Source organism: Strix uralensis, chromosome Z (genome assembly GCF_047716275.1).
Source record: "Strix uralensis isolate ZFMK-TIS-50842 chromosome Z, bStrUra1, whole genome shotgun sequence".
Lineage (NCBI taxonomy): Eukaryota > Metazoa > Chordata > Aves > Strigiformes > Strigidae > Strix > Strix uralensis.
In genome coordinates this window covers 15,620,986-15,693,074 of record NC_134012.1, presented here as the reverse complement: position 1 = coordinate 15,693,074, position 72,089 = coordinate 15,620,986, and the positions used below count along the sequence as shown (strand labels likewise).

The 72,089-nt window shown below is 40.8% G+C and overlaps 1 protein-coding gene, 1 long non-coding RNA gene and 1 other non-coding gene across 9 annotated transcripts; 1 reads left to right on the top strand and 2 right to left on the bottom strand.

Annotated features, from left to right (window-relative positions):
• Positions 1–21,813: 21,813 nt before the first annotated feature.
• Positions 21,814–46,421, top strand: AGGF1 (angiogenic factor with G-patch and FHA domains 1). Of its 2 annotated transcripts, XM_074857224.1 has the most exons (15): positions 21,814–22,265; positions 24,227–24,323; positions 24,771–24,976; positions 25,745–25,891; positions 27,732–27,920; positions 32,123–32,191; positions 35,561–35,915; positions 37,506–37,617; positions 38,745–38,796; positions 40,905–41,006; positions 41,354–41,519; positions 41,768–41,850; positions 42,871–42,998; positions 43,943–44,042; positions 44,874–46,421. In XM_074857224.1, exons 1-15 carry the CDS (start codon positions 22,095–22,097, stop codon positions 45,072–45,074), a joined length of 2,178 nt encoding a protein of 725 aa, XP_074713325.1. In that variant the 5' UTR covers positions 21,814–22,094; the 3' UTR covers positions 45,075–46,421. The 2 variants fall into 2 exon arrangements, with proteins under 2 accessions (XP_074713325.1, XP_074713326.1); XM_074857225.1 differs by lacking the exon at positions 32,123–32,191 and having other exon boundaries at positions 21,904–22,265.
• Positions 40,517–49,772, bottom strand: LOC141938406 (uncharacterized). 6 transcript variants are annotated; one of them, XR_012627261.1, is made up of 4 exons: positions 49,521–49,772; positions 48,824–49,308; positions 47,909–48,054; positions 40,517–41,494 (listed from the first exon to the last, which is right to left on the bottom strand). It is a non-coding gene; the product is annotated as an uncharacterized LOC141938406 (long non-coding RNA). The 6 variants fall into 6 exon arrangements; XR_012627260.1 differs by lacking the exon at positions 40,517–41,494 and adding an exon at positions 46,344–46,710; XR_012627259.1 differs by lacking the exon at positions 40,517–41,494 and having other exon boundaries at positions 46,344–48,054; positions 48,824–48,959; positions 49,148–49,308.
• Positions 48,273–48,408, bottom strand: LOC141938443 (small nucleolar RNA SNORA47). Its single transcript, XR_012627289.1, has one exon. It is a non-coding gene; the product is annotated as a small nucleolar RNA SNORA47 (small nucleolar RNA).
• Positions 49,773–72,089: the final 22,317 nt, after the last annotated feature.

Here is a 72,089-nt window from a genome sequence, read left to right as displayed (position 1 = left end):
AATATGTGAGCTCCTGCCCAGCTGCATCACAGCAGTAGCAGCTTTTAGGGCAATACCATTCTGAAATTATTTTTTTCTGCTGAGGGAAGGCTTGACTGAGTTGATAAGACCTGACACAAATTTATGGCAATACTGAAGGTCTCATCCAGTTACTTCCCACCACTCAGCTGCGCTAACACAGGTTTTCATGGGACAGCACTGTACTGCAGAACAGGTTTTCATGGGGCAGGATAAAAGCAAACTTTTTTTCCTAGCTATTGTCAGAGAAGATTGGACAGGCTCAAACAAGGGCATGAACAATGAGATAGTAATGTGTGGCTGCCTGCGGAAGGTGGAAATGCTTTATCCTGGCATTGCAGCAGTGGTGCCATTGGAAGTTATGACTGAACCAGAAAGACCTTTCAAAATTAAAATCATTCACTTAGCTGTAGGTAGGACAAAGCCCTCAGATTCCAGCTGGTGTCTTTGCATTCTCTGAAGCAGCAAGAACTGATGAGGACTGATACAAAATTACATCCTGTAAATATAATATGAGCCCATTTCTCTAATGTCCTTTCTTGAATGCACCCAAATGTTCACGACAGACTGCTGCTGAGTTCATAGTGTTTGTGGGGTTTTATATTTGTTTCTTTCCTTAGGTGTTAAGACCAAAAAACTAAATCAGACCTGTATTTATTGATATTCACGCATTATGGTTTCATTATGTCATCAAGGTTTCCTTGAAATCAGTCTATTCAGTTTTAATTCCCTAAAGAGCCAAACACAAACAAATGTGCACAGGTAGCACATGCAGCAGTGAACCTTCCCCCAGGAGGAACCATGGGAAGTGTTTTGGTAAGATGTTTGTGAGTCTCCCTTGAAAAGATCATTCAAAAGGAAAATGCAAATTCCAGATAGTCATTATTCTCTTCGTGAACATTTTCTGAAGCCTTTTATTATTAGGCAACTGAAGAAAAAAGAAACAAATGTCCTTGGTACCATGAAAAAATCAAGAGGAAAAGCTTTAAAAAATAGTATTTTTGTCAACTAATTACCTAAGGCTATAACTTCACTTAATTGAACACATCACATAAGTTCTATAGCTGAAAGCATAATTTACTCATCTATTGCCTTGTGAAGCCTTTGGGTTTAGCAACTTGTACCTTAAGACAAAGGATCAGGTAGAAAGTACGAAATTTGATTAGTCAGAATCCAAAGAAAAAAGCTCAGAGCTCACATCAGGTATGCAGGACTTTTCCCTTACTTCCCTATTTTGGCCCTCACACCTGCTTCTCCCAAGAACTACTGAATACATCTTTCATTTTTGCTCTTTTATGCCAGAATCTTACAATTCTGCAGAATAAATTGGAAAACTGCTACATACTCATCAGCTAGTCTTGAAACCAAGCCTGTTTTCTTCAGGTTTAGATAGGATCTTGCACAGTAACTTCCAATTTTCACATTAGAAAGTGTTTAGAAAAATGTACTGTATTTCTTAGGATGTAGCTGTCACTTTAATGTGAATGTCTCCAAAGAAATAGATTTTTTATATAGCATAATTACATTTTATCACAGTATCTGCTTCCCAATTCCTTGCACATATTTGCTGTACTGCTACCTCCTCTGCTGGCTGGGTGATAACTTTGTGATGGCATTGGTGAAGCAGATAAGGGGGGGAAAAGGAGCCGCTACAATTTACAGGTTTTAAAAATTATTAGTTACGTTTCTGTTATCATATGTCTTATGTATGGGCTTCTTCTGAAAATAATTACCTTAGTCACCAGAATGAGATTTCAGCTTGAATCCTGTGTGATTTATATTTCTTTTTCACCCACTGTGCAGAATAACGCAGATTGTTTTCACTTTGAATAGTTATTTAAACACTAATAGAAACTGGATTTTATGTAAGGTTTTCTATTATGACTAGTAAGTCTCTCAGGCATCCATAAAAATGTATAATTTTTGATTTTTCACCAACAAACAAAGACAAAAAACCTGTTCTTAACTCTGATTAGAGAAAAACTTTATTCCTCAGACACCCTGTTGTTGAATGCAGCTCCTGTACATGAATTGTTTCAGCAACTGTTCTCTTTTCCTGGGCAACTTTCCTACGTTTCCTGACTTTAGGGAATGGTAACAAAGGCAGTCTTCACTTGCTCAGTGGCAAATCTACCACACCTCTCCATACCACCCTGCAGCAGGATGCAGCAAAGTTACATGAAAGCCACCAGAGCAGCTCAGCCTTGGTTGTCCAAAATGGCCTTGTGGGGGTCATAGATAGATATTCAAGGTAATTTCATCATTTAAAGACATTCTTCATAAGCACAGAGACAAAACAATGGCTTATTAAAGTTACTGTGCAGAATGGTGGCAACATCAGCTCTGAATGTTTGTGGTCATATAATGCAATAAATGTTTCACAGAAGTTGTCTTGCTAACAATTTTTCTTCCTGTGCTGTCATTCTAGGTATATTTTGGTCTTGTCCAGACTGTATGTTAATTAGTACTGAGCAGACGGATAAGAACTTGAGTTTTGCCTCTGAAAAACTTTGAAAGCTCCCTGACATCTGGTGGAGGATAATGATTAAGACTCATGAGGATCTTGATATTTTCTCACATAGGTCTGAGTCATACTTTCAGCCCAAGAGGAGAGTGTGCTTGGTATACAGAAGCTAAAGAAGGGGCAAAAGAAGTTGTCTGAGTGCCTTCTCCTAACTTTCAGTATTGGTAACTTCCAGCATTAGCACTACCATTTGCAGGCAGCTGGGAACCAAGTTCTTTGAGGCGGGAGAGGAGTGTGTCCAGGATACTTCATTGTGGAGTTCCTTCCCCAGTTTGTTCAAAGATCAATTCCCGCACAGACAGGAAGGACTGGTGTTGATTTGGAAATGTTTCTGCTGGTATTATGTTAAAGATTTACCATCCGTAGTTTAACAAATGGAGGTATCTATCTGAAGTGCTTAAAAGTATAAAAACATCTGTTTAAGATCTTTCCAAGGAAAAATAATGATGTGGCAGGCTCTGGTGGAAATAGGGCAGCAAATTCACACAACCCTGTATTCAACTGCCAAGCTGGACTGTAGTATCAACAACAGACACCTCTAATCACAGAAAATAAACTGGAAGTCTGTATTTGAGGACATAGAAATGACATATGTGAAAGAGCTGTCAAGACAGTTGCTTCAGATCTGCTGTTAGTGTGCAGCCCAGCAATATAATTATGCTGTATAAAATAAAATATTTCTTTTGAGACATTCATACTAAAGTGACAGCTACATGCCAAGAAATACAGTACGTTTTTCTAAACACTTTTTAATGCAGAAATTGAAAGCTACTGTGTGAGATCCTAAGCCTGAAGAAAGGTGGTGAGGCAAGGATCAAAACTAAGGATGAATTAAACTTAATTAGATATGAATAAGCACAGAGGCGTTTTGAGTTGTGTTTTCCAGTATTTTGTTAACATGTATATTAAACAATTTTGTGCAAACTTTGGAGACTGTCTTGCTGAGTGTAACATCTGTATGTGATCCCCAGACTGGGCAGGAGGAAAGGAGGTGAGGGCAAGGATCAAAACTGAGGATGAGCTGCACAAAACTCTTGCAGAGACTGATGCATATGGAAGTAACTTGACAAATCCTGCATAACCTGCTTTGACCTTGTAGCTGACCCTGCTCTGAGCAGGAGGTTGCACTCTGAAGTTCCCTTCCAACTTGAATTGTCCTAAGATCCTATAATCAGACACAGACTATATGAATATCATTGCTGAAAAGTGGACACCACCACATTTTTCTGAAATCAGTCACCACAATTGGTAACCACTTCACTTTATAATTGTGATGCCTGTATTTAATCTAGTGTACATCTACACTTTTGAGTAACAGTGATGACTCCAGTGACAGCTATCTCAACAGACAGCATCTTGCTAATGTCAGAGCTGAAGTCAGATTTGCATTCAAATACTGCATAGCCCATCAGTACCTGTCATGGCTTGACAGAAAATTTTTACCACATCACAGGGTTTTAGGCATGTGACTGCTTTTTAAGGATTATTTTAAGAAAGGAAGACACCTACATTTGGAACCCTCTTTGTACAATATCTTAATTTAACTTGCAAGTAAAGTATGCAGCTGGGAATTTAACTAGAGTCATTATAAGCTACAGCAGTGGCCTACCTGTCACCCACAGCCTTGAATTCATTTGTGATTGGAAGAAAGTCTCCCCTGCTGATCTTTGGTTCAGATAGACACAGCACAAATCAACATTTCCTTTGGTCTTCCTAAGAGAAGGCAGTTCCCAGCCTGAGCAGCTGGTGTTGGCTTTAAGCCAAAAAAAGGCTGAATGGATGGATTTAGGGACAGAGTCGTAAAATGACTAATCGAAACAGCAGCGCCTAACTCTCTCAATAGTCGCATGCTGCGCTGACATTTTCTGGCAGGTCAGCTCTAGATGGCCCAGTTACTCTGTGGCATTCAAATCAAATCTTACAATGTGGCCCTATTAGGGCAAATCATTAATACCCATTTTTGCCAGTACTAAAACACTTAGACGAGACTCCAGGTGACTCTGCAAGCTCTCGAGACAAGAACCAGTAATGAATGTATGACCTGCTGAGTAATGAGGCCATTTCTAGGTAAAGATGAATGTTTACTTGGGACCAATCTTATGGTTCACTTCACCTGAAAACCTCAGAAAAATGCAGATGCTGCCTTACTGGATTCCAAGGGGAAACATCATCTAAAGAACCCTCCAAGGCTCTCAACTTTAAAAATTTTTATTTCAAAGAGAAATCACTGGGGGAAAGGGCTTTGTAGATATCTGCTTGATCAGGATTTTCCAGGATGGCTATGCAGCATTTTATTAGCAAAGTTACTGAAGTCACCTTCTCAGCCATAGGAAAGAATACATAACTTGTGGGACATTACCATGTCCTATTACTATGATGGCTGAAAAGATGAGTTATAGGCACTGAGAACATCTGCACAGAGCACTGAACATTAATGATTTGCAGCTTCTTACAGCAAAGATGGATTTCAAGCTGTCCTGCATATTTATTGGGGAAAAAAAATCCAAGATGGAATCTTACATAATGGAGACAAACGTTTTCAGTGAAATTTAGAACATACAGAATTGTTGCAATGGCTTTGTACAAGGTGTGCAATGACTGGCCATGCCCTACGCACATAGAGCATGCCTTCTTTCAGCTACTGACACCTTCGCTCAGCACTGATGTGTTCTTCCACATATTGTCATGCTGGGATTTTGCCAGTCTCCTGGATCTGTGCGGCATTTCAGGAGAACTGATCCTTCTGATTTCTTGTGACCTGGGAGATCTTTGCACATCAAAGACCACTGATCACATGAATAGCAACCTCCTTTTCCCTTCAACCCCTGCCCCAGCCTTCTTTTTTTCCTCTTTCAAACAGTGACTGTCAGATTTTTTGGCTATGATAGAAAATACAATCCTGACTGACTCTCCCTGTAGCGACCCCATTAGAACTGCTGCAGTCCCACTTGTGCTTAGAGGCCAGGGGCTGAGGTTCACCCACAGGGATGAAGCAAGCTCACATCACCTTGGAAAATCATGATGTCAGCAGCACGTGTTTGGACTGCAGTCTACCAGCACCTAAAAGGATCAAAGGGTCTTTCTGAACAGGCTGGAATGAACATATTTTCAACCAATGTAGTGAAGTATCTCAGAGGTATCTTAAGAAATACCATGTATTTAAACACTAAAGAAGTTTCTATTTTTTTTTACAGGATAACTCTGAATGTCAGTCCTTTGTGAATATTACCACCTTTGCATATCAATTCTGTGTAAGGATAACTTAAAGAATTAAGATCCATATACGTAACTTTATACTTAAGCTGCTGTTTTGAAGAGAAATATGCAAAACTTTTCACTATGTGCTTAAACTAGTAGGCAAAGGCAGAAGACAGACACACAGTCTGTCACATGTCCTCAATACTTTAGCATGGGCTTTCTAATCTGATTAGGGGAGCAACTGAAAGGGTATTACAGAACCACAGAATCACAGAATCGTTTAGGTTGGAAAAGACCTTGAAGATCATCCAGTCCAACCATTGACCCAACACTGACAGTTCCCAACTACACCATATCCCTCAGCGCTATGTCGACCCTACTCTTAAACACCTCCAGGGATGGGGACTCCACCACCTCCCTGGGCAGCCCATTCCAATGCCTAACAACACATTCTGTAAAGAAATGCATCCTAATATCCAGTCTAAACCTTCCCTGGCTCAACTTGAGGCCATTACCTCTTGTCCTATCGCTTGTTACTTGGTTAAAGAGACTCATCCCCAGCTCTCTGCAACCTCCTTTCAGGTAGTTGTAGAGGGCGATGAGGTCTCCCCTCAGCCTCCTCTTCTCCAGACTAAACAACCCCAGTTCCCTCAGCCGTTCCTCGTATGACAAGTGCTCCAGGCCCTTCATCAGCTTCGTTGCCCTTCTCTGGACACGCTTGAGTCATTCAATGTCCATTTTGTAGTGAGGGGCCCAAAACTGAACACAGTCATCGAGGTGCTGCCTCACCAGTGCTGAGTACAGGGGTAAGTAAGATCATTTCCCTGTCCCTGCTGGCCACGCTATTTCTGACACAAGCCAGGATGCCATTGGCCTTCTTGGCCACCTGGGCACACTGCTGGCTCATGTTCAGCTGGCTGTCAATCAACACCCCCAGGTCCTTCTCTGACTGGCAGCTCTCCAGCCACTCCTCCCCAAGCCTGTAGAGCTGCTGGGGGTCGTTGTGGCCAAAGTGCAGCACCCGGCATTTGGCCTCAGCCCATCGCTCCAGCCTGTCCAGATCTCTCTACAGAGCCTCCCTACCCTCAAGCAGATCAACACTCCTACCTAACTTGGTGTCATCTGCAAACTTACTGAGGGTGCACTCGATCCCCTCATCTAGATCATCAATAAAGATGTTAAACAGGAGTGGCCCCAAAACCGAGCCCTGGGGGACACCACTCGTGACCGGCTGTCAACTGGATTTAACTCCATTCACCACAACACTGGCTATCCAGCCAGTTTTTTACCCAGCGAATTGTGTGCCCATCCAAGCTGCGAGTAGTCAGTTTCGCCAGGAGAATGCTGTGGGAAACGGTGTCAAAGGCCTTACTAAAGTCAAGGTAGACAACATCCACAGCCTTTCCCTCATCCAGTAAGCAGGTCGCCCTGTCGTAGAAGGAGATCAGGTTTGTCAGGCAGGACCTGCCTTTCATAAACCCATGCTGACTGGGCCTGATCATCTGGTTGTCCATTACATGACTTGTGATGGCACACAAGATGACCTGCTCCATGACCTTCCCTGGCACCGAGGTCAGACTGACAGGTCTATAGTTTCCTGAACCCTCCTTTCTGCCTCTCTTGTAGATGGCTGTCACATTTGCCACCCTCCAGTCCAGTGGGACCTCCCCAGTTAGCCATGACTTCAGGTAAATCATGGACAGCGGCTTGGTGAGCACATCTGCCAACTCCCTCAGCACCCTTGGGTGTAACCCATCCGGTCCCACAGACTTGTGTGCATCCAAGTGGTGTAGCAGGTCTCTGACCGCCTCCTCTTCAACTGTGCTGGCCTCAGTCTGTTTCCCCTCCCCATGTCCCAGCTCATGAGGCTGGGTGTTCAAGGAACAGCCTGTTCCACTGCTAAAGACTGAGGCAAAGTAGGCGTTGAGCACCTCAGCCTTTTCCTCATCCTTAGCTACCATGTTTCCCTCTGCATCCAGTAGGGGAGGGAGATTTTCTCTAATCCTCCTCTTGCTGTTAACGAATTTATAGAAAGGTTTTTTGTTATCCTTAACAGCTGCAGCTAAGTTGAACTCTAGCTGTGCTTTGGCTCTCCTAATGTTCTCCCTGCATAACTTCACTACGACTTTATAGTCTTCCTGAGAGACCTGGCCCCTCTTCTCAAAGGCGATAGATTCTCCTTTTGTTCCTGAGATCCAGCCAAAGGTCCCTGTTTAGCCAGGCCGGTCTCATTCCCTGCCTGCTTGTGTTTGGGCACGCAGGAACAGCCTGCTCCTGTGCCTTTAAGACTTCTCTCTTGAAGTATGTCCAGCCTTCCTGGACTCCCATTTCCTTCAAGGCAGCCTCCCAAGGGATTTTGTTAACCAGTCTCTTGAACAGGTCGAAGTTAGCCCTCCGGAAGTCTAAGGTGTCAGTTTTACTAACCCCTCTCTTTGTTTCTTGAAGGGTCAAAAATTCGATCATCTCATGATCACTGCACCCTAGACGGCCTCCAACCTTTACCTCCCCCACAAGCTCTTCCCTGTTCACAAGAAGCAGGTCCAGGAGGGCACCTTCCCTGATCGGCTCACTCACCAGCTGTATGAGGAAGTTATCCTCCACACATTCCAGGAACCTCCTGGATTGTTCCTTCTCAGCTGTGAAGTGATCCCAGCAGATACCTGGGAGGTTAAAGTCCCCTACAAGAACAATGGCAAGTGACCATGAGATTTCTCCCAACTGTTTGTAGAAAGCTTCATCCACCTCACTGCTTTGGTTGGGAGGTCTATAAGACTCCCACAGCAAGATCTGCTTTATTGGTTCTTAACCTAATCCAAACACTCTCAACCCCTATACTTGATTTCTGAGCTGTCATAGCATTCTCTTACATATTGTAGCTGTTGCTCGCGTGTGTTGGATGCTCTGTAAGATCTGCCTCTGAAGTTTTATCTATGCTGTGCAGTGTGTCTTGCATTACCGATTTATATAGCAGTTGCTATCAAGTAGGTCTGTTACCAGTCTTAGGAGTGGCTCAGTTGTGTTACTGTGATACCTGCCCAGGTTAAATTACATTTTTGTGCATGGTCCAGGTCCAGGCACATTACGGGCAGCAGCAAGAGCTAGCTCTACCTTAAATCTGTCACTAAAGGATGTGGACTTCAAACAAAGGTAATTTATTTTTTTTCCCTGGATGAAGCTCTGGAATATATGTGTATAAGACCATGCTAATTATTTAAAGCCAGTTAGTTGCTGGTTATGTCTATAATGTTTCGAGGTTAAAAAGTCAGGGAGAACTACAGTTCTTCATTTAAAAGCTGGAGTTAGTTACAGATGAAGCAGGGAGACCAGATACTTCCTGAGTCCAGACACACAACCACGCTGTGCTCAGGCTTTAGCTCTCGTCCTTCACAGCTACTAGATCCTGCACATCACCCTCTGGTAAGATCATGCAGTTTTAAGGAGCAACATACTTTCCTCTGAGAGGCAGAGCATCTCAGCATCCCGTGTGAGTCCTCAAATACTACTTCCTGACAAATTGTATTTGTTGTAAATCTCTCATTAATCTTAATTTTGCCACAATGTCTCAAGACAGCAGGTCTCAAGGAGGGAGAGTCACAAGAGCCTTGAAGAATCCCCTCACATACCTTCAGTATTTGCATACAGCTGTGCATCAGGAGGAAAGGATGAGGCTTGCTTATATAGCTCCAGAAGCTGAGGAGAAGCTGTGGGAGGCTGACAAGTGATAAAGCACATCTGCACCAACCCTAATAAATTCAAGCGCACCTAGGGATGGTCCTAAGCACAATTTGCCAGGATAGCGCTCTTGCACATTGCACCAACTGTGCCTGTGGCTCCACTGCTTCTGCACAGGAGACCAGGACTCTGCTGGCCAACCTTGTCCTGGACTGGTGGGCAGCTGTCAGAGGAGCTAGTGCCTCTCAGATCTGGCCATGGCAGAGGTGGGAATATGAAGGGCACAGAACCACCAAGGAGCTGCTCTTCCCTTCCTTATGTGATTTCTGCAAGTGCAAAAGGTAGTCACAGGATTGCACTGAGGTTGAAGGCTCGGGCCATGCAGGATGTGGCCACTGCTGCAGCTGTGGCCTTCACCTTCTCTGTCAGCTGCCTTGTTACTGCTGTAAGGACTGTCTTTCCCTGCAGGCACCTTCCTGGGTACTACTGCTGAAGCAGTTGAGGAGGATCTCTGTCTTGGTGAGCTGACTTATGAACTTTGTTGCATTTGATATGACCAACCACAAAGCAATGAGGAAGGTGGCAACTTGCCCCATGCTCCAATCAGCTGCTACGCTAATATGTATTCCTGCTACTTCTGCTTTACTTGCCACAGTAGCCCTGGGACACTTGAGAGCATAACAGATCAGCCTTCCCCTCCCCTTAAGACTATTTCTTGACTCTGTGTAGCACCGGTTTCATGAAAGACCTGACTGCAGAAGGTGCCATACCCCATCTGACCCCCTCTTTTATCATCTCAGACCCTCCCAATCTCAGACCCAGTTTTCGTTCACCAAATCTGGGCTTGAGAGCCTGGATTCCTAGTTGATGACAATGACTTTTGAAACAGCTGGACCCTGGCCCCAGGTATAAGCCCTGAGCTATCCAGAGAAGGTCTTTTCCATTAGTTGTCAGGCCCAGCAGTTTATCTCCAACTCCTTCACACAACCCTGTGGGGTATCAGAAAGACTGAAGAGAGATAAAGGATCAATGTGGTCAGGAGAAAACTTCACCATCCTGTGGCACAAAGTGGTCTGAAAGGCTTGATTATAAGGAAGAATTTTTGTGTTGTGAAATTTTCCAGATTTTTCTGAAGAGTCATTGAACAAGGGTGAATGTATCAAAGTCACAGACCTTTGCCACTGGCAGCCATCTGGCCCCTCAGAGTTTTAATGGCTTGAAAATATATTCATATCTCAGTACATTATAGCTGTTGAAATAAGTTTCTAATTCTTACCCAGTTTCATATTCAAAATTACTCAGAGTAAAACAACATTTTTATATCTCTGTCCCTGATGGCTACTCTGGTAAAAGATAAATTGTTATTAAAATATCTTGAAAAATCAAGCTAGCACAGGGCAGGTTCTTTTTTCCTGAAAAGCTATTAATATGTTCCTTAAGGAAGAGGTGATTGGTTTGTATTGGCAGTGTAGTAACAGAATTCTCCCCTAAGCCCTTTCATTAGGCAGAGGAAAGTACAGATGTTTGCCCCAGAATTATGATGTTGGGACTAGTTAATGACCAGGAAGTCATTTGAACAGAGACATGACAGCAAGGAGCACTACACTTTCATACCACAGCATTCCTGACATGAGTATCTGGGTTATGACCGTCATTACAGGCATGAATAGTAACATTTAGAAGTGTTTGTGCTCCACCTGCAGTGAAAAAGAGGGCTGCTGAAAGACTTCACACAGTCAACACTAGCAGCAGGGAACAGGAGACTAAAGAAAGAGAGGGATAAAAAAGCTAGAAGCATCATATATAATTTAGGCCTTCAGTTTTGGTACTACTTCAAAGTTGTTTCGTCATCACTAATTCAGTAGCTGGATCGGGTATCAAACACATCAGTAATAGTGAGAAGTTTGGTTTTCTGTTGGTCTCCCTTGTAGTCAGTCTCATACTCCTTCAAAACCCAGGCAAGCAAGTCGGCATTCTGGAATTTGAACAAGAAGTCCAAAAAGTAAGTTTTGGTGTGGTTAATAACAAGAGGCAACTATAATTCTTTTCAGCTGATGGTGATCTTAAAAGAAATTTTGTGGTGACTTGTGTATGCATATGTAAATCACAGTGAAGATTTAAGAGAACGATATAGTAGAAAACAAGCAGTATAGGCTATTCATTATCAAGATAATTCTAACAAATGAATTTAGTGTGTCTCTGTTGGAGAAGAGAGAAAAGTGGCCATTACCACCTGGGGAACAACTTTCTCTTACATGTTCCTTTTCACACCCACCCTGAGTTGCCATGTCCCCTTCTCCAGGAGCATGGAGGCCAGTGAAATCTCCACTAAGAGCTACTGCATAGTACACATGTACACAAGAACTGTGACTTATTTAAGTCTTAACTTGTTAAGTCTTAATAAAAAAAATACATATATATGGTAAACTCATTACCTGTGGTAATAAATTTGTACAAAGTTTGCATCCATCTCCATTTTTACATTGGAAGTAAATCTCCATTGTGCTAGGCCTCTGCTGTATGTCACCAGAAGGACAGAATGACAAAGGAAGATTTAACAAGGATGACAAAGCTCTGGTGTGAGGGACCCCACTATACCCAAGGTAAGAACCATCTATATTAGTAAGTATGGATTGAGAACAATCAACCACTGGAACAACCTCCACAGGGACGTGGTAGATCCCTCATCACTGGAGGTTTTCAAGATGTTATTGGACAGGCTGCAGATAATCTCATCTAGGCTCTCTCTCCCACAAAAGGTTGGATCAGATGATCTTTGGTATCGCATCCAATCTGGGCTGCTCTATGATTCTATGAAAAATCCAAGTAAAGTTCCTGAGAAAGACAGCCAAAAAATACCATCTAAAGAGAAGGACCTTCTTAAACCACAGGTTTGGAAGCAACTGGTTTGCAAGAAGAATCTCCATGTGGAAAGAAACCATTGTAATAGCCTCTGAGGAAGAGAAAAAATGTTTAAGTTGAGAACTGCTTTGAAACCATGGTATTGGGGAAATTTTCACTGCTAACCTTCCTGCTTTCAAAACACAGATGCATTCCTGCTTACTTGCTGCGCTTTTCTAACAGACAGCAAGAAGAGAACTTTTGCAGGGCTCTGCTCATATTAAAGAAATGCTGATTTTCATGGTTTATGGATTTTTGGGAAGCCAGCTAAGCAGGGTGGCGAGAAAAGAAAAACCACAAGTTTCACCACAATGCAGAGTGATCCCATTGAAACACCTGCTACACCTCCCCTCTCTGTCTTTTCAGCAGCATTTTTAGAGGTAAGCTGAACCTCAACTATTGACCCAAAGTACAGTGTGTCCCTTTAAGAGCACTGCCTTCCTAGTGTGCTTTGCGTCTTCCTTGCTAAAAATATTCTTCCTGACCTGTTTTAGAACTTGATGGAGTGTTTTGGGAAGATGATATAAATATTTCTAATGAGGATTACAGGAGGCAAATAAGGTATGTCCCTCTAAGTAGAATGACTCAAAGAAATTGCATTTTGCACGATAAAAGCACTAAACCCTCTTAGATTCAAATGTGTGACATGCAAATATGACTTAACAGTTAAATGCAGAGACAAGTTCCTACAGTACATCCACAAATACCTTTGTAAAGTTTATATTGAAAGACCCTGTTTCAGAGGAAAAAACTCAAAAAACCCTACAGCTTGAATGTTCTTTTCCAGGCCACATCAGCCCCAGAGGAGAAACCACAGGAGAATCATAGGGGTATAATTGGGAACAGGATATCATGTTGAACACTGCTTACTTGACACAACTTTTGTTCCATTCCAAAGAGATGGAAGCTGTTCTGGATGTAAGGAATGAATCAGACTCAAGAGGCTGCTGAGAATGAAAAAGAGCTAAAAACCCGCAATCCTAAATGTTACTTTACCCCAGAATAGAAAAGATAGTAATTTGTACAGAAAAGAAGTACATACTAGATAAAAATCAGATGTATTGCCTATGTCTCAGCCCAAAGAAATATAAAAATTTAAAATTTGGCTTCATATCAAAAACTGCTGATAGCCTGGACATTGAGTTTCATTTGGATCTCATTTAATTAATAATAGTAAAAATTGAAAAATAATTGTTTTTTGTTTTAACTAGATTAAATCCAACTTGGCATTTATTCAGATAATAAAGCTACTGAGATAATTTTAATTTATCAGGCTTCCAGTGGAAGATCTGGTAATTCATATGGTATACTCATTAAAACAGGTCACACCTGATTTGCTCTGAATTAAGAGTCTCAAAGTAATGCATCGCAGCGTGAGTAGTTACATGTATCTCTCCATGGTTATAAATGACTACAGCAGTTTTGTGATCACTAGTCCAGTTATTTTTTAACTAACTGATAACACACCTATAGAATTTCTCATGAAATATGAGTCAGCTAAACAAAGCTGCCAGTTTAATTAACCCCGTGATGAGGTTGCTTCCTACCTTCCCTCACAAAGCCATCTTTATTTTTTATGCCACAATGACCCAGAGCAAGAAAAATTCCTTTAAAGAGAGCCTTCTAATTGTCACCAATTTGTTTACAAATTTGTGTTACAAATTCACACCTGCACACCATCCAGAATTTCTGTGTTCCTTTTGATTCTTTGTTAAAACCAGAAATTAAAAATTATGCAACCTGTGGCACGACCATGATGGGGGAAGTGGGAAGACTGCGACTTGCACAGCTAATATTTAAGTATTGCAGATCAAATAGGTGTAACACTTGCATGTTCTCACAGTGGGATTGGTCATGGAGAGGTGGGCACACTTTTCTGCCCTGCTTTCACATGTCACAGGCAGTTTTCTTGCTTTTGAGCCATCTGCTTCTATATTGGCCTGTGTGACTGTTTCTCTTCCTGTAACAACCACAGTCATCTTGATTTCTGGGGCATCCTAAAGGCAGAGAAAGGCCCTGTACACAGTGTGCAGGCAAACCACACATGTCTATGTCATTGCCGGGTCCTTGTTAATTTAAGGTTTGCCAGAGGCCACGGTGAGGAGCCAGAGTGTCAGCAGGGTTGGTGCAGAAGTGCAGAGGGAGTGGATGAATGTGGGACTGCACATGGGTACCTGGAAAGAGCAGAGTGGGAAGGCATGTTCCTTGGGTGCAAGCACACCACAGGTGTTGGACACCATAACAGCATACCCCAAAAAAGGAGAGGACGATCTCTCCTGCTGCTGCACTGACAAGGGGGCATGCATGACACAAGATAACACATCCTCCGTGATGGTCATGCCAGTGGCATCCTCATTAGGGGAGGCTGTAGCATCCCAGAGAGGATTAGTTGCAATAATTTTGCCATCATTAGTGGCAGATGCTCTTCTTCCTGGCATCTCCAGCTTGAACCCCTGGCATTGAACTCTGCTCTCTTCAGAGAACAGCTTACATTTACTACTCTGACTCTTGCCTGAATTAATCTATTTTTGCCTTTGCAGCTGAGCAAAGTTGTCAGAGTTTATCTGTAATCACTAAATGAAGATGCCAGATGTGAGGCAACTTTATGCCACTGAAAAAATTTGAATAGCCTTTATAAAACATGGAAGCAGAGTTAGCATCTAAGCCAAGGAGTTTAGGTTGGTGCTCCCTCTATGACCCGCCTCTGCTGGCAGGTGGATGGTGACTCATAGCAACAGTTCTGTATGTGCATGTGCTGTTTGAGATGAGCTGCTCAGGGGGTAATGAAAAAATGCAGGCAATGCTATCGCTTGTACAGCAAGAAAGGGGTATCCATATTTATTCCTCTGCAGTTAACATCAAAAACAAGTTCAGAGAAGATCATTCCAACTTTGGAGCAACTTGGGCACCTGTGTTAAGGTGTCTGTTCACTCTACAGCACTAGAGATACAGATATCTCCCAGCAGCAGGGATGCTAAGGAGAAGGGTACAAAGAATTTGACTGTCTCTTAGATGAAGGTGACTCACTCTCTCTAGGATACCACTTACCACAGAGGAAACAGGCAAGCCTTGCTCTGTTACTGTGCTGGTGGCCCCTAGATCAGATCATCTCAAGGGACAGCAACGAACAGTTTTCAGCACCAGTTGATTCAACAAAGCTAAGCTTTACTATTTTTTTGCATGCACTGCTTTTGCCCAGCTCTTTAAGAAAACTTTGGTGAGATCGAGGAGCGTAAAGCAGGCTCCCACAGCTCATTCAACTCAACCTTATAGCCCTGTTTGTGTGTTTCTATATCGATAACTTGCTTGTGTGCCCAAGTCCAAATTATATGGAGAGAGGAAGAAAATCATGTTAGAAAACCATCATTTTGCCTAGTTAGGCAGTTTTCAGGACTGTTTCAGGGCATTTAAAAAAAACCCAAACCAATCCTTAAATGCCATCTAGTGGTAAAAATCTATTTTCGTTTTACATTTCTGCTTTACAGAGAAATGCAACTGGAAAAGGAGCACTGTGTGAAGTCATGGTTAGATTTTTTTTGTTTGGATTTTTTTGAGTTTTCTTCACATCCTTACCCTTGAATGTCATAAGGTCAGAAGCACTAGGAATATTGGAAACATGTTCACAGGACTTAAGCTCAGCAGTGCTGTGTACTGTGGTGTCTCACTGTCAAGTGCCTCAACACAGGAGCAGGATCCCTAGTTGTGAATGAGGAGCCTGTCCTTGCAGTAGGACAACAGGTAGGTCTTCTACATGCAGTAGGTCTGTGTGTGAACCCAGAAGCCTCAGGATGCTGGGAGGAGAGATGGCTACACATTATGCAAGGACAAAAGAAACCTCACATGCAGAAACTTTAAAGCCAAGATATGCTTTATGGTATCTTAAAACTGGTTCACAGATGCTGCAGCAAGACTGTAGCAAGCAGTACCAAGCAAAGCACAAAGATATAGTTCACTGATTCTATTTAAAATCCCTGTGCTGGCTCAAAACAAGCTGTCAACATTGGCTGAAACAGTCTACATAGCATGAATTCCAACTAAAATTGCTGACCTCTTGGTGGTACTTTGCAGCCTTTCAAAAACACTTCCTGGTCCTGCTTGACAAAAAACCTGTGCCCCAATGTCCTCAGTACCTATCAGAAGAGACATCACCAACCAGCTGGCTCCTGCTTGGATACACAGTGATTTGGGGCTCCATTTCTGCAGACACTCCTTGTGTCTTTGAGAGGATGCTGCTGGGACCCCTGGCCAGCCCAAGACCAGATCAAGGCTGGGACAGTGATCTGTCCAAACTTTGAGAAACTGGTTGGAGTCCTCTGGCATGACACAGACATACTGCTTTCCAGTACTTTCAACTCCACAATACAGCGGAGGAGCCTTTAATCCAGTTAATCCTTTAATCCCGCAAAGCAGTGACATGGCAAGAGGCAGACAATGTGATCCCAGTGGATGCCCTAAGGTCAAGAACTTGTTCTCAGACCAGTGCAATTCTAGCCAATAGTCACACCCTTAAGAAAGTTTAGGACAACACCAGAGAGCCTAGATCAGGTTTGTAGGATCTATTTTTCAAGCAATACATGTCCATATGAAAAGGAGGGTGGTGGGAGGGAAGAACAAGCCAGTGTCTGGATTCCCTGCTGAAAAGAGCTGCAGTTTGATCTGCTGCAACTGGTTTTCTCTTTCTTTTCCCTGTATCTGAGTCCTCTTTAAAATATGCACATAAGTGGTGGTGTGTGTGGTAGTTACTAAAATAGGTTGTCAGGGCACTAAACTTGTTATATGTCATTATCTGATCAAACGTGATATACTGATGAAAGAATCATTAAATTCCAGGAAGAATTTTGAGGATTTCCCTGTGAAAATGAGCAGCTCAAGGCATATTATCACCACCTGAACAACTTCTTGGAGAATCTCCATGCTGTTGCAAGGTAGAAACAAGTATCAGTCAGGCCCATTATCACCACTTCCTAAGAAACCCAGAGAAAAGCAGCCAGAGACCTACCCTCAAACCTGCAGTGCAGTGGGGCTGGCTCCAGCAACCCACATGGAGTTGATGCACAGGATACAGAATGATGAGCATCGAGTCTATGAATCGCATGAAAATGGGAATCACTATGTTTAAGCTCACTTTTACGACAGAGAACATTTGCATTGCCACACACATGAAATCACACTCACAGAAGCCTTTAACATCTCAGAGGTGGGACAAAGCAATTGCCTCAGTCAAAAGAAGCACTTTTGATCAGGCATATGACCCTCTACTGAAACGCCAAGCAATCATGAAGACTCATTTCTCTTCAGAGATTCCCTCCTTTTCTTCATCCAAAGCAGCACAGGGCACAGTCAGGGCAGCTGATTTGATGTTACACACAAAGTGGCAGCTACTGCAGACAAACCAGCTGTATCAATGAGTGAACAGAACGTGTGGAGGGACAGAAAGCTGTGCAAAGCAGCCAAGCTGTGAGGGAACAGAGGGAGGTCCACAGTTCACTAGCAAAGGCAGACTGTGTAAGATGTGCAGTGGCAGACAGCAAGAGAAGGGCCAAGCAGGTACATTTTTACAACTCACTGTAGAGGAAGATGGAAAGACCTTAATGATTTGCTGCTGTAAAAGGACTGTAGTATGACCAGGCCATGAAGACTGTGATGGCAAAGATGGCTTCCAAGCACTCCTCCACCTCCTTCATCTCTTTGTGCTGCCCCTCAGGAGAAGGAGGAACCTGGAAACAGCCACAGATGAGGACCACATCCTCCATCGCGGTAGGGGAATGAGGAAGCAGGGAGAGCAACCCTGGAGCCATGCATGTTGGGCTGGCACATCTCCCTTCAACTCTTGGTTGTTACTGCATGGCGTCAGCCTAGTGAAAGAACAGGCAGTGATAGGGCTCTGTGTCCTCACCCTTCCTACCTCTCCAGGCCCTCCCTGAAGTCTTTGGGCTCCTATATTTCACTTGTGCATCATGGACAGTGTGGCACTTTCTTTCATGCAGGTTTGGGCTTGTGATAGCTGTGTGGGGAGGAGACCTCTCCTACAGATCTTGCCCTTAGCCAGACAGTCTGTGTTTCAGAAGCCTCGCTGTTCACGCCTCCTACAAGCCATTTAATCTTTTTTCCACTATCTCCTGTCTTTTGGTGGCAAATCCCCCTGCAACTGAAGTCCTTCCCTCCCTTTAATACAGAAGGTGCAGGAACCAGGTGTCTGTTTTCTGTTTAGCTGGACTGGGATGCCACCTATACTTGCAAGTGTAACTACCCCATCTCAGAGGAGCAAGGAGTATGGACAGGGGCAGCTGCAACAGCAGCTCATCTGTCCATGTCAAGGGCCCACCAAGAACATGGGCAGCAAAGGGGCACATTCAGAGGCACCGACAGATTGGTTTCATCATGAGATCAAAGAAGGACAAAACTGAGACCTTAGACGTGTGGCTGAAACATTCACCAACTAAGAGGTCTGACTGGAAGTTGGCTGGTTGTGGTGACAGCTCCACCTCCTTCTTCTTCAAACTTAATGCCACTGCACATGGATGCAAATCACACCCTGCATACCCTGTTCCTGTACCTGGTCTGTGGCTGCTCCTGCTGCTTCCTGACAGCAAGACACAGTGGAACAGCAGCCTGAGGTGACAGCGAAGGCACGCCAACACATTTTCTCCAGCTGGCAGGGTTGCACATCTTCTCCACCCTCTCCATTTTCATCTGCTGCAAACCTTTAGGAACACACACTGCTTGAAGTGCTCGCACAATTTTTCATCCTTTTTTCAGTGCTTAACTTTATAATCAATTATTTTTACAATGGAATATATGACTTGCAGATCAAAGGCCTGAGATAAGAAGATAGTGTGATTCCCTGAATTTAATACAATTTAATATGACAGTGGGTGAAATCTCTGCTCTTTCAAAGTATCTTTCTCCAGCTCATGTCCTTGTTTACTTACACATATTAAGTGAAACCATCTTGATACAAACCAAAATATTACCTGAAATGAAACACTTTTTGATATAGACAATACACTAAATTCTCAGATGATAAGACATACCTTTCCGATGAGAAACTATGGAGGAGCAAAACTGAGGTCTGAAATTGTGGGCTTTGTTTTAACATCTCTTAGGACCTACAGTCCACACTAGAGCTTTACCTACTTCTACTAAATGCTTTAAGGAAGACAAGCTACATATATTTTTTGCCCATTTCCTTTCAGTTAGGATATGAATAGATGTAGATTTGCCCCTTGCCTGCTCATGTAGGCCACCCTCTGAGATTCAAGCATTTGGTTCTGGCAGTTTCTGGTCAAAATGCTACCTGACAAGCTATGCATGACTGCATGACCCAACTGCCTTGCAGTAAAAAGCACTGTTCATTCTAAAATAACACTTGTGATTTTTGAGCTCACATGTCTTTGGAGTTATTATTTATTGGATATGGGTCATTATTTCAGTGGCTGCAAGAAGCAAGTGAATAAAGGTGGCACTACCTCCCCTTCTAACTCATGAACTGGAAGTGTTGTATTATCCGCTTTCCACAAGAGCTACACAAGGTTCAAACTTGCTTGTGTTGAGTAAGGTCTAATCTGAAACCTATGGCAGTCTCATGTTGCTACCAAGCTTTAGTAAGTAATGGCATGAGGCCAAACTAAAAACATTTCTGAAGTGCCTAGATAGATTGCAGTGGCAAAAATAATCACTATTTTGACGCTGAGACAAAAGTTTGACAAGCAGTAAGCTAATTCCTTATATTCAGCAGCCAAAAAGCAGGCCACAGAAGCACGACTACAACTTTGCGGCCTGCATCATGACACACTGCAGACTTTAAAGCCCTCATCCCTTTGGAGACTCTTTCAGTGTAGGAAAGACCCAAATAATAATTAAAAAGTTATATATCATATATTTATGAAATATATATACACAAATATGATTTTTAATATATATCATATATATTAAATATATATATTTAATCCCATATATATGATGGGATTTTTAATATATATGAATATATACATTTCATATATATATATGAAATGTATACATTACTTCAAGTAGTCAGGTGAACACTTCCTCTAACAGTGGTGCATTTTTCAGGACATATCTGCTAGCAGATGTCCATGTATGCAAGACATTCACTATTGTCAGGTTTAAAAACTGTTAGGCTATGACCTACTGATGCCTGCTAGCTGATGCCTGCAAGCAGTTTGTGCCTGCAAGTTGAGGCCTGCAACAATTAGTGATCCATTATATCCTAAATATTAAGAAACTCTTTTACCAAACGATGTTTAACTTTGTATTTAACAAGGCCTGAGTGATTAAAATGTACAGAGAAAATACCCTAACCTTGAGAATACTCAATCCTGGCAGAAATGTTCCAACAAGGCGGATAAGAAAGAACATCTTGGCTGGCCAACAGAGTTGGGAAACATCCAAGGAGAAGAAATTGTCCTCAAAAGACTCATGACCATAAAAGGGAAAAAGGAGTAGGGGACTAACTCCCCAAACGACCACCAACAACCACCCAAGACCCCCGCTCATAAGTAGTGTAATTTTGCAATGCCAGAATTATGTAAATGTAATAGATAGGGAGAAAGGTGGAGACTTCTTGGAAAATGTATGAATATTCCTGTCTTTAAGGTATATAAAGGATAAACTTCTGGTTTAGTGTATGCACGCTAGGTGGAATGACCCCCCGTGCATCCAGCGCTGCAATAAAGAATGCCTGCCTTCTAAAAACATCAAACTAAGTCTTTGAGGGTTCGAGACCAAATTTACAGTAACACCACTATGATGTACTTGTTTCTGGAGCAAAGCAAAAAAGTGACAAAGGAAATCACATTTATAGTTCATAAAAACTGAGAAGCATCATGCTCATCAGAGACAAAGCACACTTAAGAAACAGAAGCCTGTGAGGTCAAGGCTTGAAAATTATCATATTGAGATTGGGCTGTGGAGGGAAACCCTTTGCAGCTGCCTCTAGAAATCCCAGCAACAGATATTTATACAGGACTGCGATTCTGCAATTCTCAGCACAGATTTAACATAGCAGCCTTGAATGCTGCTCAGACAGCTAGATTTGCGATACTTTCCAGACACTGCAATTTCTACCCAGGATATTAAGTGGTTTGTCACAGTATAGACTGAGAAATCTCAAGGAAAAAAAAAAAATCCCAAGCAAAACCATGCTGTACTTTTGTACAATAGTGTACATGCTAGAATTACTTTTCACTCTATCATGTGTTACAGGCAAAACCTTTTAGTACATCCTTGGCATGACCAAGCCCAGATGCTGGTGGAGGCCATTAACAGATTTCGAGCACTTCCAGCCCCAAGACCACCCCAAGCAGGCCCTGAGCTTAACACCCCGCTTCTCTTTGGGGCTTCTGGTCATCCCTCAGTTTCTCTCCGACGCTGCCTTCTTGTCACGAACCGCTCTAACCCCCAACCAACAACTCACAACTCCCCCCCAAGTTTCCCTCCCGCGGCTGGCTTTATGGGGCCTGGGCGGGCCCTGCCCACCCCAGCCCGTCGCCTGGCAACCACCAGCCGGTGCCATGGGCGTGCGCACTGCTGTAGGTCACTTCCGGCGTCTCCCGGTCCCTTCCGGGTTCCGCCGCTTTCCCGCCCGGCGGGCAGGTCCTCGCACGCCGCGGGGAAACTTTTCGCGCCCCTAGGCCCCCCCATTGCTGCCCTCACGCCTGGGCGGGCGCCATGGGCGGGGCCGGCGGGCGGGGCCGCGGCCGCCGCTTTGTCGCAGGCGCCGGGTGGCGGCCGGTGGGCGGGCGCTGAGGAGCGGACGGGCATGGCCTCCCCGCCCGGCGGCGAGCGGCGGGCTCTGCGGGAGCGGGTGGCGGCGTTGGAGGCGGATCTGGGCGCCTGCCGCGGGCAGCTGGAGCAGGCGCAGCGCCGTCTGCGCCGCACCGAGCGCCTCTACCGCGAGGCGCGGGAGGGCAACGAGGCACTGAGGAGACAGGTAGGCCCGCGCCCCGGGAGCCGGCTCCCCCGACCCCTCTTCCCTCTCTCCGCGGGCCGGGCGGCACCCGGCCCCAGCCCTGTCGGGCATCCCCGCTGCCGTCACACCTCCCGACCGGGTACCCTTCGCCTTCCCGCCCCGCTTGCCGACCTCCCTCGGCGTGCTCCCTCTGCCCGGGCTTAGTCCATGGGGCAGGCGGGTCCTGTGCCCCCCGGAGCCCGCCAGGCTCTCCTGGCCTGCCTCCGGGGCTTCAACGACCGGAGAAAGTGCTGCTGCTGGCTTGAGTTTGCTGTCTCGAGAAAACGTTCGGCTCGACAGGTGGTGCTGGTGGTGGTGGCGAGAACGGTAACGTCGCCTCAGCCACAAAGTTGGTTTCACAATCTGAAAGAAAAATTGCATTTAGCGGAGGGAAAGAAGCTTAATATACAAGGTGAGATAAAGGAAGAGCAGACCAACTGTCTTACGGATGCCTATGGCAAAACAGAAAAGTTTCGTAAATGCCAGAGTTCATCACAGATAGTGGTTATTGCCTGAAATCCAACTTTTCGGGGTGGGCATCTGTCCTGATTTTGGCTGGGATAGAGTTAATTTTCTTCCTAGTAGCTGGTACAGTGCTGTGTTTCAGATTCAGTGTGAGAATCATGTTGGTAACACACTGATGTTTTAGCTGTTGCTGAGTAGGATTACCCCAAGTTAAGGATTTTTCAGTTTCCCAGGCTCTGCCAGTAAGTAGGTGCACAAGAAGCTGGGAGGGAGCGTGGCCAGGACAGGTGACCTGAACTAGCCAAAAGGATATTCTGTACCATAGGATGTCAACTTGGGCGGAGTTGGCTGGGAACAGCAGGTGGTGAGCAATTGCATTGTGCATCACTTGTCTTTTCTTGGGTTTTATTTCTCTCTCTTTTTGTTATATTCCTTTTCATTACTATTATATTTTATTCTATTTTAGTTATTAAACTGTTCTTATCTCAACCCATGAGTTTTGCTTTTTGTTTCAATTCCCTTCCCTATCCCACTGGGAGGGGGAAGGAGTGAGTGACTGAGCAGCCTCGTGGTGCTTAAGTGCTGGCTGGGGTTAAACCATGACAGCATCTTAAGAATAACCTTGGTTAAGTTTTTCTTTCATCTCCCAAGTGCTTGCCTTTTATATCTTTTGTGAGCTGTGTCCTGGTTTCAGCTGGGATAGAGCTAATTTTTTTTTTCCTTAGTAGCTACAATAGTGCTGTGACTTGGATTCAGTGTGGGATTTGGTATGAGAATAATCTTGATAACACACTGATGTTTTTAGTTGTTGCTAAGAAATCAAAAACTTTTCAACTTCCCTGCTGTCCTGCTAGTGCGCAGGTATACAAGAAGGTACACAAGAAGCTGAGAAGGGAGCAGAGCCAAAACACCGGACCCAAATTAGGTGATGAAATACTGCATTTCAACTAATGTCATGCTCAGTATATAGATAAGGGTTGATTGGGAAGCTTACTCTGGCTTCCAGGATTGTGGTTTCAGGACTCTCTCTTCTCTGGGATCACTAGCCAGGAACAGGCTGAGCATCAGTAAGCAGGTGGTGAGAAATCACATTGTGCATCACACTTCTGTATTTTCTATTACTACTATTATTATTTTATTTTATTTCAGTTTTTAAATTGTTTTTATCTCAGCCTACTAGTCTGCCTACCCTTACCCCTCCAGTTCTTTTCCCCATACCCCAGGAGTGGGGGAGCATGAGCGAGCAGCTGCATGGTGTTTGGCTGCTGGCTGGGTTCAAGCAACAAGCAGAAATTATGGTTTTCATAAACCATTCTACCATTCAAGTAGAAAATTATCTCCTGCCAAACAAAGATCAGTTGAAACACCTACAAAGCAATTACGTTTTGTTTGAATTATAGAATGTAAAATAGGCTCTTTTCTGACATAGACCCATAAAATGCAGTGTTGTGTTCTATAACATGCTGTTTTTCTTTCAGGTTGAAGAGCTTACTAAGGAAATTCATAATAGTAAGAAGAAAGATACGTCTAGCGTAGAAGTACAGACAGAAGACTATACTGCGTGGTCACAAGCAGGTAGAGACAGTGGTGATTGCTTAAACAGGCATCTAGAACAGTATCTTACTTTGAAATTTTTAAAATATGAAATATGTTTCAAGTCTATGTCCTTAGCTGCATTAAACTCAGTAACCTGACATTATCTTTTGCACCATTTCCTATTTATTCAAGCCATTCCTTTTTAACATGGACTGTAGCAGATTTCATGCTATAGTAATCTGTTACATAATAATTTCATACATTACACACAGGTTTTACCAATTCTTAAAGTACATTAAAACAAGACACAATGTGTTCAGTAAGAGTAAAATAAACTTAAAGCAGAGGCACTACCTAATAATTGATTTTCATTAGACTACTTACATGCATAAATTTCCACTTCAAGATTTAGCATCCTTAAACTACATTGTGTAAAATCTTGCTTTGCTAATTTAAGAAACTTCAACTTTTTTTTCCCCCCTGTAGATTATTACTACTATGAAAATTATTACAATCACACTGATACTCAAGGTTGTGCATCTGAACTGCCAGTACAGCACAATCATGGGACTGAAAGCACTGAGCATAATTCCATAGAGGAATCACAGACAGGTGTTAATACTCCTTTAAGGATGGATAGCATCAAAGTTGCTGAAGGTGGAGAAGAGGAAAATTTCATCCGGAATTCACAGGTTATAGAACTGTTCGGGGTTTTACCAATTTTGAAGTCAGCACTCTATTTTCATTTGAAAGATGTGCATTGGTCTCAATGTCATTGTATAAAATGATTTTTTTTGTGATGATCTGGTGCTGATGATAGCAGACAAACATTCTTGTGTTTGAAACTAGTTCTTTTTGTAGTATATTCCAAGTATAACATACTCTAGGTTGTTTTTTTTTTAAAAAAAAAGACTTTCTATAACATATGTCCTATGTAGCCTGGAAGCATGGCATTTTTTTATCAGCAGTGTATGTTCCATATGGCCATGCTGACTTTCTTAAAGTGTACTTTTTTTTTTCCTCCATTGATACAAGGAAAAGAAAGTTGTGGGGTTTTTTTCCCTGCTATCCAGCCTTCTCTTACATCAGTCACTTAATCTCACTTGCTTAATTGATTTTGAGCCTTAGCATCTAGCAACTGAAATGGAATTGGACAGCAGAAATCTCTTCTAGGAATGTACTGAAAGATATTAATTGTGTATATTTTTTTATGTGAACCGTTTTTGAATAAAGTTGGGGAAAATGAAAGGCACGGGATAAAGGCTTGGTCCTGTTGAAATCAGTAGGATTTTATCAGTAAACTAAAGCTAGATTTTTGCTGCCTTGTTTAATAGTTCTTGAAACAATCCAAGTCCATAGAGTGCTAATTTGTTTTATTTAAAACAGGGCATTGTAGAATGCTAAAGAACCAAGGAGGTTCTTTTTAGAAGAAAATTTAATTTCTTACTTTCTGGTATCAGGAAGCAGAAGATACTTCAGTACCAGAGGGTTCTTTGGCAGAGAGCTTGAGAGCTGCTGCAGAAGCTGCTGTTTCACAAACTGGATTTATTTATGATGAAAATACAGGATTGTATTATGACCATAGCACTGGATTTTACTATAATTCGGTAAGGATAATTGTCAAAACTCTTGTCATTTTTTCGCTATTGAAAACGTTTTAGTAGTAAAAGTTGATGTGAACAAAGACCTAAGATCCAAGCTGACTTTGATTTGAAAAACATGTCACTGAAGACAAATAGTAATGGAAGGTTGTTAATTAGTTGTTAAGTTATTTCAGTCAAATTAAAGATAGCAGGCTAAGATATTTTTGATGTCTCCTAGATCTTTAACTTGCTTTGCATTGTAGAAATTTTACACTATAAAGCTGCTCTTTCAAAAATTAAAAGCTTGATCTAAAAGATGACTTGTTTAGAAAAAGATTGCTGAATTAAGTCAATGGCTTCTCTACAGTGAAAAGCATATTGAGAGAAAATACACGAAATACTTGTACTTTCATTCGAGTACTGTTACCAGCTAGTTTGATGTGATAGTAAAGAAAATAACTACCTTAAAGAAAAATGTGAAACGGTGGATCAAAATGTCATAATGGTTAATTTCTGCTATATGTTTTTCATAAGGGAGCTTTTGGGGAGGTTTTCTTTTGTCCTATGAGGTATGTGTATATGTACATGCATATATAGATACATACAGTGTCACAAATCCTGGTGGAATTACTGTGCTGGAAACAGAGGGTTTGTTTGCAGCATTACATTCAACTCAATTAAAAAAAACCAACCAACTACTTGTTTTGTTTTCAGGGATGCTTCTGGGCTTAATTTTTAAAGTCTTAAATGATACCATTGATTTTCACATTGTTTGTGAATACAGTTAGATACATAAATATTTGGGACTATAGATTAGTTTATGGTACCATTACACAAAATACATTTTCTTGTTCAGTAACTGTTCTGAATTACAGGAAATGTTCTTGATTTACTGGCAAGGTTTTGTTAGTGGGGCTAGGGGCTGCAGAGGTGGCCTCTGTGAAGAGAAGTCAGGGGCTGCCTGGACACAGCTGTTCCACTGTAGGACACAGCTGAGACCATCAGAGAAGCTGGTGGTGCTTCTGTGAAAGCATGTTTGAGAAAGGGCAAAACACTGCACAGAGGAGTGTGTATGGAGAGGGGATGGGATAAAACAACCCTGCAAATGCTAAGGTGGTTGTGAAAAACAACCCTGCAAATGCCAAGGTCCAAGAAGGAGCAGGAAGAGAGGTTCTTCAAGCACCGGAGCAGTTGATTCCCTGCAGTCCATCTGCTGGAGCAGATACTCACACGGCAGTCGGTGGAGGACCCCACACCGGAGCAGCTCTGCTGGCAGTAGCTGTGGCCTGTGGAGGACTCGCGCTGGAGCAGTTCTTGAAGGACTGCAACCCATGGGAAGGACCCATGCTGGGTAGGGGAAAAGTGTGAGGGGGAAGGAGCATCAGAGAGGAACTGTTATCAGCTGACTGCAACCTTCTGTTCCTCATCTCCCTGTGTTGTTCAGGCTGGGGGAACAGGGGTAGAGGAGTTGGGAATGAAGGAGTGAAGTAGGGCTTAGGAAAAAAGGGGCAGGGAGAGGTGTTTCATCTTTGTTCCTCATCTTCCAATGCTCTTTTAACTGGCAATAAATTAAATTTATTTTCACCAAGTCGAATCTGGCTTGCCCATGATGGTGATCTCCCTGTCTTTATCTTGACCTTGAGCCTTTCATCTTATTTTCTTCCCCAGTCCTGTTGAGGAGGCGGATTGAGAGAGCGGCTGGATGGGCAATGGGTAGCCAGCCAGGGTCAAGCCACTACAGTTCTTCAGTACATTTGAGTATTTTTTTTAAACTTTGTATGTGGTTCCTTATTAACTAGATGGTTTTTTGAACAGTGTATTTATTGAAGTGATGATAACATTGTTCTTTATGTTTCTTATAAAGGAAAATCAACTGTATTATGATCCAACAACTGGAATTTATTACTACTGTGATGTGGAAAGTGGCCGATACCAGTTTCATTCACGAGTGGATCTGCAGTCTTATCAGGCCTCTGGTACTCAGCACACCAAGGATAAAAAAGGGAAAAAGAAGAGAAAAGAACCAGAGTGGATTACTGCAAATGAGTATAAGGTAACTTCAGAACTAACAGATAGAAAATGGAAAACCTGGGTTTTTTTCATAATGCGATTTATGGTTTGTGAAGTTCTGTTTTATGTTGAGGATGTGTGCTTATTTTCTGAAGGATTCAAACATCTTTAAACTATATATGGCAGGTTGCTAACGTAGTTAGTGTTCAAATAATTTTCCCATTGAGTGATTAAGGATGAAATTTTAACCTTGGATCCCTTCACTCTTTAAATGTTACTTTGTTATGATACAACTGTATATATCTCTAAAATTGAGTGTCAGTGAAGCTCTCTGATTAGCAAGCACACTAGAATGAATTCAGGGTGCTGTGTGGGCTGGATTTACATCAGAAATTCAGTGTTACCTCAGTGTGTTGGTTTTGGTGTTTTCTGTTTTTTTTATTAAATTTGTGTGATGAATCAAAAAATGACTGAAGGTTTTGAAAACACACACACTCCCCACCCCCTTCTCTGTGACTCTGTATTCCAGAGCTCATTCCATTGAAATTTTAATGTATCTCTACCATCATTTGGGATTGATGGAATGTCTATGAAGTTCTAATTCTTTGCGTATTATGCTCTCCTATTGATATTTTATTTGATCAATACATTTTTCTTGTCCATAGTGTGTGGATAAGCTATACATCTTAAATGCCCATTGTAATTAGCTTGTATTTTAAGTTATAAAACCCATAACTTCCTTTCTGCTGTTTTTCTAAGCACTAAAAAAGCATACCATATAGTACATAGTGACTGCCTTGAAAAACATTACTCCTAATGTAACACAGCTATTAAAGAAGCATTTTCTTATCGAACACTATTATTGATATTGAATCAAACTTGTATAGTCTTATGCTGCAAATTTGTTTTACTACTTAAGATTTAATTGAATGTATTGATTTCTTTAGTTTGCAGTGCTTCTTAGTTTGCATTTTTTAAAGCTTTTGCTTTAACCATTGCATAATTTGATTGTGTAGTCCTCAGTCAAGTTGATTGGTTGAAATCTGAAATAATTATGTTACTGTACGGGTAGTCTTACATAATAGTTATATAGCATCAGTACAGAGTTTAAAAATTTTGTATTAGGAGTGAAGTCTTCCAAAAGATTTGAAAATGGAAACTGTCTACATTAAGAATCAGTGAAGGTAGGTTAAACGGATAGTGGTAGTTGATCGATTACAGATTTTATAAATAGATTGTGGCTAATGTAGGAATCTCTACTCTTTGAGAGAGCTTCATGTGAACCATTCCCTTCTGAAAGCTTGAGGAGGATACTTGGCAACACTAAGTATAACAAACCTTTAGGCTCAAGAAAGTTCTGGGCATGCTGTGTGCAACTGCTGAATTAGCATTCTGCCACTCTCAAAAGGCATTGTTAATACAGAACTGTATTCATCATGTCAGGAAAGCATCATGGGAAGCTTGTAGGAGTAAGCCTTTATCATATAATGCAATTAAATGTCTTAACAGTTCATCACAGAACTAAATTTACATATTGACCTAAATCAACAAGTGTATTTATAAAAGTTCTGTGGCATATATAGCTCTGACCTAACAAATAATGTTGACTACTTTTTGAGATCCCGTTACAATCTGCTTTCTGTGATCCAATTGTACTAGAAAGAGCTACTTGTCTTTAGCTTATTTTATATTGATAAAATATTTTGATATAGATGGTCTTGTTAACAGATCTTTTGTGTGAAGCTTGCACAGTCACAAGGTAGGAGGTAAACATCCACTTTCTCTGATGTGTCTTACTGATAGTGAACTGAGTACTTTGCTTTATTTGTCAATTAATTCGTTTGACCAACAAGGTAACAGGAAAAACATTTAAAACATTCTGTAGCACACAGATCATCTGTGAACAGTAAGTGAAGGTTAATGTGACAGTAAGAATCAAGGCCTTTTCTATTTTTTTTTTTTAAACAGAAAAAGGGAGAATATAAAGTGAAACTTAAAATGATTACTCTCCACTTCAAACTTCAAAAAGAAAAGAACGCCTTTTTGACAGTGCACTTTTATGTAAATGTACTGTTAGATTTAGAAAAAAAACAAAGCACCATACTGTCATATTTTATGTAGCTGAGCTAAAATACTTTTATTCTTGTGTGGTTCTTACTACTGAACAAATTTGTTCTATGATTTTTGAAAAAAGGTACATTAGAATAAAAGATTATACATTTTTCTGTTATGAAACTGAAAAAATAGTTTAAGCTGCACAGTCCAGTGCCTGGTATACCACACATGCCTGGTATTTCTTGGCAATATTTTTGTCATCCAGTTTAGTCTGGTACTGGTAAAAACACTAACTATTTCATGCTAGTTACTGTATCTACATCCTAAAACAAACCCAAAAATGTCTGGTTTTAAGAACAACTTTGTGTGTCTATTGAAATGCCTTCCTGCATGCTTATGCCCAGTCTTCTCCCTTTTCCTTCCGTTCCCTCTTCCACTCTTGGCAAAAGAAATACAAATTTAAAATTAAAACCTGTGCCTGAATACCAATTAATTTATTAAAGTTGCAAAATTATTTTGAAGATTATTACTTTGTTATTGCTTTTCCCAGTTGGTTATTAAATTGTGCTACTAGCCTGAAAAATGCCTCCAAACATTATGTAATTTCTTGACCAAAGTAGGTTTTACTCAACTTTCTACAGCCAGTACAAGTAGGACAATGGTTTGTGGACCACTAATAGTGATAAATAAAGAAATACCAGGGTCTGATTATGTCATACACCCCCTGAACATTGTTATTATTCCTGGATGAAGATGAGGTCTTCTAAAGAATATTCATGTGGAGGAAGGGAAGACAGTGAGCTGTAGTTATAGAACCTCAAGTATACAAAAACTTGTTTTCACTCTTTTTCAGTTAAAGGATTAAATGTGAACAAGTATTGATAGATATTACAAGTTGTCAAATGTAAGAAATAAGGAAATTTAATAGCTGCGTGTATAGATTATCACAGCAAATATTTCTACATAGACAGTACTGGTAGCGATATATATTTTTTACAAAAACTGCGTGTAATTTTTTTGAATTCTATTCAAACCAAAGTTAGTATCTTTTTAATCTAAAAAAGATAGTAACTGGTCCGGTCTGTTAACTTGCTAGGCACAGGAGGGTTTTTTAGTTGCGATTTAGTTTGTAGCTATTGTAAAGAATTTGATGTGCTCAGCTATCTTACATATAGTATCTATTTATAAGTAGCAAGTTGGGATGTGTAACACTACAGAAATGGCAAGTGTATTCTCCACAAATACTGCAGCGTTGACAAAGCAATACAAATGCAAAAATCTAAAGAATAAAATTAATCTGTTAAAATATTACTGTATTTTTAACAAGCTGAATTACCAAACAGGAAAACACTAGTGACCATCTGCTAAAATGTATATACTTCTAATTGGAGAAAAACAGTGGAGGGGAGCTCACCTGCTCAGTATCTCCTGAGGAATGTTCCTGATTTATACAAGAACTTTCTTTAAAGAGATTCTTTTAGTCACAAAACTATTACAGGTAGTTTTCTTTTGACTTGTGACACTAAACATGCAGCCCACATGTTTGCTTTTATTAAATGATCAGGAATTTTATTTGCAAGGACGAATTATTAGATAACCTCTGTGCAGGTTGCATAAAAGGATCAGTGGAATACTTTGGAGCTTTCAGGCATATAGTTCAGTTCTGATATCTTTTTGTAGTGGTAGACCAGAAAAAAAAATGGGCAAGAAATAGCATATTATCTCCTGTACAAGAAAAACCTGTAAGTAAATTTGGAAAAGTTTAAAAAAAAAAAAAAAAAATCACAAGGTGGCATAAATGGTAATGTGATCCCTGGCCTAATAACCAGATCCAGCGCTTACATACAGGTTGGGGAACAGACTCTGCAATAGTGGTCATGTAGTTCTACTTGCTGGATTGGGGCCGTTAGAAATACGTAGCAAAATTTAGATGCAGGGTCTGACATATGCCATTTTTCCCAGAAATTATTTTACAGTTTATTCTTAAACTACTGTCTAGTAAATTTTAGTTCAGTGTGGTCCTCAAAATTAACTTCTGCCATATTCTTTTCCACTATAGATGCATACTAGCTACTTCTGTAGGACAGACAAGATTTTTGTAGTAGTATTTCCCATAGAACTCTTGAAGCAGTGGTTTTTATTTTTTATCACCTGTAGTTTACTTTTTGCTGATATTCATCCCATCTTTAGGTACGTCAGTTGACAGAAACCATGGCTAATCTGAAGATTCTTCTTTTGGATTGGCAGCTTCTGGTGAAGGTAGAGTTGAGACACCAAACACATTAGTCTGTGGATGTTTACCTTTAACCTTGATATTTTTATTAAAGGAAAAATAATATTTAGCTGTTGATGCTTAAATACTCATTTTCCTAAAGGAATTAACAAATTTTTTTAAGCTATTTGATCAAAAGCAGTTCATCTACAAAGTAACTTTGAAATACACTTGAAACACTGTATAAGTAAAACATCTGAAGAAAACTTTGATGGCATTCTAAGAATATTGGGAAGAGACATACTTAGCATCAGTGTATTAACATAGAGTGTCCTGACTAAACAAACTATGTGTTCTTCAGGTAAAGCAAATTTATGTTTCCTGTATTTCAGAGCTGTCCACCAGAGTATAAAATGACTTCTTTATGCTATAGAAAGAGTTTTACTCTTTTTCTGGCTTTTAATTAGATTTTTTGCATTGGAAATTTGAGTATTGTGTAGGGTGGAAGTATCTGTGAAGCACTTGTGAAGTGGTGCTAGCAAGTGAAAGGTTAGTCCTCTGAGCGAAAGAGCTGTTTTAAACTGTTTGAAAATGTTTCTTTAGTAAAATACTGAATTTCGGATTAATATTTCAAATTGAGAGAGTCAGTGCTAAAGATCTAATATTCAGACTTTTAGATGAGTGTTGAGTACCCATGATTCCATTAAGTCACCGACTGAACTTCTAGCAAACCAAGAAGCAACAGACTACACATTTCTGAAAAGTTGTATTTGTGCATATTTGTATGTTTTTTATAAAATAAATTGATTTAGAAAACAATACAGTTTAAACAGTCCATTTCTTAGATTTAAGGTAATTATGCTCACAATAATTTTTAAGTTCTAATTTATAGGCATGCTGAAGAATTGCATGAACATGTATGTCGACCAGGCATAATACAGAAAAATAAAGTTTTAAAAGACAAAATGTCTTGTTCTGTCACAGTAAAGAAAAAAGTATAATTAAATGCTTAAAATATTTTAAGTTTTTCGTTAAAAGCACTTCAGTGATGAAGGTCATTTATGTATATTTTGTAAGCAGGCCAATCTGCATTTCAGAAGATCACTGTAATCAGTAGTTTGTGGCTCATTCTTTATAAAGCAAAACCATCAATTCCAGTCACATGAACATGATTTGTAATTCTTATAAGATCCTTCCTCATGGAATACATAAATCCTGATTTCACTTGCACCTTTGGCAGTTTTTGTCGGGGATGCAGAAATATGAACCAACACAACCCTGTAGTTAAGCAATAGTTTGTTATGGATCAGATCGATCCCACCTCTCAATTTTACTCATGCTTAGTGAGAGAAAAGCCAGGGATCATGTGGTGGTACTCAGTAGATAGCAGAGTTTTTCAAAGCTGAATCACATAGAGGCAGTCCATATCCAGCATATGACTGTTGGGGTAGGTCTACTGACTAGATACATTAGCCAAAGCAACACACAAAGAAATGGATGTGTCTAATACCATGGTGTAACAATCCTGGTTATAATGCACATGTACTTGCATACTTTGCGTGTTGTATCATGAACTTGGAGTGAAGAGTTAAATATCCTGCTATTGAGAAATGAAGTGCGTGGCTAGTATTGTTAGGTCATTCAGGATGATATTTACTGAATATTCTGTTTACTGCCAGTTGCTGTTTAAGTAGTGGCTATGTGGAGGCAAGGTATTAGGTGCTGTTTGCATAGTTACACTTTCATACATGCTACATATGTTCTGTGTTAGTACTAGTCATATAAAGCATTTCTGCAGCACAAGTAAAGACCCCCTCAAATGCTTTAAGAATACATTCAGCATCCTCAGGCTTAATGTTTAGACACTGTCAAGATGTTTATTTTAATACAGATCTGTGAAATCATAAAGGGCTCAAAATCCATATTCTTTAGGAATGCTATTTTAAAATCCTCAGTTCTGTGCAAGGATTACTAAATGCGAAGATTAAATTTTTATCAGTACTAAACAACTATTTAGTTTGTTTGCTTTCTTAACAGTTGATTGCAGTAATAGTGGAAAAAATATAGAAACTGCTGAGAATAGGCTTAATGGTCATATTGGCAGAATGTATGTACGGAATCCTTGGTCTGTCTAAAAGTGGTTTTTTAAATTCCTGTTTTCAACCCACAACAGAGTACTCTTTAGTAGCCAGGCTTTGAAACAGCACCTTTTTATTTTCTAATTTAGAATATCTGAAGTGATGCCAAAACCAAGTATTGCTGGATTCACTGTGGAGAAAGAGCTGAGTGGTTGGACCATTATACTTGGGCATCAGTGCATCACAGTTATCTGTTGTTTTGCCTCAGTTGTGATTTGAGCAGACCATTTTTCTCTGTTTTTCATATTCAGTTAGTAAACCTTTGGTAGCTCCCAGTATTATGGGAAGAAATACATTTAGGATTGCAGAGCACCTTGGTATATTGGGTATTAATCTAATACCCATACCAAACATAAGTATAGACAAATACACTGGAAAAGATAATTCATAAAAGCAAAAACCAGATTTGCCAAAAAGATTTCTGATGGAATTAATGTGTCTGACATGTATTCTTTTTTTTCTTCCTTTCTTTTTTTAAGATGGTCATCAGGGCTACTAGATTGAGAATTGCATTGTCGAGGTATTCTGGCAAAATTAATATGAAACTTTAGATTTCTCAGTTAAAAAAATATTGATGGTCTTTTTTCTGCTGATGAAATCAAGTGGCAATGGAAGAACCTGCAATGATCTAATCTGTCTGGTATTCAGTGGAGAAATTTGTTGCAGTAGAAAATAGATTCTCAGTAGAACTGTTCCACATAAGATAAATTAAACTTAAGTTCTGTACAGTATCTTGATGAAAGGCTTTGTTAAAATTACAATTTTGAAAGGAGAAAGAATGGGTCATTAGGCAAGCATGGGTGGGCATACCAGATATTCTGGACCGTTGTGGAAAAAAATGAGAAGACAAAAACAGGAGCAAGATGCGATGAAGATCGATTAAAGCGCTTTTGAACAAGTTGCAACAATTGAGTAAGAGAGGGACAGAAGTGTCGTAAAAACAAAACTAGAAAATATTCAAGATGCTGTTGTACAAGTTTGAAAGTGAGGACAAGGATCTTAAGTTTTGCTGTGAGAAAAGAGGAGGGAATAAGTGAAGTTTAGAAGAGGAATGCAGTCACACTTTCCCAAATAGAAGATGGTCTCAGTCATGTCTAATAGGAAAATGTTTCCACCAAAATGTTGTTGACTGCATGTGCAAAACTTTCTGGAAATTTAACCATTTCTTAATAGTTGTAAAAATAATTCTTCCTAGTGAAGGATTTGCTTCCAGGCTGATAGCAGACTTTAGAATAACTCAATCTGTAAAGAGTGTAACATTCTATAACTCCCCTCCAGGATTTGGACACAGAAGAGCAGAAATCATCTAACAGTCTGAGTTGCTTTTTCACTACTGAGCAAGTAAGTTCTACTGAAGAAGAAGAGTCTCCAAATATAAGAAAGAAGACTAAAATGGACACAAAACCACAAAACAGTCTAACAGCCAAAGAATCTGTTTCTACAGACAGTATAAACTCACATTCACGCAAAAGTACACCAGATACTGCAGCATATACAGATGACAGTAGAACAGCAGACACAGAGAGTGAGCCAGAAGAAGGTGAAATTACAGATTCTGAGTGCGAAGCCTACAGTAGTGAGGATGAAGTGACAAGTGAAGAAACTGCTGATTCAAATGACTCAGAAAATGAAGGTGAATTATTGTGGCTTTTATGTATGATATTACTGTATTTCTCCAGGAGCTCATTAAGAATAAACTGCAAGAAAACAGTTTGGATAAGGAAAAAAAAAAAAAAAAAAAGGCATGTGACTTGAGATACTTTGAACTAAAACTTGCTCTATGTTACCAGTATTTGTTTCCTTCTCTTTACTTGCACAGTAGCCAGAAGTAAGTAGTGGTGTTTTTGTAAAAGCTGTTTAGGGGTATAACATCCTATGCTTGTATAGAAATCTCAGTGGTAGAGTAAGATTTGTTTAGATTAGGATAGCAACAGGAGAAAAGAAAGTCTATTGCTAAAAGAGAGGTTCTAATACAGAACTGACAGTAATTTTGTGTGTTAACTCTCTTCAATTAATGTCTAGTATTTGACGCTGTTCATAAACAATCATGTATAATTCAGTGTAAGATGAGTCCACTGTGGTGAAAAGGATGAACATGAAGTACACAGTACTATTTGAGATCCTATTTTGTGTGTGTTCCAGTGGCAACAGGTAAGAAATGGGTATAGAGGGGAAAGCTCTATGCTGTTTTGTACCAAAGAAAGTGTTCTCCTCAAGAATTGAATGGTCTCTTGCTAAAAAAAAAAACCTGTGAAAAGCTTAATGCAACCAATTGGAACTATGTATATGCAAAGGATATTCCAAATCACAGAATGAAATATAACCTATAGAAGTCTGTACTGCAGCCTGTGCCCTGCTTATAGTTAGTCAGTTTGTTTCGTCTGTTTTCATTAGTTTACTCACTCAGCTGCTCAGACCCTGAGTGATTAATCCCATTCAAAATGTGCTTGCTACCATCAGGCTTTCAGATTAAATTTCCTTCTCTTGCAATTTTCTAATAATCAATTCTGCAGTAATGCTAGAGTAATAAAAACTGAAGACAGTTTCTCTCCTCTTAGTAACTTTTGAGCTAGTGGCTTCCCATCTTACCTTGCCTATTCCTAGCTGAGATCATTGGAGGCTGTTTCTGCAAATGTACATCCAAGAACAGAATTCATACTGCTGTTAGAATATAATTACTTAAGAGATACTAAGGCAGAAAAGCATATGCATCTGTAGGCTCACCTATTATTTTTTCTTATCTGTATTGGTGCATAGTGCTAATAAAAGTAAAAACTGCTAAAAATGCATTTGTCAAAAATTATCAAATATAAAGTTCTATATGCATTAGGTTTGTGATGTGTGAACAGAAAGGTGCTGCCTTTTTTCAAACTGAAACTGTATTCTAATCTGTTGTGACTAACGGCCCATAAATTTATAATATGCTAGTAAATTCTGTGAATGTATTTATATTTTATTGCTGTACCTAAACAGTTGTGCGCATGTAAATAACCAGAATTAGGAAAACATTTCTAATAGTTCAGTGTGCAGTCAGAAAGCCTTTGAAGCACTGGTCTCATCAAAGTTTTCTCTCAGATGTGCTTATACATTTCTTTTTCTCAAAGTTGCCTAGGATTCAGCTAGATAATGGCTGAATGTATTTCAGTTGTTTGAAAGCTATGAACTATAGGGGTAAAACTATAATGTGTTGGTAGTAACATGACTTGGGTTTTTTATATTACAGCAGAAGAAAAGATCTGGCCTCCTTGTATCAGAGTAATTGTAATAAGATCACCAGTTCTACAGACTGGATCACTTTATATTATCACAGCTGTGAAACCTGCTACAATTGGAAGGTAAAACTGAATGGAATTTTTATATATGTCTAAAACTGTACCTTGCTTTGAAAGCTGTGGAAGCCACTCAGGATCGCTTGTCCCTACTCTTCATGCTTGTTCTCTTAGCATGCAGCAGTTGTGAGGTACTCTGAGTTAGGTTAGCCCACAGTAGGAAATTTAAGTCATGTTGTGTAACGTCATGCTTAATGTGATAATAGCATATGCAGTTAATGTAGCTCAGCAGTCATGAAAATTTGTTAGTGAGAACTTGATCTTGTGTCTGAGTCCTAATGGTAGCATAGCTGCAAGTCATTCTTTGAAAACTGTTTTCTAGAAAGTAAGTAAACTTTTATTTGTGGGCTGCTAAGGTAACTCTCAGAAATGCATGAACACACTTCAGAAACTCAGGATCACAAGGAAGCATATCCTGGACTTCCTCACACATTCAAATTCCAGTAGAGTTGGTTCATCATTTTTAAATAATAATGTTAGGTTTTGTGCTAGCCTGTATGCATTTTTCCACTTCTAATACTAAAAAATATTAAATCTGATTTGTTCATTGTGGATGATGAATTTAATGATGAATGAATGCTTTCTTCCATGCTTCCTGAAAACTTCACCCCTTTTCAGCTGCTTTTATCTAATGCTGATAGTTGTGTTTTGATTTCCTCTTACAGCTGGAGTTTTCTAGGTACCTTTACATGAAGATTAACAGATGACAATTCTGCTTGCAGTTTGCATACTCTTTCATTGCTTGTTTTACCTGCCTAATGCTACCAAGAATTCAACTTCAGTATTTGAGACTGATGCCAAGATTCACTAAAGAGCCTGAAAGATGCAGAGTTCAGACTCTTATTTACGGATCTTGTATCAGTATAAAAGATCAGATAGAAATGTCAGGTTTATAGATAAAAAATTAGCAGTACAGCTTTATCATGTATTCACTGCTTACTGTGTATAGTTTTTAGATGGAAGAAGGGACCTGAAGCAAGTCTTTACATTACAGTGTTTATACCTGTAAAGCTCCCTAATAGCTTAGAAGAGAAACATGATATTAACGTTCAACTGAAATACACCTTTTTGTAAGCCACTTATTAGACCTATTTCTTCTTTGTTGTGATTTATATATCAACTTGCCTTTCCAGAGAAAAAGATGTTGGACACACACTTCAGATTCCTGAAGTTGGAGTCAGTAAGGTAACTCTCATTTCTCTCTGTTGAAAGGTAGATCAGTGTATGAATGAAGCTTTAGATTTTATGGCTTTAAATTTTGCAAAATCTTATGTTAATTTTTTTAAAGAACTTGTAGAATGAGTTGTGGGTTTAGCCACATTTGAAGTTAGGAAAAAGAAAACATACAGTATTTTACTGAATGGGAATTTAATGCAAACAGCAGTGTGATTTCAAAGTCAAGAAAAGCTAAATATTCTTTTAAATTGGAGTTTTACTAATGCACAGTAAAAAAATTATACTTTGAATCTTGAATCTCTTCATTACAGAATTTGAGGAAAACTTACTACTTAAGTACTAATGGTATATAAAATATCGATGTCAGCTAGTTAGAACTTTGTCATAATGCAATCCAATCCTTGGTAGTTGAGCTCAGAGCAATAGATTTTATGTTATTTTTCTTCAAGGCAACTGTATAAATATGTAAGTGATGTACAAGGAGTTTGAAGATTCAGCAGAATTTCTTTCAGTGACATTGTAATGAAAACTATTTCTTCTGGTTAAGAAAGATTAAAGATAAATTATATGCTCTGTTTTGCTAACTACTTTAACACAGACCATAAATACAGCACTCTTAATAAAAGAAAATGTAGATTGACAAAGACGTGTAATCCAAACAAAATCAATATGATAAAAACATCTGTAAATGCAAATATCTGAAATACACTTTACTATGTCTGTTCCAGATAATAGTTCTGATTAATCAGCCATGTACTGTATTTCATACTGAACAATTTCCAAAGCAAGTCCTTCCCTGCTGTTTATGACTTTTTCTGGCATGTACTTGAAATTGGGTGCATAAAGAAGCCAAAAGGATTTTATTTTTCTGTAATGTTATTATTTTAGTACTTCACAGGTACCTGACTGTTTATATAAGAAGTTATTTCACTTTGCAGATAAAGAGTCAAAGGCAGGAAGATAAATAACAAAGTTAACTACCGGTTTGTTTTCCTCACTGTTCATAGTTAATAGCTGCGGACCACACTGGCATTTGCTTTTCATGAGTGTAAAGCGAGATGTAAAAAACCAGTGCTACATCCTGCATATTTAGCATCTTTAGAAGTAGTTTGGGTTCATTCCATAAAACACAGGTAGAAATTAAATTATCTATTGAATGAGCTAGTCAGTCTCCACCATTATGGGAGTATTCCTGTTGTAAATGCTAGCCAATCTACAAAATATTTTGATATTTTTTATTACTGAATGTAGCAACTGATGTTGCTCAGAGATGACAAGAGATTTAGTTTTAAGTGAGCACTTTCTTCCCAGACTGGGTTTTTTTCTCCACTATAGCAAAAGGGATCTTTGCTTGTCAAATTTGAAACTGTCACTTTTTAGACTTCTGGTTTTTTTCTGAGTCTTAGTAGGTCACTGAAGTTGATATTTTGATTTGCTCAGTGGCGATTTTTAGAGGTAGTGTGTATCTTTTGAGTTTGGCCAGGAGTTGTGTTTTTTCTTTGTTCTGTGTGGGCTTGGGAGCAAAACCTATATAGAATTGCACAACAAAACAAACAAAAAAATTAGATTGTTAGTCTCAGTATCAGAAAAGTTATAAAAGGAACATCAAATAATGGCTAGTGTTCTGCGCATTAAGATGCAGATGAAGGTGAATCATGAAATTTACGAAGCCATGGTATTTATGGAGCTATTTCAGGTATGAAAGACCAAGTAGCCTGAAGCTGTAGAATGAGATCGGATTTTTTTATAATTGAAAGAGAAAAAATTGAGAATGCTGTAACATACCTTGCAAGAACAGTTAAAAATGCTGTATTACAGAGTCTTGCAGTCATTTAAGTAAAGCATACTTGCCACATACTTCTTCAGTACTGAACCAGTTTATGGTCAGAACAGTTATATTATTAATAGTATACTTTAGTTCATGCCATTGTCACCCATTCATTCACATTTCACGTGGATGAAGTCATAAGGTGTGGAATACTCTATTAACTTAGGAGTACCAGAGCCACTCATTTAAAAGGCCTCAAAATGTATGCTGAAATCTTATTTTAAAATAGCACATAAATTGTGAAGTATTTGCTTAATAAGAACATTTCACTTAGGCTTCTATTTATCAGTTCCATGCAGAAGTATATTTTGACCACGATTTGCAAAGTTATGTTCTTGTGGATCAAGGCAGTCAGAATGGAACAGTTATTAATGGAAATCAGATTCTCCAGGTGAGTACACGTTGTCATAATGCTGTATATGTTGCAGAAAACTGAAGTCATGGTCATTTTAAATGCTATGGCAAATCACTAACAGTGCCATTGTATGGCTTCTTTCATATATCTTCCTTGGTTCCCTTGTTTTTAGGGCCACTTACAATACTTCATGTTTGGTTTTATATTGGGAAAAATCCACTATGGTTGCAGTTACTAGAGCGAAATACCCACTGTAGTTAAATGCTTGCCTGCATTTGTGAGACCAAACTGAATTAATAAATTATGAGCAGTATTCATGAAATAGTTTGTGCCCTTCATTAGTAACTAGTTAACATGGCTGTCAAAACTTTCTTTTGCTGTAGCCTAAAACAAAATGTGATCCCTACATCTTGGAGCATGGAGATGAAGTGAAGATCGGTGAAACTGTGCTTTCTTTTCATATACATCCTGGCAGTGATACTTGTGATGGATGTGAACCAGGACAAGTCAGAGCACATCTTCGCCTGGACAGGAAAAAGGAATCTTCTGGTTAGTCATGTTATCACGGAATGTTTTTTTTATTATGGATCTTTACTTTATAAACATAATAATTACTTCAGTTTTCTTACAGTTTGCTTGTCAACTGGGAATAGTTCTACAATACATAATGATATATTTTCTTCTTGGTGTGTTGTGCCTATGTGTAATAATATTAGAATAAAAATTCTCAGTTGTTTTATGTTTTAAATACTGTTATATTATTAATTAGAAATTCAATCCTGTGTTCTTCCTTTTAGTTTGCCCAGCACTTAGCAAAGAAGAGAGAGAGTTAGTCAGAAGAAAAGCATTAAAACAAATACGGGTAAAATACGGTTTACAGGTGAGTTTACAGTAGAAGTTGATTAAGTGTTTGAAGTCTACATCTGCTTTGTGATTCCTATTTTAAGCCATGGAATTCAGTGAATAAGGAAAATTTTCAAATGCACTCAAACTTGAGCCTGGTAGTTTAACCCAAGCTTGTCTTTTGTACACTAAATAATAATTATTTACAAATTTCTACAGAGAGAGATGATGGTAACAGGGCATATAAGTTCTGTTAGAAGTTTAGGAAGAGAAGATCTGTTCCATTGTGTACAAGATTTCTCATCCTTTTGAGGCTAAAATTTCTTAAGACATTTCTATTTTTATTTCTGCAAATTAAGTTTGCGCTAAATTGCAGTGCTATCTTTTATTTGGAAAGGAAAAATAATGAGCAACTGAAAAAAATGGAAGGAGAAGGGAAAATTTTTAAGTCTGCTTTCCTATAGAAGAATGCTAACATGAATGTACAGGCAGTATAGTATATAAGTATTCAAGTTACTTCTATTTTAGAGATTATTTTAACTGGGGTTACATCTAGCACCTGTAGTATTTGGGTAGAAAACAGAATGCCGTCATTTCTCCCAAATTCTTCAGCTACCAAAATAATATATATATATATATATATATGGAATCTTAGTTCTGTCATCTATCTATTCTGAAGAAATAGTTGCTGAGAAACAGATTAAATGTTTAAACAAAACGCCAGTGGCATGTCCATATGGTTTTCTGCTTAATATGGATTGATTCTTTGTAACAAGAGAAAGATTCAAGAGACTCTGTTAATTTATTTACAGCCTCTGTGAAATTAATGAATTTGGCAATATTACATTATTATGTGATGATGGCAATAACATACCTTACAAGGTATGGTTTTAAGGTAAGAAACTACTAAATGAGAACTATAGTTCTTTGTTACAAGATTTAGAATTAATTAAATAGGCTGAAGCTGCCTTACTTTTGGAGGGAAGCAGTGAAGTTATGAAAATAAAAGAATTTAAAGCCCACTTTGTCTTGATGGGAGTTTAATCTGCTTATAAAGAACACAGAGTATGAAGATAACAAAGCAGTGAAGAATCCAAAGTACAAAGATAGAGCAGGAAAACGCAGAGAGACCATTGGAAGTGAAGGAACCTTCCAGAGAGATGATAGTCCAGCTTCTGTTCATATGTAAGTTGTGGAGGGGCAGGGGGGGGCGCATGGGGAAGGAAATCATCTGTGTCCTCTAGTGAATCTTAAAAAAATGATGATAAAGTAAGTATCAATTAGTTACTAGGATAGAGTTTGTTAGATTATGAATTACCTGCATATAATGTGTTAGCAGAGCTAGAAAATAGCTATTCTCACTTCCCAGTTCACATGCTCTTCTTATTAACTCTTTGCGAAGTTGAATACTGTATGGAAGGTAGTAAGGATACTTAGGTTACTTCCTTACTGACTCAAAAAATCAAGGAACTCCCTAGCTGCACTGTTGACACTTACAGTAGTGTCTACTTTTCGAGTGTCTCAATTTCTAGTTTTCCTATCCAGTCCCCATAATAGTACACATGAAAATTTTTCACCCGAAGTTTCTTGCACTGTCAATATCCAGCCTATCATAGGACATACAGTTATATACCTCTTAAATGACACTTACTTTAATCTTCCTTTTTCATTATTCCTCTGCTTCTGTGGTTGCAGTTGGGGTGGTTTTTTTAAGAAACATGAACTTATAGGTGCTTGTAAGTTAGTGAAAATGTGAGACAGTGAAATATATGCATTAGGATAATTTGGTGGTAACGATACTGCCTTTTCCCTGCTGTGGTCAATTTCCACCCACCTGTATCTTTTAACTCCTAAAGTAAGCAAGTAATTCAGAAAGAGTTTTAAGAAAGCTGCTATTGACCAGAGGCTTGGAATAGCTTTGGTAACTGAAGATACTCATGGAAGAACTTGCAAAAGGTAGCACTAGGGTCTTCTTGATAGCTCTTGATGGAAGTAGGAACAACACAGTAGTTGAGTCCTGGTTTCTAGAGCAGCATATGCATATACATTTCTGTCCTTCAGTATTTGCATAGCAAACATACTCTTTGCATTACCTCTTGCTTATCAGCTGTCTTAAACTTTCCTCAAAGTGAAATCAGCAACAGCAACAAAGGACATAAAATATTGGAGAAGATGGGATGGAAAAAGGGGGAAGGCCTGGGCAAGGATGGTGGTGGCATGAAGGAGCCGGTAGGTCTTTCTGGTTTTTACTTGGAGCAAAAAGAAATAGCTCTGTATTTGCAGTGAAAAATTTCCAATTGTAAGCTATTATTCAATTGAAACCCTTCCTTCCTAACCAGGATTTTGAATAATCTCAACAGGACTAATCTCAAATAATTTTTCACTTGATTAATGAAGTATTTTGAAATTTTTCAATGACTTTGTCCCTTCAGTAGAAAACGCCAGTAATGTCTGCATTTGTTAGGAAACTAAACAAGGGAATACAGCTTCTAACCATTGAATTAATAATTTCATACTTGAATACAAAGTCTGGAGGAAGATTGAAATGATTTTAAGTGATGTGAATTCAAGATGAGTTTATGGTGGGTTCCTTCAGTTTCTCTGAGGCTGATGTAGCACAAAAATCAAGCTAGATTTCTCAGGCTATGAGAGAAGAAAAGCTGGCTGGAGTCACTGTAGCCACCAACTTCTGGACCTCTGTCGCAGCCATGTTAGCCCCATTTTTGTCACCAGAGATGTGCTGTCTGTTGGCAGTAGGGCTGCTCAGAGCCACACCATACCTTTTGTTTTCAACCTACTCAGCACAGGGATTGTACGCTATTCACTCAGTGAGGAGTACTTCACAGTAATCTTAGTGGCAGGTGACATCATTCAGCACTCTAGGTCATAGTTCTATGATGCATCATTTTAACACTACTTGTCCATGTATGATCTAGGTATATTAGAGCCTTAAAGAGAAGTGCTTGGGGAAAGGGAGTGGAATTAGTATTATAAAATACGATTTAAAGTATTTAAGAGTACCTAACTTGCAGTTACAGCAATATTTAATGTATTTGACAGGTCCACCTTCAACTACATAAGACGCATGCAGGTTTGGGTACCAGTAGACCAGCCTCAATTGAAGATGTTCAGATAATCAAGAGCAAGAATAAAAAAAACTGGGACAAAGCAAGAGAAAGGTTTGCTGGAAACTTCCAAGAACCTAAATCACAAAGGGATACACCTAAGATTACGCCTTGGGTTAGAGGAACTGTAGAGTAAAGTATCTGGTCCCACAGCAGGGTAATTCCTGTGTGTAAATAGTTGGGAGAGAATTTATTTTTATTCTTTTTTCTTTGGCTAAAGCAGAAGTTTGGTGATATGTAAAATAAGGTTGTGGAAAAAATTATATAATATTAACTCTATTCTGTTAATTGGTTTTCTGTAGTCTTCATGCTTTTATAAAAATACTTTTAATAAGACATGAGGGGATATTAAAATTTAAGTACTTGAAATTGATTCTCATCAACAGGAAGTTTCTTTAAATGTGTTTTTAACACAATTCTCCATGGAAAGTCAAGCAAAACATCTGTTAAATATTATACCTTTAACATTTGAGCAGTGGTTTAAAAGCAAGCTCAAACAAACAAAAATAAAATCTCACAGACCCCTACTAAGAGAGTATCATATTGCCATTTCCTCTCTTGTATGTTTATTCATGATTGCCATGAAATTTTCAGCAAGAGGTACACCACTCTTAAATTCATGCAGTTGGATACTAGTTACATGTCTCAGCTTAAGGGACAAAAAAACTTGGTTAAGTATTCATCAGTACTGTTCAAAAATAAATACTGTACTCCATGAAATAAACTACCATCATTGGTGAAGAAAACAATGTTCAGAGACAGCTTGCAGCAAAATTTTCTTCTGTGAAGAACTTGCTTGAATTTGTTTAGTAGATCTGTATCATGCCTTTAAAAGAGGAGGTTTGTTTAGAAAACTGCTGTCTGTATTATTTAACAACTTCTTGTTCTGATACATCCATTGCTGGCGATGGAGTTTACGCCAGAAAAAAAACCACCAACCAACAGATTTTTGGTGGGGAAGGACTGCCAAACTGAAGCTAAAAGCTTGGTATTTATTGAGTATTCTTAAACACAATAAATTGTCAATTTAAGCAGTGTACTTCTTGATACTATCTTCTGCATATGCTGGATAGGATGCTCTTCTAAAATGAAAAAAACTTAATCCTGTTTTAGACAGTTCTGATACTTGTCCAAGTATCCAACTTGCTCGTCTCACCAACCTATTGGATCATGTAGGCAACTGTCAAACACTGTTGAGTAAAACCAGGACACTGTGCTAGCTATTTATCTTAATATATCTTTAGACACTGTGGTGGGTTGACCCTGGCTGGATGCCAGGTGCCCACCAAAGCCACTCTTGACTCCCTCAGTTGGACAGGGGAGAGAAAATACAACAAAAGGCTTGCAGTCAAAGATAAGGACAGGGAGATAACTCACCAGTTGTAGTCATAGGCAAAACAGGCTTGACTTGGGGAAATTAACTTTATTTATTGCCAGTCAAAACAGAGTACTGTAATGAGAAATAAAACTGAATCTTAAAACACCTTCCCCCACCCTTCCTTTCTTCCTGGGCTCAACTTTACTCCTGATTTCTCTATCTTCTCCCCCTGAGTGATGCAGGGGGCTGGGAACAGGGGTTGTGGTCAGTTCATCGCACATATCTCTTCCTCCTCAAGGGGAGGACTCCTCACTCTCTTCCTCTACTCCACAGTCCCCTACAAACTTCTCCATTGTGAGTCCTTTCCACAGGCTGCAGTTCATGAACTGCTCCAGCATGGGTCCCTTCCACGGGGTGCAGTCCTTCAGGAACAGACTGATCCAGCCTGGGTCTCCTGCAGGGTCACAAGTCCTGTCAGCAAACCTGCTCCAGCATAAGCTCCTCTCTCTATGGGGCCACAGGTCCTGCCAGGAGCCTGCTCCAGCATGGACTTCCCATGGGGCCACAGCCTCCTTCAGGTATCCACCTGCTCTGGTGTGGGGTCCTCCACAGGCTGCAGGTGAAGATCTGCTCCCCATGGACCCCCATGGACCGCAGGGGCACAGCTGCCTCACCGTGGTCTTCACCAAGGGCTGCAGGGGAATCTCTGCTCCAGCATCTGGAACACCTCTTCCCCCTCCTTCCTCACTGGTCGTGATGTCTACAGAGTTTTTTTTCTCACATACTCTCACTCCTTTCTCTGGCTGCAGGTGCATTTTCCCCTCTTCCTAAATATGCTATCCCAGAGGTGCTACCAGCACTGCTGATGGGCTCAGCCTTGGCCACCGGCGGGTCCATCTTGGAGCCAGCTGGCATTGGCTTTATTGGACATGGGGAAAGCTTCTGGCATCTTCTCACAGAAGCCACCCCTGCAGTCCCCCCACTACCAAAACCTTGCCATGCAAACCCAATACAGCCACATACAATATAAAGTAAAATACTCAATCTATGTTATTTAAGCCATTAAAGCACACAAGTTTAACAACCTCAAGCACACCCTACCTCAGCATTGAAGATAAGAGTTATGAGCACTCTGAATGCCTGCAGCAGTATTGCTTAATTTAATTAAAATCAGTTCACTGTTTGTAAGTAGGTTTTTTTTACTATTTTAGTGTTAGTTATGAATTACTGGCTTACTTTGCATTCCTTTATATTGACAAATTCAGACATTTTCAGAGGCTATTTCTAGCTGTGAAAAAAAATATGAAACAGCTCCATGTTAACTTTTAGGTCACCATGTATCTAAAATGGCACTTCTGCTACTAGGAGGAAAAAAAACCCCTGTATGCTAAAAGAAAGTTTTTGCCTTTTTTTTTTTAAAGAAAGTTGACCTCTCTGGTCTTCATAGTAAATCAAACTACAAATCTTGATCTGAAGGGAGATCAAGACATTTTATACATGTCAGTAGGAACCCTAGCTGTTCCTCTCCCCAATTACTCAAGTAACAGCTCTAAGAAAAGTCAATCACTGGTTTATTGTTGCCTTTCAAAGAAGAAACTTGAAAGGATTTAACTGAGTTTGCATTTCATAAAGTTTTTGAAGACATCATTCACCTTCTATAAGAAGGATGGTCTCACGCAGTCAAGCACTGCTTTCAGAACTTCAGCTTCCTCTTTCAACAAACAGTTCTATATGAAGGGTTGAAGCTTAGTCTCGCTTTAGCGTTGGTGTCACAAATCCCACTATCTCTTGCTGCTGCCTAGGAAAGTGGAAAAAGTGGTGCCATTAATATACACAGCACTGTTAACAAAACAACTGAACATAAGGTCTGACTAATCCTCATCAAGCAGCTGTGTGCCTTTACTAAGTAAGAAGACTTGTAGTGAGCTGAATAGGGCTCTTCATCCCTTACCTTACTGACCTCTTAAAAAGTTTTAAGTACAAATGAGTTAGATGAAAGCCACAAATGGTCTGTAAGCCTTATGTGCAAATGCAGTATTGCTTCCCTCATGTCAGGAGGGGAACATGAGTTGCCATTGCACTATTATAATTTTGGAGGCTATAACCAGTAAGATACAGCATAAAGTAACTGTCTTACCTTCTCAGTCCTCCAGCCATCCTGTTGTCTATTCCAACTTAGGATACTTAATACTGATTACTTAAAGTTGCTTTTCTATATATCCAAAGTCAAAATTTTAGCAGTTTACTGCGTATATATACAAATATTGCTAGTGACCATATATAATCTAAAGCCTGTTAAAAATAACATTACATTCATCAGTTTATATAAACAAACTTATTTTCTTAGTCCTAATAGTGAATTTTGCAAAGCACCAACTTAAAAAATTTTCGAAAATTCAAATAAACTAAGGAGTAGGCACATTCACATCTTCAATGCTGAACGACCCAGCTGGCAAATAAAAATAGGGAGCGCATTCATTATTGTGTGAGAGCCACCGGACTAAACATGTATGCCAACAGGGTCTCCGAACTACCGTATACATATGAAATATTTTCACAAAACATACCATAGATGAAGTTTCTGTTCTAGCAAGAACAGGCCCTTTCCTGCTGCAACTGGTTGTATGAAGTGTACCTGACAGAGGCTTTCAGTCAGCAGGTAACAAATCCATAGCAGCAGAAAGAGATGTCAAAAATAGCACCCTGTTACAAACGAGATGTATTTAAATGTGCATACCAACAGATTTTGTTCTATACAGACTTTTTTTAAGTGTTGCATATCTTTATGACCACTGAATGTGGGATTTTTTTCTCATCCAGTTGCTGCCTTACAAATGTTTTTCATCTGCATCTTATCTTAATCCGGCAATACTTTCTGTTGATGAACAGACCTAGTACCCGTTTCTGTGGCCCAGCTAGCACTGATCTTGGTACAGCCCTACAGGGTAGCCCGGCACCATCCGCCCTCATCCGTTTGTGCTGAAGCGTCTCGGTGTTATTTCAGGACTGCACACAGGGCACACGCTGCCTCTTCGGCTGCTCCTCGAGCTCCCTGGTTAAGGCAGGAGGAAAAACGAGGTGTATGGCCTGGCCGTCCCGCCGGCGGGGCCCTTCCTGCGCGCACACGCGGCTCTGTGCCGGGCCGCTACCGCCGTTTTCTCCCCCTCCCCGAGCCAGCCGCCCGCCTCGGCCGCCGCTTCGAAGCCCGGGGAGACGCGCGGCCCCGGCGCCGGACCAGCCCGCCCCGCCGCGAGCTGCCTTTACCTCGCCGCCATGCCCGCCGCCATCTCGTCTCGTCTCGTCTCGACCCGTCCGGCCAGCGGCCGCGGCGCGGCGCTCTCCCGCCGGCGGCACCGCACGGAGACGGCTGGGGGAGGGGCGCGGGCCGCCGAGCTGGGCGCTGCAGCGAACAGGGGTCTGCGCTTCTCGTTTGAGCTTAAAATTCCGTCTCCTCCTCCCCCGCTTCGCCGCCTGCCTCCCGCCGGAGCCGCGCGGCGGCTGCCCAGCCTTGCCGCGGGCTCAGGAGTTGTGAGAAAGGCAGAGAATTGGGACGTCCCCCTGACTTGACAGCTGATGAGCCTGCAGCGCAGGAGAAGCAGAAGGAATAGAGAATCCGTCACAGGAAATAGCCACTAAAGAAAAGGACAACCATAGACACTAGTTTTAAAATAAATCTACATGACTTTTTGAACATTTAGGATCATTAGGATCAGAAATGATCCTAAGAATGACTGAGTGGAGACTTAGAAGTCATCCTGAGAAAGAAATGCCAGGAGGAGCCAGCACAACCCACCAAGGGAGCCAGCACAGCAGTAGCCTCAGCCAGTTCATGGGCCAGCAGAGTGCCTCATCCCACAAAGAGCTGACTCTTAATCTGCTGTTTCCTGCCCTTCAGCTGTAAATGCACTACAGACCCTACTCCTCAGCCTCCCTCTGCTCTCCCTCTGCCTTCCCTTCCTCTTCCCTCCCTTTTCTGACCAAGGATGATGGTGGACTGGCTTTGTCCTAATAGGCTTAGGTCAAGCCTTGTTGCTACTGCAGTCAGTATGCCTTGGCCAAACCTCGACTGGGCTTTGTGAGACTAAAAAGTCTACACAGGTGGTCAGGATAGATTTTGTAGCACCTTCGGTCTTGCACTAACATCTGTTCATGTTCAATCTTTTCCTCTTTCATTCCTTCACTTTCTTTTTCCTTTTTGTTTTCCCTGGCTAACTTTCTTCTTTTAGATCATCAGTTTTTTTCATTTAGCTACTTCCTACCCATCAAAAAAATAAAGTGCAGTTTTAATAAAACTGTGATACTTACTTGAGTTACCACCATCACAATGCTCACTGGATTTGTTTTTTCAGCCTTTTACCTTCTTTATTCAGCCTGTACCACCAGCAGGCAGGAACAGTCTCTAAAGTGCCCAGCAATGTTGAGTAAGGCTTAGTGTGAATCAAAATTATAGTTGCAGTTCCTTAAATTCCCATGGCAAACCCCCTAACCTTTCTGTTTGATTCTTTATCTGCACAATAGGAATTGTAATACTTGTTTTCACTCCCTCTTTAGAGATACTCAAAAACTGTCTAGACTCAGTCCTGGGCAACCAGCTCTAGACAGCCCAGCTTCAGCAGGGGATTGGACAGGATGACCTCCAGAGGTCCCTTCCAACCTCAACCACTCTAATTCCGTGTAATCCACAGAAGGTGCGGTGAAGGACTGATTGGTGGTTGGATACTACAGGGGTGTAGGCCACAAACATATCTAGGCAGGCAGAAAGAAGTCTTGAACTAACGATAGTAAGAAAACCAACAAAAAGCCCAAGAATAGTGTACAGTTTAAGACTTAACAGCAAGAAACAACCTGTTGTCCAGCCTACCCACCAGCTATCCTTGCGGTCAGGATTCATGACCCAGAAGAGGTTAAGCTGCAAGAACAGTAAGCACTTGATGAGTCTGAACGGTAAATACTAAGCAGGAGTTTTGGAAAGTACACAAGTGGCTATTCTTTAGTGTAAATGCCAGCCTATGGAGTGGAAACGCTAGAACTAAACTCCATCAAACCTTGCCTGAAGCAGTTATTGCCACCATGGCAGCAGGCACAGTAGGCCAACACCCTCCTCCATCCTGGCAAGTCAAGCATTCCTCTATGCAGCATAACAAAGAAACAATAGGTTAAAAAAACCAATGCCCAAGTAAGTGGCACAGTGCTGGACCATTTCACCTTTTTGAAACATTGTCACATGCTTTATAAAGAGCAATTCTCCATTGTGTGACATTGTGCAAAATCCTGGTGTTCCTGATCTTTTGCTCAGAGGCATGTCTGGATAGGACTATCCATAGATGATTGCTCAGTGTGATGTATGTGCACTGATCCTCCACAAAAGCAGTGTCAGGGAAAACACCGCTGAGGTGTTTCTGAGGTATTGTTTGGAGATTTTTTGGAGAGACTTTCTGATCTGTGTCAACCAAGAGATTGAATTTTTTTTGATTGTGATAGCTGGGGGAGAGCAGATCTTCTGGCTGGGTGGGTTATTTGACCACAAGCAGTTGTTAAAACTTTCTACCATGGAGGTCAGTGTGATGTGGAAATGATAACCAGAAGACACTAGAGATGGGCTTCTGGTGTTTGTTTTGGTTGAGCACAAGATAATTGGGTGGACAAGGCCCCCATCCAGCTTTTTAGAGCTTGTTTAAAGCATTTCACAAGACGGAGAGTGTAGTTGGGATGTTCTTGAAAAGTATGATTTTTTCTGAGACAGTAATTCCATTTTTCATTTTACCATATAAATGCTTCATTTTAGATGTATGTCTTTATACAGCAAAGATTCAACTTGGAAATTCTTTACAGTACACACTGGGAAAAAAATCACAAGTTCTTTAAAATAGCTTTATCCACTACATGTTTTAGTGTCAAATTTTGGAGGTATTTAAAAAAAAAAAGATAGCTCTTCTGGTGAGTTTGCAGTGTTTGGGGTTTATTATGGATTGAGGTATTCAGTGTATGTTTTGACTTGATGGAGAGATACATGTGAAAGATGATTGTGAGTTTCAGCTTTATCTGCTTTCCCACATGTCTGTACATATGGCACCCAGCAGAGACCCTGCCACTGGACTGATAGTTGAAATCTGCACCTTGCTTGCTCAGCTGCCCATTTACGTTGAATTTTGCCATAGCCAGAGTTGAGTGAAAACTGAATGTGGTTTTAAACTTGTAATCATTCTCACTTTGGGTAGCCACTGCTTGTTCTTCCTCAGACCTTCTGCAAAAACCAAGGTTAGCTGGTTCTTCCAAGGCTGTATATTTGGAGTTATTTAAGGGATGGTAGAGCATCGCAAAAATATTTAAACAACTGCCTACAAAATATGATGTGAGCCTCACCCGTTTCCTCACTGTCCTGTGACCTGCATTCAGGAAAGTATTTCCTTTCCCCCAGACACTGCTGACACCTGGCTATGGTAATATTCCAATTCCCAGTATTCACTGTTAAAACTAATGAACTGTTGAAGCCAAGATAAATCACTTTAGTCATTACAAATAAAGATTAAGAAGTCTTAACTGAGTGTAAGGCTGATTTTTAAAATGCTGCAGTGGATGCATTGTCAGGAGACCTTCAAGTTAAGATCTCAGTACACCTGAAGAGGCCTCCTGTAACAGCTGGCAGGATTATTAATAGCTGCCACAACTGATTTAGGTAAAGAATGTGTTTTCTTGGGGGATTTTAACTAATGAGTCATGTCATTTTGTTCACCTTAGTTTTTATTTGTTTTGCTTTGAAAGGAGGAATTTTTGTCATGTAGATGTGGATACAGACAGTGTGCCTGGGTTTGAAAGCTTTAAAGAGCAGCCTACAAATATAATGGCAGGAGTCTGAACTGTGATGTTACCATGTCTTCAGTGAGTTCGTGCTAACCACCATCAGCTAATGATCTGGCCCCAGATGCTCATAGGCCAGTGTTAGTAAATAGGTAATAGCATGGGTGTTGGTACAGAAGTTTACACGAATATACACATGCCCTAACTCTGCAACCTGGAGGAGAAATTAAAATGTTTATGTCAGACATCGGAGGCACAACATGACCCCAAACTGAGAAATGTGTTCCTCTTTCACAGCACCATACTCCTGCCAAACTGTATGTGTGGCACCACAGCAATTAGTCAAGGAAGATCTTTCTATTGTCATTCATTTAGAAGCCTGGGTATGTATGCTCACCTAAATGAAGCATTTACCCCCTGCTTATATTCCACATTTTGGGTGACAGCTGCACTAATAGTTGGCATAATCATAGAGCCAGCCAAATTGCAGCAATGTTACAGGTGTCAGGATGCTTGCTTATTTTCAAAACACTGCACATTTCAGATTGCGCGTTTCTCATTTGAATAATTACATGTTTTATATTCTTTTACATGCTGTTAAAAATAGTCTATAGCCTTAAAATCCATAACTCTTGACAGCTGCAGTGGCACGATTTTTTACTGGCTTCAGATGGAGTGACAATCATCTGACAATTAGCAATGATTTTACAAAGCATATTTTGGAATCTACAAGGCTCATTTAGAGTAAAAAATAATTTTCTGCAAAGTGAAGATAGCAGTCTTCACTTTAGGCTTTCACAGTGGTATTTTTTTACTAGCTACTCACCACTGTAAGTTTCTGTTGATTATGTAAGAATAGGATATCATTTCATTGATGCTTGCACCTGTTTTTTTTTTTTATGATGGTGCCTGTTTGAGTTCAATGCAGTTACTTGGAATTTACACTAGTATTAATAAAGAAGAGAAATAGGTCCCCAGCCCTAGATCTTCAGAATGGAAGGTAGTAACCAAAGCGTGGCTGAGCACGTTGATGTATCACACACAAAAATCGACATGAAGAGTATGTTGTTAACATTGTAGTCAGGCCCCCAAGTGTTGCAGAAATATAAGAACTACAGTTGCCTGAACATTTATCAGAATTTCCAGCTGTTGAATGCTTAACTGCATGATGCTAACAGTGTTGTTTCAGTGCAGTTTTCTTGCTTCATGATTTAATGTATAATTATATTCTCATGGCCTCTTTACTTCCAAAATCCCTCTATGGCTTTTATTGCACAGGAGGGAATGTGCTTAGCTGGTAAGCAACTGGATCAGAAATTTTCTTTTCACTTTCCTTTTTCCCACTCATGACTCCTCTTCACATCTTCTGGCCTGCACCAAAAATCCCGTGCTCTTCCTTAGACCATCCCTTGTTTCATTATAATGATCCCCATGCTGACTGCACTGCACCATCTCTGCTGCAGCAGTGCAGTTACAACTAGTGCATGAACAGGAGGCTGAAGAAGCTGCAGCAATCACATAGTGTCAACAGCTGAATAAATTACTCTTTTATGATTTCAAATATAAGCACATCAGTCACCTACTATTTTCAAGTCATAGAATCATAGAATGGTTTGGGCTGGAAGGGACCTTAAACATCATCCAGTTCCAACCCCCCTGCCATGGGCAGGGACACCTTCCACTAGATCAGGTCACTCAAAGCCTCATCCAATGTGGCCTTGAACACTTCCAGGGAGAGGGTATACACAACTTTCCCAGGCAACTTCTTTGAGTGTCTCACCACCCTCACAGTAAAGAATTTCTTCCTTACATCTAATCTAAATCTATCCTCTTTCAGTTTAAAACCATTACCCCTCATCCTATCACCACACTCCCCAGTAGAGTCCCTCCCCATCTTCCCTGTAGGCCTCCTTTAAGTACTGGAAGGCCGCTCTAAGGTCTCCCCAGACCCTTCTCTTCTCCAGGCTGAACAACCCTAACTCTCTCAGCCTGTCCTCATAGGGGAGGTGCTCCAGACTCTGATCATCTTCGTGGCCTCCTCTGGAGCCACTCAAGCAGGTCCATGTCTTTCTTATGCTGGGGGCCCCAGAGCTGAGCACAGTACTGCAGGTGGGGTCTCATGAGAGTGGAATAGAGGGGGAGAATCACTTCTTTCAACCTGCTGGCTACACTTCTCTTATTGCAGCCCAGGATACGGTTGGCTTTCTGGGCTGTGAGCACACATCACTGGCTCATACTCAGTTTTCCATCCACTAGTTCCCCCAAGTCCTTCCCCGCAGGGCTGCTCTCAGTCCACTCATTGCCCAGCCTGTATTTGTGCTTGGGATTGCCCACCCCAGGTGTAGGACCTTACGCTTGGACTTGTTGAACTTCATGAGGTTCATATGGGCCCACCTCTCAAGCCTGTCCAGACCCCTTTGGATGGCATCCCTTCCATCTAGAGTATCAACCATGTCACTCAGCTTGTTGTCATCCACAAATTTGCTGAGGGTGCACTCAATCCCTCTGTCCATGTCGACGATGAAGATGTTAAATAATACTGATCCCAGTACAGACCCCTGAGGGATACCACTTATCACGGTGAACACCACCTGGACATCAAGCTCCCTGGACCACAGCTCCCTGAGTACAACAATCCAGCCCTTATCCACTGAGTGGTCCACCTGTCAAATCCATGTCTTTCCATTTTAGAGACAAGGATGTTGTGCGGGACAATATCAGATGCTTTGCACAAGTCCAGGTAGATGATGTCAGCCATTCTTCCCTTATCGACCAATGCTGTAACCCTATTGAAGTAGGCCACTATATTTGTCAGGCATGATTTGTCCTTAGTGAAGCCATGTTGGCTGTTCTGTTGATTATTCATGTATTTAAAGTCAATTGGCATGTTTTAGTGCTTTGATGTCCAAACCTAATCTTTGAAGGCTCTGATCAGTACATGGCCAGTGTCCTACTGTGCTGCAGTCTTCCAGAAGAGGTGAAATTCCAATATCTTAATTTCTTTGGGCTGTTAAAGTTTCCATAAGGTTCTCAGCACACATGGAAGTATTTTGACCAAATTCCAACCTTGATAATAGCAACTCTATACAGATAAATTTTCCCTGCGCTAAATTTTCTCTGCACTTTTCATTGTTGCCTCTTGTCAGAAGTGGTCATGCAGTAGCTATGCACTGGCATACCATTGCCTCGTTCCTCTAGGGTAGCATCACTATTACCAGGAGTGTAAAATGTGGAGACCAGTGGGGATTATGGTCAGAGCAATGGCACAGAGGAGGACACCTGCATGGCATCTCCCAGGTGCAGAAGAGATTTCTGCACTGACCTGATATGGGCTGTTATGGGGAACTGAGGCAGAGGCAGACTGAAGGGGTGCAGAGAGTCTGTTCTTACAAATCTGGTGGCTTCAACACCCTTTATAATTGCAGTCACAGCTGTAAATACAGCTGCTTGTCGACAATGATCAGGGGGACAAGAGACCTGGGTTTTCTCAGGTTGGAAGAGCAATGTACACGTCTGCCCTTATGCTTCTGCAGAACCAAAGCCTGTGATCTGCATGTAGGAAGAGTGCTAGAAGGCTGATTTCACCAAGTGAATGGCAGTAGCTTTCATGATTATTTACAGCTTAAACTAAACAGCCTGAGCATTCATTTGGCCTTCAGAAACTTCTTTTTCTGTGCATCCTCACCATCCAGCTTATACTGTGCCAGAAATTGGAAGTAGTCTGGAGGACCATAACAAGAATGACTAGAGGACTGGAGAACATGGTTGGGAGGTCAAGCTGAAGAATTTGGTTTGTCTGTCCTAAAAAAAAGAAAAGTGAGTAGACATGGACAAAGATTTTGGAGGCATGGTGTTGAAGAGTATGATAACCTCTTCAGTTATCTGCCAAATCCACATGGGAGAGAACAAGTATAAATGAGCCTAATATGCAGCAAAAGACAACTGGGTTTGGAAAACTTTCTGCTTCCATGGGCCAATGTCATGAAAGCTCCAGGCAGAGTGCACGTTTGTAACGGCAAGTTAGACAGTTCTCCCCACTGGGTCCTCATCTTGTACCAGGTCCTGCCTCCAAGAAGGCAGCCAGAGTAGATCTCCTGGAGCTTCTTCCAGCCGTATTCTCCCTGATGTTGCATGCTGCAGGGGAACATGTAGCGGAGCTACCTAGCAATGTTGTTGGATCACTCAGGTAGGGATCAGCTTATGGGTCAGATAGACATCAGATCAGATTACCTCTTGAAGTACTCTCTGTCCTAAACTGTAAATTTTAAAATACTTGTGTTTGGATTTTTTTCAAACTCTGCACTTTATCCTGTTATTGGTACATATCTCAGCCACTGCAGCCATTTGCAAAAACAACAGAAGATTTTACTTTTCTGAAGATTTTTTCAGAGTTAAATGTATTCATATGATTTCACCGGCTTCCATACTGTGCAACCTTTGCATCTTGATGCAGTCAGACTCCCTGTTTTGCATTTCATTTCAGTGCATTCTGTGAGACTAACCAGAACTTACTAGAAAAGTCCGTTTTTCTAAAATATTTTTCTAATTTATCTTCCTTGATAATGTTTTCCATTTCTTCTCTGATTTCACATCTCTCCATGTTCTTGGTCTCAGTTTTTCCTGCTGAGAAGTGCTGACTGCTGTGCAGCATACGTTTTTCCTGTAGAAACAGAGTTAGAATGATAAATGTTTCTCTTCAGTCTCCTCTTTGCATTAAGGGGGAAAAAAAAAAAGCTCTATCTTCATATTAATCAGGAGAGAATGTGTCCCCAGCAGCCTCTCTTCAATCTGAGCCTGACATGGAGGTTGATATAACAACTTGCAGTACTGATTTAAGTGCCACATCTGTTACTGAGAAATAAAAACCTAATAAGTGAGCATCCCTCCATGAAATGTTAACCCTTTTTTAAAGACCTATTTACACATCAAAAAACCCAAATGCATTTTTATCTGATGTAAATCATCATAGGCCCAGCTATGTGGTTTTACACAACCTATTCTGTTTAACATCACTCTCCTTCATATTGGCAATCTTACCTCTGGCTATGTAGAACTATAATCTGTAGATCTATGGATTGGTACCTGTGAATGCGGCCAAACAATCCTCCGCAGGTCAAAAGCTCTGGAGCAAGATTTTTTTTTTAAGCAGGCATCTTTCTCCAGATCTACTCTTTAACATTGCTCAGTTTTGATGATTAGCCTCCTAAGGTTGCTCAGAGTGAACAAATTGAACAAATTTATCTTCTAATAAGGCTGCCAGGCCTCATGTTGCTGAGGTCCTCCAAGACCCTGACTCCCCTTCAGACTGTTTACAGAATACTGGGAGGAAGTGAATTGCAAACGGGGGTTTTGCACCTATGGTAGCCTGAAGTCATCACCTCCAGGAGACCTGGGAGCAGGTCCTGTCTGCACATAATTGAGGTGAGTTAGTTAGAGTACTGTAAGCCTATATGCAGACCTTACTTTGGGCTGAATGGCATATTTCAGCATAACCCTGTGCTTGTCTGACCTAAACCTAATGAAAATAAACTGAGTTTAAACTATGGGAAGACAGATTTTCACTGGCTTTTGCACTAAATCAGCTACATCAGGGTTTAAATCACACTTTGAAAGAAGACCGTACAACTCTGGGTGGAGGCAAGCCTTTAAGCTTCAATTTGTTTATGTGATGTACAGACCAGAGAGTACAAAGGGCATCGTTGTTCTCCCCCCAGCTCAGATCCACACATCTCTTTCTTTCTTCACTTGTTATTTTCTGCTGGACCCATGAGGTCATCTCAGTTTGATTGTTCATTTGTGACTGCAATAATAATTTTTTAGAAGATGTCACATGTGGTGAAAATACCTGTCCTAATACTGTCAACAGCATGAGGAAAGACAGGGTGATCTTCACCTGGCCAGGGCTGGAAACAGACTCTGGAAGTGCTGTTTTCCTTATCTGGGACTGATTTCAGTCTCAAACCTATTTGCCAGTGTGACATGCCTTCAGATTTCCAAAATACTCGGAGGAAGACAGCTGCACACTGATGAGTGCCCCCTCTGATTCCCCTCCCCCAACTCATTAACATGCATGTCTTCTCTTATTAGTGTTCGTCATTATGTGAACAGCTGGTAACTGTTCTGTTTTCCTTCTCATCAAAAAGAGGGCTTCACAGCCATGAGGAAAATTAGTATTAGGTACAAGCAATTTTTAATACTGACTCCGGGTCCATTAATTTTTTCATTATCGTTATCATCATCATCATGGCAAGGGTGGGCAGGTAGGCTGCGGGCCTGATTCTTATCTCACTTGGAGGAGTGTAAAGGGAGAGAAACTCTTCCAAAGGCAGCAGGGTTACACCAATGCAAATCGGGGTAAGTGCAGATCAGGGTCTGACTCTCATTACAGTTTTTTTTATGGCTGCCTTTAAAATATGAGTAGTTTCTCTTCCAAATCCATTTTAACTGTAATTAACTGTAATGAACATTTTTTTCCCTCCTTGTATTTCTCAAATACATGCTCCACCAAAGATTTTAAATGACCCTTCTGGCTGTGTATCTTATGATCAAGGTAGAAATTATTTCTCTCACGTATGTAAGGAGAAGATGAAAAAGTAAGAGATAATTGGAAACTAGACATATTTGCTTGGGTCCTCACTTTGATTTTTCCCTTAGTAGATGGCTAGTTAAAGTGGATATGCATTTTTAGTGGATCATGGCTGTATTCAGGACTCTCAGCAATAGCAGGTCACAAGACTTTGTGAACCATCTGAAATATTCCAGAATTTAGATCTCCACCTTCTGGCTTGAAGACAGGTTTGGATTTTCTCTGGATTTTTTCAGGTTTTTTCTCTGGATTTTTTAATTACTTAGGAGAGTAATTGTCCTCCATGCCTTTCATCCAGGACGTAAGATCTTTTCCATTTCTCTTCTCAAGCCATAACTCTGAGAACACATTTATTTTCCATAGCAATCAACAGTAATATACTCATTGACAATTTTTTCCCTGGTGTGGAAAGCTCAGTTAGGTGAGGTGTGGTAGAGATGGAGTGTGTTTTCCATGCTCCCCATGGAGAAAAAAAAAGAGGGGATGAAGGCAAGGGTCCCAGCACTGAGGATAAGGCCTGCTCAGGGTAAGGATGTCTTCAGCTATGTGGTTTAATAGACATGTGCCTCCATTCTCATGTTCTCACACAGGGTAGGAGCCCTTGAGGATACAGTCTGACAGAGTTGCCTTCCTCCTTCTGAAGCCACCATTTTTAGTGATTGCTGGCCAAATCCAGTCACTTGGCAAGACAGGTATTGAAGATAGATATCTCAGCCTCAGGGAGCTTTATCTATGGTCCTGTCTTTCTTCAAGGAGCCTAGGCCCTGCTGTAGGATTGATTTGATGCTCCAATGTGTTAAGTCTCCCCATAGTGACAGATACTTGTCTTCCTTGAAGCTGTTCTCTTTGTGTAGGCTAGTGCTGCCGCAGAGGAGGTTGTCCACAGTCCCTAGGTAGGAGAACATAAGAGCTGAGGTAGGAGAACATAAGTGCTCATAGTCTGGCACTATGAGTTCAGCTCTTCCTGATGACAAGTATCTTCACTGTGGCAAAGTCTCCAGGATTAATGTCTGTTGGATCTAGAAATGTCGTAAGTATAGGAGATTTCCATAGGAAATAAGAGATCTCACATCATCTGGGATGAATTTATTTTTTTTTACAGTAAAAAAAATTCATAATTGTAGTACCATGGTGCTAGTAGTATACACTTCTTGTATGTTGAATCCAACTGATAATAGATTTAAGTCAAAAAAATTTGGGAAAAAAAAGCAAACATAAAACATTTTCTTTGCATATATAAAATTAAGGTTAAAATTTCCCTGAAAAATACTGAACTATAAAGCTGTGATGTATGATCACTGCACGATTAGAACAGTCTCCGCTCCTTTTACAGGTCAAATACAAGTGCAAAATATTGAATAGCCTTGTCTTCAAACCAAACAAGTTCAGTATGTATCTGCAGTTAAGTTAAAATATACCCTGGTGCCACAGGGATAGGAAATCAGTTGGAATTACTACTTTTCCCTCCATATCTTCCTTCTGTTTTGTTATACTGGCTTGTTATTTTTTCATTTGACTCTAGCCTCCAATTTCAAAGAAAATGAGTTTAAAACAAATCAGTAGAATACTTTTAAATGAACAGAAGCCTTTAACCAGTCAGATGACATGAAAATTAAGGAAATGTTAGGAACACAATGCCAGGAGATAGATAACAAAATCGGGTTTGAATGTTGAGTTACTTCCCTGTCTTCCAAATGGAAACAAACATACAGTGATTAATTGTTGGAACAAAGACAACAAGACACCACATCTTCTGCTTGTTTTTTCCTGTGGGATCACATTTTCATCTCTGGAGCTGTTTATTCTCAACCTTGTACCACTAGAGGGTGCTCAGATAGCAGTATTACTGGGAATTTATAAATCATCGTTTCTGGGATTTTTGGCTCTTATGCAGCTAGTTGTGGCTTTAATTCTCATCTTCCTACCTGGTCTGTCTGATTTGTTTGTTTGTTTTTTTGTTTTCCCTCTGTCTCTTTATTTAGAGCTTCTGCAAGCTAAGAAACTCTTGCTGAATGAGTTAGTAGTTCATCATCTTGATGCTATTTTAATGGCATTCATCAGCACAGCACAAATAGTCTCACCGCGTTGCTCCTCACATCATGGCCAAACGTGATTTACCACACCACAAACGTGAAACCAGCGTTAAACAACAGCTCCCAAGTGATTAAAATAGATGTGGTAAAATCTGGGAATCCAGGACCATTTCAGCGTAAGCAAACCTGAGATACGTTGTTCACTCTCTCCTCTATCCCCTCCCAAAACTAAGCATATTTGTTTTCTCTGGACTTACCAACTTCCATTTCCCATGAAAAGAGACATTCCACATCCTAAAATTACTCACCTTGTCACACATACTAAAAAGCCTAAGCAAATACACAGCACTTACATAAGCCTCATGCATAATGAGTGTTGCAACTCTTACCGGTAAGTACATTTTGCTGTGCTGTGTCATACCACCATCCTGTGTTAAAAAACCTCCACCAGGTGGGATGGGAGCCTTTGTGGTGACTCTAAAAACCGTGCATGTAGACTGTTTATAGACTCCCCAGGGACAAGGAGAGGAAATTTTCCATGATCAGGAGAGATGAATAGCTAGCAATCAGCTGAACTAGGCTTCAGCAGTAATAAGTAATCTGTGGAATTCCACATGCTTACACAGTGCCAACAAAACTCAAACACCATTACATTTTTTCATTTCTGCTCCAGTCTACAAGATAGGTTGAGACATTGTAAAAACCAATTATTTAATTAAAGGTTGGTTTGAGAGATTATGGCTAAAAAAACCAAGTCCAACTTTTAGAGGATTCCTGGAATGAATGGATTGGAAGGAAAGAGAGCACCAGATGGACAAGAAGAAAAGCATGTGTGACTGTAGGCCATTCACAACATTCAGAGATGGATGGGAAAGAAGAGATAAAGCTTCTGTAAAGAGGTCAGGAAAAGTGCATGATCACCCTGTGGATACAGAACTGAGTGCTTTTGCTGTATATAGCTCTGCAGGCATATTGTGGATGAAATTGTTCCAGAGTAAGCCAGAGTTTTTACTTACTTGGGCTAAGAATGTAATCTTTCAGGGACAAAGACAAGGAGTTTTCTTAGTTTCAGTGAAGTCACTGCTTTTGATGCTGGATTGTACCTCTGATCCTTTTGTCCATTGCCTCTCTGTATAACAGGGTATGACATTTCTTCAGGGAGGTTTTGTTGACATTCTGGTGAAGCAAACACATCCATATAATTGTGGTCTTATTAACTACTAGCTGATGCTAAACTGCTCCTTGTACAAAGGATGATGAGAAGTCAATCCATCTGCCTTCAGTGTTTCCTATCAGTCTCATTTCAGAGACATGTGAGTAAAAGAGCAGCAGCAGCTGTAGATGATGACCTTCTCACAATGGACAGGAGTATCATATGTATGCTGGTAGATTAATTTCAGTTTGATCATCCTGCTACTCTTGGTCATGAGATAGGATGAGCACACAATGATGGTCACAGATAGGAAGAGGCAGAACTGCTTTGGGATAGTTTTGCTCCCTTGGTGGTATTTGATCATTGCTTGCTACCAATTGGTCTTTCCTGTATGTAGAATCATACTTCTGGTTGTGCTCAGGCAACCAAGCAATCCCAATTGCCCTGTGAGTGAATGGCCACTGTCGCTATTTACTCTTCCAGCAGTATGGGGGACTCAGATAGATGGAGAACATCATCAGCCTTTAAAAGAACATTTTGATGGAATAGAGAGAAAGCATAAGTCAGAGACCTGATTTAAGGGGGTCACCATTTAATTACAGGAAAATTAAGTAGAGAAGGTGAACAGCATAGCCCACAATCTTGGAGGTAAGAGAAGGATGGTGAGAGAAGGCAGTAATTTGAAAACCAGTTATTGACAAGAAAAAGGATTTTTTGAAATGGAAAGCCAAAGTACGTCTCTGTAGGCAGGTGGGGAAAAAGAGCAAAAGCTGTAAGAGAAACTGCTTAAAGAGAGAAGAGGAAAAAGATACAGGGAAGAAGAAGTAATGGGACAAATTTGGAAGTTTGAAGGGAAACTGAGGCAGGATGTTCTCTGCAAAAACACATCTCTTTTTTTAATGAAAATTAACTACTACTGTCATAAATCTAAGGCAGTGTGATTTTTTCCTGGAGTTTGTTTCCTTCTTTAGCTGAAGTTATGGTATTCGTTATTATCTGAAATTACCCACTATGGAAAAATAATCACTCTCATACAATGCACTGAGAAACCCATTATGTCATTTTAAAGGTCAGATTTTCAAATGGATTTGAACTTGGTTTATTGATATGAGCTCAGAAACATTGCACGCAGTGATTTCTGACTTCAAATAAAGAATATTTTACCTACTTGACTTGTGAGTGAAAATGGTCTGGGTCAGCAAACAAATTCCAAATAGCCGTATATTGTTCCAAATGGTCTTGCACCCTAGATTACAATGGAGAATTAAAAAACCTGTTTTTGCACATTTGAAGTTCACTAAATTTTCTAGAAGATGTTTTCCAGGAGTCGGTAGGACTGCCCTCTGACCTGTGATTTCATGCGCTCGTTCTGTTACCAGAAAAGAGTTGGGGAGGAATTGTAGCTTTTGTATCCTTTGTCCTTACATCAGAAGCCTTCACTCAACTGAGCAGTAGCTTTGATTTTGTCTGTGAGTTTTGTCAGGAGTGCTTTGCTTTGGTGATCTCACAGTCTGTGTGGTATGACTAGCATATAACCTTTCCAACTTAAGGGGCATGTAAGCAGATCGGTCAGTCTGCCTCTCCTAAAGGACGACATGCAACTTGTGTAAACACAGCAGCCAATAGAGCCCAGGGTGCTCTGCTGTCTTCCCAAGAAGAAAGCCAATGTATACCTCTACTACACAGCCATGCAGAGCACATGCAGCAACCCAGCACAATGTCAAAGAAGGAAGCAAGGTAGGTGGGATCTGGTTACCACCACTCCAGCAGTTCATCCATACCCCTGTGGAGTCTGCAGGATGAATGAGCTGCAGGCTGCAACCAGACTGGGAGCCCTTGGCTTGGTGAATATCACGTTGCCACTTTGTGAGTAAAACTGTTGGTATACAGCTGTTCATTGACCCACTTTATGAATTTCAGGCTGCCTTGAGGACAGAGGGACCAAGGTGCTGTGCATGGGGTGACTACACCTATTTGTTGCTGCACTTCCAGCATTGTACCTTGAACTCACCACAGCCTTTTATATTCTGATTTGCCTTGTGCGAAAGACTTCTCTGCCCTTTGTGCAGATGTAATTTTAACACCTCTACTACCACAGCTGGGAAGAGAGACTAAGCTGTAGTGAAGACTCTTGGATGCTGCTTGAAGGGCAACACAAGTCATATTTATTGCTTGTGAAAATGAGCGGATTGCAGCTGTTGTGCCTCAGACAGGACTGTGCAGCTCAGAGAAAAACGTTAAGTACTGCCACCTTATCCCATCATGAACTGGTATGTTTTATTATGATTGAGGTTTTTTTAAAGTGTTGCTTTTCTATTCCTGCTCTGGAAATTGTTTTTCTCCAAGCCTTCCACAACTACAGCTAACTTCGTAGACACCTTGAGACAAGTGTAGGTATTATAATAAAGGATATACAATTTTATTGTGACATGAAGTAGAACTGTTCAGTGATTTTTTTTTCTGTCAGCTCCTGGATCTAGCAGATCTTCACTACAAGGTTTTCTAAAATTAAATCACTCTAGTCATTCCTAGAGTAATGTAATATTACTCTTTCTTGTATGTGCTTACACTAATTGATCCATGGGTATAATAGAAAGCAAAAGGTCCAAGAAGAGGGTCAAAATTTCTAAACTGATACTGTTTGTAGATAGCCATGACTTTCAGGTCCAAATACCAATAGTTTGATGCAACGGCTCTGGGTTAGATACTGTGGCATGCAAAAAAAAAATATTCTTTTGTTCCATCTGTCTCCCTAATTGTTCAGAAGTGACTGTGTGCAGGTTCATTGCATTGTTGCAGAGATGAAAAAATCAGATTATTTCTATATGATGATCTGGGTAGTGGTTTCTCAGAGCTATAACACTGGGGAGGTTTCAAATGCACCTGTTAAAATATTTGCATTCTATCAGGTGCAGAAACATTCACTTATACACATCATATTAACACATTTTGCACAGGCATATTGTCTTTTGTCCTATATCCCCAATGAGTTTTACATATGTTAATGACTTGTGTGAAGTTTGTATTCATCATAGCTGCATTGGCATGAGCCCTGTGCCTGTCTGTTCGTACACAATTGTCACATAAGAGCACAGTCTGTGATGTAATCATCATCTTTGACAAAGGATTGCTCTAAAATAGTGGAATTCATGTTTGTGTGTTTGAAGCATTACCCTGAGAGTTTATAGGCACAAAATGATTTATATCACTTTCTTCTTCTGTGCCCTGGCCAAGTAACAGGGTTCTGCCAAGTACTGTAGCTCTTGAAAGCCATGCTTGTGTCTTTGCAGGAGGGAAGATATCTTCAGCAAGTACACAAACTGACAAAATGAGTAGAAGAGGAATTTCCCTGTGATGGCTATGATGAATACTCCTAATACTATCTTACAGCAAAATTTATGTCAATGAAGACTCAACAGCAAATCCCCAATGCGATTAGCTAGTGTTTGTTTGTGGGAGACAGTAGAAAAGGTAAAGAACTTTGCTTGAGCTGCTTTTAATACAAGGTTGCTCTGCAATGCCTTATTTTTTGAAGACACAGCAGTACAAGTCAGAAATTACTGGGTTCCTTAAAATTGTTTTTCAGTTAGAGAGTGCCTCCTTCATCTTACTTTATTAGTGGCACAGTTTATTCCAGAGTCAGGAGAGGGCCATCTGATCCACCAAAGCCTTGTGTTGCTTAATGACTGAGAACAAAACAATGTCTTCAGGTGAACTTCACTGACAAAAGGACCTGTCATTAAGTGTCCTAAATATACTCAAGGGAGAGAACATCTCATTTGAAATACGTGGTGAGGAGTATGTTCCATGTTCTAGATACAAATGGCTTAGTGCTGTTTAATTCTGCTAGACTGGCTCCTTGAGTGTTTTGATATCTCTAGTTCTTCACAGCATGATGTAGTGTTCTCTTCTGTTTTGTAGTACATCTAGAGAGAAGTGATATCCCTCATGAGTGTTTGCTTTATGGCTTTCAGGCTTGTAGTTTACAAATTTTCATGTGCTATTTTTATACTATTTTTATAGTTCATTACTTTTTATTTACTTCATAAGAATGTAAAAGAATCCAATCAGACTATCAGTTGAGGACACATTTAACAATAAATTGATTGACTACCAAGCAAATTAACCACTCCAAGGCAAGACAAGAAGCTACTGTACATATCAGCTGATGCAATTCATAGCATCAGCTGATATGTATTTAAAATATTATGGTATTGACTGCATACAAAGATTACACTGTAAAAGACTAACCAGGGCAAATTCAATAGTTGATACACTCTGAAGCCTATAGATAACAACAGGATTAATGAAGGATCCTGCAGCCTTTTACTCATGCTAGCACTCTCAGCAAAGTCAAAGGCTATCAGGACTATCTGAAGCCTGCTGGAAGCTCTTTGAACTGAAACCTTTCACTCTCAAGTGACCAGTGACCATTTGTGCCATCCCCTTGTTTCTGCAGGCCAGGCTCAAGAAGTGGAACTGGGAGTAATTCAACTATTTGGGGCCTTTTTTTTTTTTTTTTTTTGGTCAAATAGTCCATGGAGATTTGTGACAGTGTGGGACAGAATTAGCCCTTCATTTCCTCTGAAGGCTTGTGAGACCACATCAAGCAGGGGAAGAGCTTGGAAACATCCAAGAACCAGCCACCTAAAATGCAGCATAAAGCCCATAACTTTACCATCTTTAGCTTTTACATAAAATGGCAGTGAGTTATTCAGGAATGCAAATCTATTACTATTGTTATTATTATTTATTATCATTATTATTATTACTATTATTGAAGGACATTTCCTCTCTGAAGAATGTTTCTTTCTTAGCCAGTGACAAAAGCAATGAGTACACATCACATGACAAACCTCCATCAGGCAATGTCCTATTCACCCATCTGTGCTCTGCCAGAGAGTATTGTTAGATATGTATTTGCCTCAGCTTCTAACATCAACCTTCAATGAATTTTTTCCTATTTGTCCTTGTAATGACCTGGAAACCTGAGGAGAGATTAAACCCAAGCTAGTGTATAAGGACTGGATAAAAAAAATAATGAAACTGTGCTCTGTGCTCCAATTTGGCTTGCAGTCTGGCCAATCATGGACTTCTCAGGATTAACACTCTAACTGATACGTAAGTTATGCATGCTCAGAGATACAAAATGTTTGTTCATTTTAAACACAGTTCATCTTAGATGATTTCTTATCTATTGAGATCTAGCAACATTTTCAATGCTGGCCAAATATAAATGAAAAAGAAAAATCTTCTCTTCTAAGTGGCAAAGACATCCTACTCCTGCCTACCATGAGATCAGAGGAGGAAATTCTGATGGCAGAGAAATGAGTGAGGATGCCATTCATGGGACTGGGTCTGTCTGCAAGACCAGGAATGTTTTATTGTGTGGTTTGCTGATGCCAAAAAAATGGTCTAGTGCAAACTTAATCTGAGCTCTGAAGTCTGCCTGAGCCTAGGAGGACCAAGCTCTGGTCCTTGAAGTTGCTGCAGGAAGGAGTGTCTGGGCAAGAACCCCTCAGCCTGACCACCAGCAGGTACCTAGAGCTTGTCTCTCCATAAACTGCATGTGGATACTTTGAGCTGAAGCTACAGCCAGGCTGCAGCCAGTTAAGGAGTCAGAAATGGATTATGAACCTTGCTATACCTAGACCTACCGGTCTGCTTCTGGAGTTTGTTGCTTGATTCCCTAAACTGGGAAATTCACCCAACAAAAGCAGTATTCTGGGCCTTATCTGTGACATGTTTTGGATACCTCTTCCAAAAGTTCCAGAATCTGTGGAGTTTTGCTTGCATAAGAAACATGAACTCTATTGCTGTCATGGTGCAATTCAGTTGATGTACTCAGGGAATTCCACTCAGGTGGATACACAAACACCCACTTTTTTGCTATTTGTATGATTACAATAACGTCTCAGGAACAGGCTCCTCATAAACAGGTTGGTAGATGAGAGGAATTTTAATGGCAGATTTATGCACAGCAAAGAAAATTGCAAAGGCCAAATGTTCAGAACCTAACTCTATGCAAGAAAGAGCAAAGTGAACAGCATAGGAGAGAAATGAGGGACTTCCAGAGTGATTAAAAAGTTGAAAATTACCACCTTGATACTAACAGAAGAAAATCCTAAGAAATTAGCATGAAAATGTGACTGGAAGGAGAGTTGAAGTCCATATACATTACCCACTAGGAGGCACAATGTTTGCATACCAGAATTCAAAGATGTTATTCAGGACACTGGAGTACTTACAATGTTCTCAGAACATAGCAGAAGCAAACTGAGAATGATGGAATAGATTAATAAAAAAAGGAATAAAAAAGCCATAAAGTTCAAATGAAGGGCCTAATTCCATCCCTATTAAAATATAAACAGCCACATTGCCGTTAAGTTCACTTAAAATATAAACAGCCACATTCCCATTAAGTATACTGAGCCTGAAGTGGGGTCCTTAGTGCATGCTAAAATCTACATGCATGCAAAATGTACTAAAAAAAGCAGACAATTTACTTTTAATTTTACTTCTACTCCTAAAAGAAAAGTAGGCAGAATAATCCCCTACATTTGGGCTGTTTTCCCAGAAACAAAGACTGAGTTACTTTTTATCTTCTAAAGCACTGCAGTTATTGTGAGCAGCCTGGTCCTGCATCACAGGTGAATAAAAAGTGATGGACCTGTGCCTGTGCTCTTTGCTCAGGGAAAGCCTTGCTGACAGCACAGTCACTGCAGGATGGTATCCTCCTTTCACAGTCCACTCAAAATGCCGTTTGTCTGCCATAAACTGAGGGTGGTTGTTAAGCGATGGGGCTGAACCTTCTGCACCTCCCATGACAGCTTCTCAGTGCTTGCAAAGAATTGATGCACTAGCTGGTCTCAGAATTCTTTTTGTGCATCTTCAAAAGCCATGTCAGCTCGAAGGGGACAGTGCAAGGAGAAATGCAGGGAAAGGCCTGTGTGGGAACTGCAAAAAGTCTATGTGGCTATATCCCAGACTTAGCACTGTGAGCACTTCTGAGCCCGTGTGTCCAGCATGAGCACCTTGCCCTGGTCGTGATGCCGTGACTGGGTGAGATCCTTCCTCCATCTCCTGGGTCTTTGTTGGGAAGGCAGCCTGGCTGCACAGAATGTTAGGAGTAAGAGGCATGCTTTAATTAGTCCATAATTTGTCTGCCTGGGGAAAGCAGGGTCCCAAGGCAGGCTGTGATGCTTGCTTCTCTGACAGTCCTTTGAAATAACTGGGCAAAGCTGATTCTGAGGTTTGCAGTTGGCTGGTTGGCACCTGGCACTTGTGCAGATGTGCTGAAGAGGAAGGCTATTCTTCCTCTGAGACAGCAGTCCCAGGTATCCAAGAACGAGACTGTGTGCAGCTGAGGCTGTAGCAAACCTCCCGTTCATCTCATCCATGCAGGCCAGGACCTTTGAGAGAGTGCCAAGGACATGAGCTCCCAGACAACAGCTCTTGCAGGTGTATGACCACAAAGGGGGGGATGTTCTGACCTGCTGTTGAGGGCATTTCAATATGTGCACTGTCTAGGGTTTCTGGAGAGCTCAAGGATTGTGTTTGCTGACTGCGTGTCTTCTCCCCTAGAAGTAGGGCAGCTCTTCACCGTCCCTAGCCTCAATCTGACATAACTCGCTGACCCATGCTGGTTCGTCTTCTCTCTAGAACTGATTTTCTGCACAGGTTCAGTGCTTTGGGTTTATTTTGTGTTGTGGTCTGTGGTTTTGTGGGGTTTTGGCTAGGCAGATGCTGTGACTTGACCACTACTTGTCCCACAGCTCCCAGTCATCTTTAATGTTGCTTGACTTCTGTGACATTCATGTGCTGTCCACTGTCTTGTGTGCAAGCCTTTGACTTTTTTGGGTAGGAATTGGTTTTTATTGAGTTTGCTGAGTATCTTGTACAGGTTTCTCATTGAAGCAGTGGGTTTTACCCAGAGATCCTGAAAAAGCACCAGCAACGAGCTATCTGCTCCGTGGGTGGATTTACCACTCTCTCCAGGGGATGTAAGGCTTTGCCTTTTTCCAAAGGCCGTGTAAGTATTAGCGTACTGAGCCCAAAGCACTTGGTTCACCTTACTTTTCCCGAGCGGTTTTCCCCATTACTACATGCTCCCCATCAGGACAGAAAATGATCTGTACGGGGCACAGGCGGGGGGAGAGGCCATGGGGGCTGGACAACTCGGGACGCCCTCTTTCTCCAGTGAAGCACCGGAGGCGAAACTCATTTTCCTGGAGCGCTTCCAGCGCGGCGGGGCCGGGCGTGGGGCGGTGGGGGAGCTGCGGGGGGCGGGCCGGCCCCGGGGGAGGCGGCGGCGTCAGGAACCCGCCCCGCTCACCTGGGCAGCCGCTCCGGAGCGCCGGTCCCGCTCCCGCTCCCTGCTGCTCCTCGGAGGATGAACGGACCGGCGAGGAAGGTAAGGGGAGGCTGGGCGGGTCGGGGGGCAGCGGGGCGATCCCGAGGGGCTCCCACCCTGCTCCGGGGCGTCGAGTGCTGGCGCTGTCCGGGTGATCTCCGGCGCCGGACGGCAGCCCGGGGGTGGTGGAGATGTGTCCGACCGGTGGTGCTGCCAAAGCGTCTGCCTGATCCCGCTCAACACGGCTGAGCTCGCCGGGAGCTGTGTTCAGCAGTGCCCGGTGCGCAGAGCCAGAGGCTTCCTGTGAATGCAGTGACCACCCGAGAGGGATTTGCTGTGAAGTTATTCAATTACTCCCGCAGAAGAATAAATCAAGGGAGCAGAGTTCTGTTATTAAAGTAATAACGAGCAAAGAACAAGCTTCAGAGGAAACGACTACTGAAGTCAGGCTGGGGGACTTTTCAGTGCTGGTAGAACCACAGATGCTTTTCTTAACTTTGACCTGCTGTGAAGTATTTGATTCAATCCTGTTCAAAAGCAGACCAAAGGGTTTGGTGAAGAGCAGAAGCCTAAGCCTTTTAAATGTGATGTGATCACTGTTGTCCTAGAAAATTTGCTTATAACTAGAAGTATCTGGCCACTGTCCTGCCAGAAGTTGAGGTCCCCAAGGGAAAAAATGCTAACACATAATGCTACTGCTGGTGGTTGAAGCCTGTAGTTGCTATGTATTTCTATACATTACTCTTCCTCTTCAAAGCAGTGGAGTAAAGTGTTGCTGTGTCTCTCGAGAATTTGCTGATATGAAGTACAGTGCCGAGTTGGCCTATCCTAGGGGAAATGACTGCAGGTGTCTGTCCCCAGGAGAAAATCTACATCCCTGGGGCAGAGCTCATCAGCTTTGAGCAGTGAG

Coding starts and splice junctions, on each gene's coding strand:
- AGGF1 (XM_074857224.1), top strand. CDS start 22,095: ATGGCCTCCCCGCCCGGCGGCGAGCGGCGGGCTCTGCGGGAGCGGGTG. Junction 24,324..24,770: donor TACTGCGTGGTCACAAGCAG/GTAGAGACAGTG, acceptor TCCCCCCTGTAG/ATTATTACTACTATGAAAAT. Junction 32,192..35,560: donor ATTGGCAGCTTCTGGTGAAG/GTAGAGTTGAGA, acceptor ACTCCCCTCCAG/GATTTGGACACAGAAGAGCA.